Consider the following 71,395-nt stretch of genomic DNA (forward strand, 5'->3'; position numbering starts at 1 on the left):
CTTGATTTGAAAGAAAGTAAATAAAAGTTGTAGAGAGAGACAACTCGAAGCGGGTCGAGGGTTTTGAGTTGTATGATGACTATTATATGATAAAGAGTAATGTTAGAGAGACCAAATCAGTTTTTTGGACCCAACGTATTGACAAGTACACCAACTGGTGATTCTTTGTCCAGTCGTAACTTTGAATACATGAGATTACTAGTTGTCAGGTTGGTGATAGGGATATACTTCGAGTAACATGTAAGGCCATGTCTAATCGAAGCAAAGCCAGAGGGCTCTCTTTGATCCTATAGCACTCTAAGAAATTAATATTTTAATGAATAGTGCAGGGCCATATTTCTTACCATCTCTAACCAAGGGATCAGAGGGCCACATGCCAAACATAACCCTGTAACAAAAAACCATCTTCAACCTAGGTCCAAAGGGCTATAGGGCCAAACATAATTTAAATTTAAAGACTACAACAATTTAAATTTAAAAACTACAAGGACTTAAATTTAAAAATTACAGCTACTTAAATTTAAAGTCTATAATCATCATCATCTTCATCATCCGCCATTGTAGGTGTATAGTCGGAGGTAAACAACTGTCGCTGGGCCATAATTTCCCTCTTTTTCCTATCAAAATAGGCCTTACTTATTGGAGTGTAATCCGAAGTGCTCCTTTGCATAGTCCTATCATCCATCTCTTCTTGTATTTGTTTGGCCCGTTCTTCATGCCTACAGTTCCTTTCTTCCGCGGCAATGACATTTTGCTCTGCCATTAATCGCAATGACGTCGCCACTTCCTGTTGAGCGGCGTAATCATCCTTTGCCTTGCTTTTTTCCTTCAACTTTCAGGCCTTGTTTCGTCCCACCTTCACTCGAAGACGGATTTTCTACCCTTGTTTCTTGAATGGTAGGAGATCCATCTTCATCCCCATCTATAGCTGAGGATGCAGTTCTGAACACCGGTGTAGGACCTACTCTATGTTGAGGTGGATCTTCAAATAACATCCACCCTTTACAAATTTCCCAACAACCGTGATGCTGAAAGGATTTCGAGCTGCCCTCCATATACAATTCCTCCGTTTGGCGTACCTAGAAAATATAATTACAAAAATTAAAGGAAATTAATTTATGAAATTAAATGTAATATAATTAAATATTTAAAATAAATTGTGAAAACACTTACTTCGTCGTAGTAATTGGTGCTGCTTTCATGTTTACTTGTGGCTGCTAACAGTGCTTGATGCCATTTATTCAAACTTGGATGAAAATGTTTCTACCATCTTGAAGAACAACTCTCGTGGTTTCGGGTATTCGATGAAGTGGTGCCTTCGTAGAACTCATAGTATTTTTTGAACACACGAGTCCAAACACCTTCACTTGTTTGAGAACTCCCCCTCACACTATCTTCTGAGACCCATCTATAAGACCTGCAAAGAACTTCATCTTCTTTTTGGGTTCAAGCCCTACCTTTCATTGCAGATGAGACCATTTGAAAATTATTGAAAAAATTGAAGGAAAGATTATTGGAAGAGGTAAGAAAATAGAATGTGAAGAATTGAAATAGAATGAAGTGAGATAGTATGGAATGGTGAAAATTATATGACAAATGGTGTAGGAATGATTTAGATATTTATAGGAATTTTTTAAATTTTTTTAAAAAAATGTTGGCCGAAAAAAAAATAATTCAAATCCAACGGTAACTGACGTCAGCTAGCCATTGGTTTTGAATTTGTGGCCCGACCTAGGGCTGAGTGGCTGGGTTGGGCCAGCCGATTTTCGGGCTATTTTCGGCTCTCTAGACCCTTCGGTTGGAGATGGCCTAAGAATCTCCTCTAAGCGTGACAAGATGAATGGCCCTTAAAACGCCCTGATAAGCTTTTCCTGCCCTCACTCACTTTATCATACCTATTCCACATACACACAGGCACACACCATATTTTCGAAATCATTAGCTCCATGGTACATGTTAGGTTTCTTCTCGTTTCCTGACTTGCCAGGACCAGTCGGACTTGTTTACTAGAAGAAACAAATGACACCAAACGGACGTATAAATCACTCTTACATTTACTTAAATTTACGTGTTGACAATATATCAGACTCTTTTGTATATCTCTTACAAAGACTGGGACTAAAGTGAGTTGAACTTTTTCATTTTTCCATGTGCATTTTCTTGTCGATTGAAATTTCAAACAACCCCTTCTATGGGTTCTTTGATCTAAGTGTCATAAAAAGCTAGATAGTTTCTGAAGCTTCAGTACTATCTTTCATTTCGCTCTGATCATCAGCTTCGTTAATCACATAACAAAATCTTTAGGCTATATTTTGATGCATGCATGGCTTTCTTAATTCTTACGCTGTTCAGTCCTGCACAACATCTTGGAATTTTTGTTGGTGTTGTGTTCTGGTTATTGCTTAGTTGTAGCTTCTGCTTTGCTGTCACAAGCGACATCAATTGCTTAAAAAGTATCAAAGACTCGCTTAACGACCCTTTAGGCTACATAAACTCTTCATGTGATTTCAGCAGCAAGACTGAAGGTTTCCCTTGTAACTTTATTAGAATCGAGTGTTGGCACCCTCATGAGAGCAAAGTTTTAAATATCAAGCTTTCGGATTTGGGACCAAGGGCCAGTTTCCTCAGGGTGTAGCAAACTGCACAAGCTTAACAGGCCTAGATCTTTCAAGAAACAAGCTTAACGGACCTCGTCCTACTGATATTGGTAGATCCTTCCGTTCCTTACTTATCTTGATCTCTCATCCAACAGCTTCTCCGGGTCAATCCCAGCAAATCTTTCCAATTGTACCTATACGAATGTGCTTATGCTTGATAACAATAAGTTTACGGGTAAAATTCCTCCACAACTTAGCCAGCTCTCTAGGCTTACAAGATTTACCGTGGCCAACAATCTTCTGTCTGGTCAAGTCCCAGACTTTGGTAATGCTACTATTTTTATTACAACAAACAATAGTGGACTCTGCGGGGGCACGTTGACGCCTTGCCGGTCGTCTCAAGTGAAGACGTCCATTGGTCTAGTTAAGGTTTTGAAGTCGCAGTGTTGTGATAGCAGCAGCAGCTGGTTTTGGATTTGCTTTTCCTTTGTCTTTCTGTTTTTTTTCCTTCCAAGAGCTCCCAGTGTACGTAGTTTGTGGGTCTTTTATCGAGGATTTAAGCTGAGGTAGCCAGCAACACTGTATTCTAGTTTCATGATATGTTGTAACTTATTTATTTTTTTTTGGAAGCATGTTGTAACTTATTTTCTTTTCATATTATAACAAGGAGATTAGTAATACCAGGTGAAGTGTGGTTGTTACGCTAAAAAATTTCTTGCAAGTATGATAGCACAACTGTGCCCCTTGAAGATACGCACATGATCAATTCGGCCAGGCATCTCTTTGACCTGATAACTAGTATCGCCTCCCTGCCCAGCTCCCATTTGTCCCTAAAGTTTGCAAATCATAATTTATAAGAGAAAATTTTCACAATTGACATATGTTAATAAATGAAACAAACTTTGCAAGTAGGGAAGTGTTATTGGCACTCCAAAAATCTCATTCTACACTCCTCACAAGCGTATTTTTCTTTTCTAATATAGAAAGTTTGGAGTGTAGAATGAGATTTTTGGAGTGTTAATAACAATTCTCTTGAAGTATATTAATAAATTCAACAATGATAAGAGCTCAAGAAATAACAGAAGACCCAACAAAGGGAGATGTTTACAACTTCGGAACTGTAATTCTTGAGTAGGTGACCGGTGAGAGAGCTACCCACATTTCTAAAGCCCCCGAAGACTTCAAGGGAGAGTCCAACTATTTTGGACGTATACCAGCTTCTAAGAGCCATTGGGGAGAAATATAACTTCACAATCGAAGATGGGATGATGATGCCTACAGACAATGGCGATGGTGATTGTAAAGACGAACTTATTGTTGCTCGAGAGATGATTGAGATGACCTGAATAAAAGGTGAGAGGTATTAGTATATGGCCAGTACCCTTCTGCAATTATCCGCTTTTGTGTACAGCAATGAACATTATTATTGCACTAGCAGATGAGCACACATTTTGTGTATGAACAATTTCATTTTATTTTTTGTTTTTGATTCAGGAGTGATTGGTTTTCAAAATTTTAAAAAAGAGTATGAGACCCCTCTTCACTTGGAAGTGAGAAGTTTTAGGTTCGAATCTTGTTGTGTGACTTTGCCGAACTCCTCCTCTCTTTAGTGTAAAAATATCGATGTAGTAAAAAAAAAAAAAAAAAGTATGAGACAATGATGATGCATATTTTTTCTTAATATAGGGTAAAATAGGAAAAATGGGAATATGATTGTCATTTTATTAAAAGGTACATAATTATTGTTTTGTCCTTCTTATGTAAACATTGTGTATTAAAAGTGAGGGTAAAATATAAAAAATAGGGATATGATTGTCATTTTCTTAAAAGGTTGACAAGAAGAATTTTCTTAATAATAGTATAGATATATGAGTTATGCTTGTTTAGACCTGCTTTTCTTTGACATACAAATGTAAAATCATCATGTTACAATTTTAAATTTGTGAGGTACTTTTATAGCTGCATTGTTTTAAGGTTCTTGTTCTGCTATATATGCCCACTCCACCATTTTTAGGGAAAACTATTAACAGTCATGGAGGAATTGCAAATTTGAAGAACATAGAGAAAACTTAGAGAGAAAGAAAGATTTATTTCTGATATATTTCACAAAGAAACAGTTATTACAATCACTTATCTAATACAAGGAGAGAATGCTATTTATAATCTATATAATCGGTTCAACCATATACTGACTTATCTACTAAGCCACTGCTGATGTGGCACTTTGAATGACTTGGCAACTATTCAATGCCCCCCCTCCTCTCATATACTGACTTATCTCCTAAGCCACTGCTGATGTGGCACTTTGAATGACTTGGCAACTATATCCAATGCCCCCCTCCTCAATCTTAGATGGGATAAGCCAGCTTAAGATTGAAATAGTGGCGAAGGAAATCAGGACGATGTAAACCTTTGGTGAGCACATTGAAATATATTGAACCACTAGATCTCCCTTCTAGACCCTCTCTCGGACAAAATGGAAGTCAATTTCCAAATGTTTGATTCGAGAGTGTTGAACCATATTCAAACTAAGGGCTATGGCTGACTGATTATCACAATGAATCAAGGGAGGAGAAGATATGAATTCATGGACGTCTCGAAGAATTAATCTGATCTATGCTATATCAGCAGCTGTATGAGCAAGAGCTCGATACTCTGCCTCAATAGCTCCTTGAAACAGAAGCTTGCTTCTTGGATTGCCAAGAGATAGGATTGTCCCCAAATAAACCACATATCCTGTAATTGACCGTCTCGTGTTCAAATCAGCAGCCCAATTTGAGTCACTAAAAGCATTCAATGTCATTGAAGTTCCTGATGCATGTGTGAGACCACAATTGAGAGTCCCTTGCAAAAACTGCAGAATGCATTTTACCATGCCAAAATGGACATATGTGGGTGAATTCATGTACTAACAAACATTGTTGACAGCAAATGCAATATCTGGCCTAGTGAAGGTTAGATATTGCAATGCTCCAACCAAACTTTGATAGTGTGTTGGATCAAGAAGAAGAGTACCCTCAGTGTTAAGAACTTGGTTGTTAGGTTTACAAGGTTTTGAACAAGGCTTGCTGTCATCCATCCCAGCCTTATGTATAAAATCCTTCACATACTTAGCCTGATTAACAAATATATCACCATTGGACTTATATTCTACTTGAAGTCCCAAAAAGTAAGCCAACTTACCCATATCTTTGAGACAAAAGACTTTAGCCAAAGTGTCTATCACCGATTAAACCTGTGTAGAACTAGATCCTGTGATGATTATATCATCAACATACAAAAAAAGAATGACCACATCATCACCAGTTTTCTTGACAAACAAACTAGAGTCTGAAAGAGATGGTTGAAAACCCATTGCTTGCAAGTAACTGGTAAATTTATCATTCCAAGCTCGAGGAGCTTGTTTAAGCCCATATAAAGACTTTACTAACTTGCAAACATGTGTAGGATAATCAGGATGCACAAAACCTCTAGGTTGAGACATATACACCTCTTCATGCAAGTCACCATGAAGGAAAGCATTTTTTACATCGAGTTGCCTAAGTTCCCACTTATGAGTTGCAGCTAAAGCTAAAATTGATCTCACAGTGGTGTGCCTAACCACTGAACTAAAAGTCTCTGTGTAATCCAAAACTTTTTGTTGACTAAAGCCCTGAGCTATGAGCCTAGCCTTGTATCTGGATATTGTACCATCAGAATTCCTTTCAATTTTATAGACCCATTTACTGCCTATAACATTTTTTCCAGAAGAAGAAGGAACAAGAACCCAAGTACCTTGAGTTTGTAGTGTATCAAATGCTTCTTGCATGGCAACTTGCCATTGAGGAATCTGAGAAGCTTGTTTAAATGTTGTAGGTTCTGAAGCATCAATAATGTTTACAATAAATGTAAATCCTCCTGAAAAATGATGATCTTCACTCAAATTTAATGACTGTACTTCAGGAAAAATGGCAGTGAAAGCTGAATAATCATTCCTGGAAATTGTACCAGTTTTCAACCGAGTTTGAATCCCTTGTGGAAGAGAATCAGGTTGTGAAGAGGTTGAAATTGCAGAATCATGACTTGGCAGCTTAACTTGAAGCTGATTAGATTGGAGGACATGCAACATTGGGGTATGAGTGGAAAAAGTAGCATTTGAACTATTTTCAGCAATAGAACTAGAGTCCTGAGATGCTGACATTGACCTATGAGAACTACTAGTTTCTGAAGTTGGTGTAGATGAAGGAGTCACTGTAGGACTAGGGATGATTTAAGAAGGCAATGTAACAATGATAGGTCTTGATCTCAATGTATCGGCAGATTTACATTGAGCAGAAGTCTGAACAAATTCCAAATCCTTGTATGGAAAACAAGATTCATTATATAACACATGCTGTGAAATAAGCACTTTTCCAGTCATGATATTATAACATAGAGCACCCTTATACCCTGAAGAGTAACCTAGAGAGACATACTGTGTGGATCTAGGTTGTAACTTATGAACATTATACGGCCTCAGGTAAGGATAGATAGCAGAACCAAACACTCTCAATGATCCCAGCTCAGGTTTTTGACCAAACAGCCTACTAAAAGGAGAATCCATTTTAAGTACCTTACATGGCATTCTACAAATTACACAGCTCTATTGGACCTTCAAAATTGAATTGAGCAGCGAAAAATAAACCTAACAAAACCAATTGAGTAGCGAAAAATGAACCCAACATCAAGAGCGCAAGCGATTCCTGGCTCATGATACCATATTAACATTCATGGAGGAATTGTAGATTTGAAGAACACAGAGAGAACTTAGAAAGAAAGAAAGATGTATTTATGATATATTTCACAAAGAAACAATTATTACAATCACTTATCTAATACAAGGAGAGAATGCTATTTATAGTCTATATAGTCTGTTCAACCATATACTGACTTATCTCCTAAGCCACTGCTGATGTGGCACTTTGAATGACTTGGCAACTATATCCAATAAAAACTCTCTGCTTTTTGTCCATTTTGGCCTAAACCTAACTTGATCATATAGAAAGTGCATAAAAGTTGAAAAGACAGAGCAAAGGCATAGCCAAAGTGTTCAGTGCGCACACAACCATACTTACAGGACACAATTCAAAGTTGTAAGTACATTGAGTTTTATGACGAACAACTATGTACCATATGTACATGAGCAATGTAAGAGTGATCGTAATATTTGATCACTTTATGAGGCGGTTGATCTGATGTTAAACCTTAAAGAGACCATATTATACAATTACTATATGCCTTTTCTGCTGATTCAGTTTCTGCACGTTTATATCTTTTCACTTGAAAGATGCTGAAATCATTAAACAGCTCCCAACAAAGGGAGAGTTCATATACAAAACCAGCAAGCAAGAGTATCCACTGGATATCTTGTTGTCTACAAAGAGTCAAATACTGCAAACATATTTGATCTTGCACCTACAATTTTATTCTCTTTCTACCTTGAAGTTTTTCATCTCCTTGTTCCCTGTAAGTGCTCAAAGTTTCGCTTCCACTTGCTTCAGACTCGCCGCAACATCCTTAACTTTTTTTTATCTTCTACCGACTTAATCAGTTTCCTAAACTTCACATCAAGTTTCTTAGCATCTTTGTCATATAAAAGGCATATCCCACATGCACTTTGTCACCTTCACTTCCGAGGAGCTAACGGGTATGTTGAAAGGATCTATTTGGTAGAACTAAACAGACGCCTCAGCGATAGTACGAAAAAAAGCAGTGGATGAGAATGACTTTCCTTCTTACTGGGAAGGTAGAAAGTATAGTCTTACTCAGATGCCAAAATTTCGATTTATGATTAATTAGCTGTATTTTAACATGCCCTAATCTAGGTCATGATTGAAGTAGAGCACATTTCTGTTAATGGTAAGCACAAGTTACACAACCAATAAAGAATGCTTGGGACTTATCAATATGTTTCCATTACTACATAATCACAGATCTTCATCTTCACAAAATCAATTTGCACACTCGAAAAATAAGGAGGAACAAGAAAAAATGAAAATCTGTTTCGTTCGAAACACCCACAAGCTCAGAAAATAGCAAAATTGTTCATTACTCAGATGCCAAGGTTTTCCAATTTTTCGAGGTGGTTTTTTGAAGTTTTGATCACTTTCCCTATTGTAAGAATTCGAAATTCTGTGAGTTGAAGCGGTATAAGGAGTGAGGGCTCAAAGAAGGATGAAGAAGGTTGCGGAAGAGGTAGAGAGGAACATGAAGGCTCCGGTGGAGGTTGGCATTAATGGTGGAAATGGCGAGGGAGCTCAAGGGGATGAACAAAGGAAGAAGAGAAATAGGCAAGGAAGTGATGAAATTTTGAGAAATGGGGATTTGGGTAGAGGGTATTGCAAGGGAGGTGGTGATTATCAACTTTTGATTATAATTATCATAAATATAAAAAAATGCCTATGATTCTATATGGGGTCTAAATTTTGATTATTTTTCTAAATTTCTTCGTAACCTTTTAGTATCATTCTAAATTGGTCTCAACATTTTTAAATATTCCAAACAAGTACTCAACGTATTGAAAATGTCATATCCATTAATTCTCAATTATTTTTCCGTTAAATGTACATGTGATAACAATGGGTCCCGCTTATTTACTTACTTGGACACTAAAATAATAATAATAATAACTTCAAAAAAGACATGAAGATGAAAAAAATAAAAGTAGCAAATTCACGAATAAAATAGCAAAACAAAAATGAAGATAGGAAAATCTCCTAAGTTCCTAACAAAAAAAAGGGTTAAGAATTCAGATAGGGTTTCAAAGAGCTTGTTATTTCTCATGCGATTCCCTCATTTGCAGATTTTCGGCTAGTAAAGCTTCCAGTTCTTCTTTGTGGGCGGTGAAGATGGTAGTGGTCACATCAAGACATCATACCATTTCAACAACCCCCACGACCTTCTTCTCGATGTTGGTGGCTTGAGTTGTAGAGTGAAATTTGTTGTGGTGCATTGAGTTTGGAGGTGATAGCCTGAAGAGGGTGATGGTGACAGTTTGTAAACCCTTCCCCAAAATTTCTATGTAATCTGAAAAATTCCCTAAAAGTTAATAGAATCTTGCAATTTGGTCCCCTATCCTAATCTAATTCGGACCCTCCATCTAGATTTCCCTCCTTCCTCACACTGCCACGTGGCAGCCTCCTAACTCACTTATCTATCTTTCTCTATCTCATTTCCTGAGTCTCTCTCGAATATCTCATTCTCTTAGCTTAACTCTAACTCTCCCCTTCCCCGATCAAACCCGCACCCACGATCACTCAATCGAACCCCTCGACGGTGACGCAGCACCACCACCACCATCGTAGACTTTCTCTCCCTCTCCCTTCGTCTCCGTGAAGCTCCAAGACACCCAGAGGGCACCCAACCCAGGTTTGGTGAACCCGTGGGTTTCGAGCAGGATTATGGCCACCTTCGGCCATTCCACGACGGATCTCAGGTACAAAACTCATCCCTCTCATCTCTACCTTCATTTTGGTATCTAGATCGGAGTCTAGGATGGTGTTTTGGCGTTAAACAGAGCACGGGAGGCTCCAACCTCCTTTCTCAGCGAGAAATCCAAGCCTTTGTCGCATAAGCCTTCAAGCCGTTGCATCTAAGCCCAAACCCTTTTGGGTAGCCCAACCTAATCCCCATGAAACCTAACCCCAAAACCCTTTAGAACTTAACCCTTGGGCTAGGCTTTCAAGCCCAAAGCCCTTTGATCCAAACCCTTGTCTCTCAGGTATTCGGGCCGTGTGTGGAACTTGGGCCTTTGGCCTATGAAACTTGAGCCTAACCCAAACCCTTTTTATTTATATTTATTTTATTTCTTTTAAAAACCCAAATTCTTGGGCTGGGCCTTAAGCGCAAAACCCTAAACCTTAGGCCCTTGGGCTAATCCACTTAGGCCTTCGCCCCGTTAGCTTCAAGCCCAAACCCTTTTTTGGACCCAACCCAGTCCAACCCAAACCCTTTTTGAACCCAACCCAATCGAACCCAAACCCTTTAAGCCCAACCCAGACGGTTGACTTTGACTCGACCCAGTCAACGGTCAACGTTGACTTTGTTGACTTTTTTTAGGTTTTCGTCCGGGACCCCTCTTAGGCTAATTTTGACGTTATGGACTCGTTTTTTTACGTTCATTTTCCCAAATTCAATCATTTGAATAGAGTTTTATTAATTGGACACTTTATGTGTTTAGGTGCGAATATCAGCAGCGATTCCGTCATTCCTATTTCGTACGGCTCTACTAAAATGCATGTTTTAACAGTAGAAATGCATACATGAAAAGCATGATTTAATGATTACGTTTTTTAAAACGTTTTATGACCTATTATGCTTACTTAGAATATTTTGAATTACCATATTTTATCGAACTCATGTTCTTTATAGTATAGATGATGGATGACTTTGTACTGCTTATGAACATGCTTTTGCACACTTCTTTATCGTATAGATGATGGATGACTTTATACTATGAAGATGTTTTAAAGATATATATACCTATGTTTGGAAAGACTATATATAATATTTTTGTGCATATATAGTGGTCACTGTTCTACCTACGGGTGATGTTACTTATATTGCCTTCGGGTGGGCGTGTGTAGGGCACTGTTCTGTGCATACGGAAAAATATATTTATATTGCCTTTGGGCGGGCGTGTGTAGGGCACTGTTCTGTGCATATGGGAGATACTGATATTGATACCACTAGTTAGCACATTATATACGAGATATGTTTATGAAAGGTTTTATGGCATGCTAGGGTTTCGAAAAAACCTACTATATATTATGCTATTAGTTTTCATAAAATTTTGGGGGATAATATGTTGATAACTGTTTCAGTACTTTATATATATATATATATCAACTTGGTCCACTCATGTTTATTTTGCGCCCCCTCAAGACTTAGACTTGAGGCGTACGATCCCGACGTCAAGGCACTCCTGCAGTAACATCTTCGAGTCCTCTAGATGTAGGACCCACTCCTTTGTTCATTCAATTTTATATTATTCCTTTGTAGTGTTCTAGTTAGTTGTATGCTTTGAACACGTTCTTCATTTGCATATTAATTACATTTAAATTTGTAAGTCTTATTTATTTCTTATTCTCATGCATCCTAATATGGCTTCGTCACCTTCAGGTGTTGGCCAACATGTGCCTACCTTGGTGTTTAGGAGAATATCAGGGTCAAGTGTGTCACAGTTACTTGGTGGAGGTCATGCTTCCATGACCTTTATTGATGTTGGAGACAAAGTAAGCCCTAGTTAATTTAACATATTGTGTAACCATCATGTAAGCGTATAAATGATGCAATTACAAGCATTTGGATATTCTTTTCACATTTTTCACATTTGTACATTAATAATTACGAATTTTTATTTATTTTGAACTCCCTCTAAAATATTGTTCACGAGAGCTTGTATTGTTTAAAAAATCCAAACGACGATGTACCTATCGTCAAACGTAGTGGATGCGATCACGAGCGTTTGCATATTTTTTTTTTCTTTCCATTTTTCACATTTGTAAATTAATTATTATGGTATTTGTAACGTGTTTGGTATTTAAATTGATGTGGTATTTTTAATGTGCTTTGAAATTTTTTTAATTTCACTTCTGTGAGACTATATACTATGCCTATTGTAGTAAGATTTTTTAGTAGGGAAATGTTGTTGACACTCCAAAAATCTCATTCTACACTCCTCACAAGTGTATTTTTCTTACTAAATATAGAAAGTTTGGAGTGTAGAATGAGAATTTTGAAGTGCCAATAACAATTCCCTTTTAGTAATTTAAAATTATCAAACTAAGTTTTTTGTAATCGGGTTGAAACGGGCTACCTGCGGGTAAACATGTCGTGTGATCCGATAACAACCTGATTAGTTAACATGTTGACTCAAAATCCGTTATTTTGTCGTTTCAGGTCAGATTAACAGACCGTGTAAAAAATTGCCAAGTTTACGCAAATGTGGTACGAAGATATAATCTACCTAATATTTTCCTAGATATAAATATATTTTCACTTTGGTTTTTTTTTTTTTTTTTCAGTTAAATAAATAAAAAGTAGCGAAAATTGTCCATACGCATACAATCATAAGAGGGCATAGGAGGGATGATACTCTAAATTACTTCTTCAATCTCTTTTAATTTAGTGAACGCATGTGCTAAGAAATCTGGTATTTTCTCATTCAATTGGGTGCGGGACTTACCAAATCTGGAACAACTTGAAGTAAGGGAATGTAGGTCACTGGGAACGTTTAAAACTTTGAAGATATAGAAACCAAACAGAACCCAACGCAATTTCCTGCAATGTTCTCTAACTTAGAAATAATGGAGTTGAGTAAGCTACCCTTGTTGAAAAACTTGTGGAATCCACCTCAAAACATCATAGTGTTTCAAAATTTAAGAATGCTCCAAGTTATGCAGTGTGGAAATTTGCGATATGCGTTCCCACTGTTCGTTGCTGAAAATCTCGTGAAACTAGAATCTATGTATATAAGTGATTGTGCTATAGAAAAATAAACATTAAGATGATATGGTTTATGCTAACGACATTTTACACCTTTTCATTTTAGAATGGTTTTCAAATAGGTTGCACGATTTTATTTTACACCAAGATTTCAAAATTGCATCAATGTATATCTTTGGTTTGGTCAGTCATCTCTTCAACCCTGAGGTTTCAAAATTGTTTCAATTTATACCTTTTGTTTTGTTAAACGTTTTTCAACTGTTAACTGCCGGTGTGGAAAGTGCGGAACACGCAGAGGGCATTTTAAGAATACAAAAATAATGGCATGAAATTAGTTTTAAGTCAAATTTTTTTGTCGTCTTATTTTTTGGCCTCTTAGATAATTCCAAACCCTTGACCAGATTCTAGCCGTGGCTAATTACTGTTAATCCTTTCCCTTGCATACAATATTAATTAACAAAAATTCCCCAACAATATGCAACGCGCCATGAATTGGGTTTTGAATAAGTATTTTTTTTAGCTGCTATTTTTGACTGCTACTAGAATGATAGATGTACATACTTTTATAGCAATCTTCCAACTCAACTGCGGCTAATTATCTTTCAAGTTAATGTTTGTTTAGACTTGACTAGTCACCGTTCTCCTTTTCCTTTTGCTGACAAACTAAATTGATTTTTGTGAGAAAATTCTGCATCAAGAGCATACATTTCTCTAATCAACAAACCATATATTTTACAGAAGGAGGTGGTACGTACAATCAAGACGAACTTGTTCTTTATTAGCTGCTTATTTTCATCCGTTGTTTCTATCATTCTATGATCAAATCTGTTATGGCTCGTGATGGGGCTAGCTCCTCGAGAAGATCCAACTTCACTGAACCACCACCCATGAAACTTTCGGAGCGCTTGAAATACAGACCACCATGTACAAGGGAGGTCTTGAGGGCTCTGCAGGATGAAAATATCAACTTGATTAGCATTAATTGTGGGGAAATCAAAAGAGGAGATACAGTAACGACGAAAGAGTTCTTGGAGAGAGTCAAGCAGCAAGGTCTATTTGAAGAAGTTGTCATGACTGTTGTGTCCCTTGATCCCAACTTGAGACGAATACAAGATGAGATTGCAGATAATCTACAAGTGAAGTTGGGAAATGGGAATTTGTTTGAACGGGCAAAGGTGCTGCGTGCTCGAATGTCCAGAGACTATAGGAGGTTGCTTGTAGTATTTCTTGATGTCCGGGAAATGCTTGATCTTGAGGCCATCGGAATCCCTTATGGGTCACCCAACGGAAAGTGTAAGATAATCCTTATGTTGGGACTCCGGGATGAATTTAGTGTGAGCATGAGAGCTCAAAGTAGCTTCCATCTGTTCGGCAACAAGAAGAGTTTACCCATTGGTATTTTGCCAGAGCAAGAAGCTTGGAGTTTGTTTAGAGAGATGGCAGGCAGTTCCATTGAATCTCCTGAGCTACGGCTGGTAGCACAACAGGTTCTGAGCGAATGTGCCGGTTTACCAATTGCAATTGCAACTGTTGGAAGGGCACTGCAGCATAAAAGCAAGCAAACGTGGGAGGATGCACTGAGACAACTAAGAAAGCCTTGCCCCGAAAATATTCCAGGGATGGTACAAGAAGTGTATCGGAAAATAGAGTTGAGCTACGAATGTTTAGGGAGCGAGGAAGCGAAATCATTGTTTCTGTTGTGCTGCATATATCCGGAAAGCAGTGATATACTGGTTCATGATTTAGTGAAATTTGGGGTTGGACTTCAGCTGTTTAAAGACATCGATTCCAAAAGGGAAGCAGGAAAGTGTGTAGAAACATTGATTGAGATACTCAAGAGTGGTTTTCTGTTGTTAGAGAGTGATAAGGAAGGATGTGTAAAAATGCATGATACAGTGCACAAGGTAGGGTTATCAATAGTAGCTTCAAAGGGGTGGTATTGAAGAGTTGGCCTTTAAAATAAGGATTTTGGGGAACACACACACAATTTAATGTTTTTGGGGGCTGGATCAAATGTAACTTTGACGGGTCATGGAAGGAGCGGTCGAGGAAAGGAGGAGCAGGAGTGGATGCAGTCGCACAGAGCTCCAAATTTGAAGGGGTTCTAAAATTTTTGTCATCTAATAATATGGAATAATGTTTTATATTTGAAAATTTGTTTTTGTCATTACTTTAAAATCTCATTGTGCACTCTTTACAAGTGCAATTTTTTCTTTTCTGAATATAAAAATTTGGAGTATGATCCGACCCTACAATGAAATTTCTTTTTGTGTTAATAATCACCTAAAAACGAAAAGTGAGATATAGTATGACACGCCCCGATCCCGATATTCCTCGAATACTAGGATAGGCACGTGCTGGCCGACACCCGAGGGTGACGAAAGCCATTTATTGAGTGCAAATGCTGAAAACAAAGGGTAGATAAGGCTTATAAATATAAAAGAATAATGAATATGCATTTAAGGAACATGTTCAGAGTATACAACTAACTAGAACACTAAAAGAAATAATATAAAATTGAATGAAACAAAGGATGGATCCTACACCGAGAGGACTCGAAGATGCTAATGCAGAAGTGCCTTGAAGCCAAGATTGTATGCCTCGATTCTAGATCCAGAAGGGGGCGCAAAACAAACATGAATAGACCAAGTTGATATATATATATATATATAATAAAACAGTTATCAACGTACTAACCCCTAGGTTTTATGAAAACACATATATATCATGATAATCATGGGTTTTCCGAAACCTAGCATGCCATTCAATGTCTCAAATCATAACTTGCATACATAATAATCACTAGTGAATGTCCAATATCTTTCCAGGCCCCATGCCAGCTCCCCGTCCCTGTGCTAATAGCTAGAGGAAACACACTTCAAGCCCTTATGCCAACACCAAATAGTCGCCCGAGATGGACTGGAATCTATACCTTCGTCCCGTAGCGGAATAGGGACCACTAGGTAAGTACAAAACCATTGAACATACATATATTGAAAAACAACTTCATAGTATAAAGTCATCCATCATCTATATTATAAAGAGCTGTTCTAAACATGTTCTAAATATTATATCGTCATCCATCAAATATTCTATAAGAACACGGGTTATAGGAAAAATAGTAATAATTCAAAATAGCCTCAGTAAGCATGTTATCTCAAAGTGTTTCATAGAACTTAATTATTAAATAAACTTTTCCATGTATGCATTTCTACTATTAAAACAAGCATTTTTAGAAGGGGTCCACTCACAGATATTTAGCTGCTGAAGAGCCACACAACTAGCAAAGACAAAACGCCATAATAAATTGTCCCTAAGCACATAAAGGGTACAATTAATCAAACTCTACTCAAACGATTTAATTTGGGAAAATGGATGTCAAAAACGGATCCAGGTGTCGAAATTAGCCTATGAGGGGTCCCAGACAAAAACTCAAAAAGTCAACGTCGATCGGTCAAAGTCAACGCTCATTGTTGATCGGGTCAATGGTCAGATCGGGTCTGGGTCAACATGTCAAACTGGTCATGGTTTAGATTCGGATTGGGCCTGAGTTTTGGGCTTAGGTTCTGACAGGTTTGGAGCCTGGGCTGGTGGGTTTGGGCCGAAAGGTCCTAAGTCCAAGGCCTAGTTTTACTTGGGTCTTGGGTTGGGGAAAAATAGGCTAGGCTCCCAAAGGTTTCTGATGGGTTTTAATAATTAGGTTAAAGGCTTTGAATTGGTTCTGGGTTGGGCCTAAAGGTCCGTGGGTTTTGGGTTCTTAAGGGTTTTGGGATGAGTTTCAAAGGGGTAAAGGGTTGGGCTGCCCAAAAGGGCTGGTGTTTGGCCCACCAGTTTCATGGGTTGTCGGACCCAATGAAGGAGAAGGCCGGAAAACACCTCGAAAGCCTCGTAGGTCGCCGGAACCGGGTAAGATTCAAATGAATATAACTTCTTCAATACTCAACGAAATTGGGTGATTCAAAAAGGAAAGTTGTAGTACTCAGTGAGACGAAGATATTGACCTTGCACGCCAGCCAACTCGCCGTGGTTTGGCCAGAAATTGCCTCGAAAGAGGCGGTGCTCTTTGGAAAACTAGGGAAGTTTTCCCCCGTGAGGTTCCTACATCCAAACATCGATAACACTTCTTAAAACCACTTCCCAACATACATTAAGACATGATCTACAACTTTAGGATGAGGTTCAAGGCTTACCTTTGCTGGAAGAGGAGGAAACTCATCGGAGAACTTCGGTGAACAGTGTAGGCCGAAAAAAATGGAGGGGTTCAGGGTGTTCTCATTCGATTCTAAGCTCACTAGGGTGTTAATGGAGATATTGATGTTGTTGTGGTGTTGTTTGTTGGTGAGAAAAACCCTTGGAGGGGGCTGAGATAGAGAGAGCCGAGAGGGAGTGATAAGGGAGAATGAGGGAGAAGAGAGAACTGAGAGAAAAATGAGGGAAAGGCCGGGGACACAAATTAGGGGTGGGCCCCCTTGGGCTCACCATTTAAGACCCAAAAACCATTTTTAAAAGGAAAATATCCCCAAACTTAGTGAAAATACAAAAATACCCTTTTTGTTCCGTAAATCCCGGACGGGTTGTTACAATCTACCCCCTTAAAAAAATTTCGTCCCGAAATTTAAAATCACTTACTAAACTAAAATACTCAAAAATAGGAAGAAGAATATATGTATAAAGAGAAATCAAGTCATAGTGGGTGCATCAAAGAGAATATGTCACACCGTTGCGAACGGGTTGCAAAATCTTCTATCATGCCTCTAAGCTCTTATTTTCTTCCCCATCAGTGTAGAAGTATAAACGTACTTTAATAAGATATAAAGTCGAAATATATGGACGTAAGGTCAAAAATAAGTACGCAAAATACTACAGAGTCAAAATAGATATGTACTAACATATAGGCCTGAAACTCGTGCTTAACTTAAAACTGAAAATGGAAATACTTCCCCCAAAACATTTGTAACATCGAAAACAAATAACTAAAGTAAAGGAAGTTAAAATACCTATACTGAAAATTCAAAATTGGAAAATGAGTGGGTCTCGCCTAAGTATACAAACGTCACGTACTCCGAGAAAAGGTGGGTCTTTGGGTTGAGCTCCAACAATCGCAAATCCATAACAACTGCCATAGACGGGTCTTCTTGCCTACTTGCTTAACGAACCCAACAAATAAGTTTTCAATACCACAGTCAGCCGCTCGCGATATCGATCATGCATTTGTTGTCTCGGTATGTAAGCAGTAATTTCCTGAGGCTGCACAATTTCATATGTTGTAAATTCGACCCTCCGAATACCAGTTCACAATACTCATCTGTCAACCAGTATTGCCAATAGAAAACTCTCGTACCATGTCCCAAAAAATGCCATACTCAAATCGAACAAAACAAAAATTGTTGTCGTAAGAATCTATCCAGCACCCAGCATACTATCCTCCTTAGTTCTTCCAAATATGACCAACTACTCCAGTGTTTTGCTAACAAAGAACCCATTTGAAAACTCTACCTTGGGATTCAAAAGAAGTGGCTACCATGTTAATAATAACCCCAAAAGATCGAGCCAAGCAAGCAGAAAACGAGAAGTCATATTTCCCAACAAACAATATCTTTAGGGAGCTGTTGCAGTGCTCAAACCACCTCTCCATTTTTGCTTAGTTGTAGATTTCTAGTCAAACAAGATCAAGGTTAGTGGAAAAAAGACCGACTCATATGTAATCAACCTAGAAAGCAAAAAGAGCACACATCTTTCGAAATAAGTGTAAAGATTATCGGATTCTTGCCTCAACCACACTGTGGTGCCATTCCAGAGTGCACCAAACAGATCTACTAGAAGCATTTCGACATCCACATACTCACAACAATAAGGTTCAGAAGTGAAACGGTGGAAAGATCTATTGAGACGAACACATTACGTTGGAAAAAAACCGATGTGATGCCTATGAATTATAGTAAGATTGTGATACAATCCGCTGACCTTCTGTACTAAAACCTTCATCCAACTCTTACTAAAAGACTGCACAAACCTCACGCCCACGTGCTCGCGAATCGAAGGATCCTGATGCTAGGTAATGGAAAGTTGCGTTGAGGTGAACATATCACATCATCGAAAAGGTTTACCAGAGTATGATATGATGATTATGAATTGTAGCAAGATAATGAATGGTGACCATTCAATTCAGCATGAAGATAGTGATGCAATCTGCTGCTCACCTGCACCATAATCTTCACCAGTCTCATACCAAAATACAACTTAAACCTTATAACCACATGGAACTCTTTCTGGTAAGTTTGGTAAGCTTGTGAAAAGATTATGCTACCAATTTCTGTCTGAATCGATAAGAATTGGGCGCACACTTCCGTCGAATTGATCGATCGTGAATTATTCACTGATTGAGAGAGAGACTATGTCGAGAAGGCTAAAAGAACACTCAAGAATTTGAGGATCAATACAGTCCATTAAATCTAGAGTACAAGATATCTGGATGAGTGAGAAATCATGCTGAGAACAAACATGTTTTTTTTTTTTTTTTTTTTTTTTTTACCTACAGTAAAATGTTCCGATATGATCTAGTTCATATTAAGAAACAAACCAGCGAAGGAAGATGAAGATATAGAAATAGTAGTCACTGTTTATGATTATTTGGTCAACCATCACAGTAAGGTTGACTGGTTTCTTAGCCAAAAAGGAAATAGATCTAAGCTCAAGAGTAGTTAAGAACTGCTTAAGATTTGACAAGGCCAAAGACATTTCGAAATTCACAATACTTTGTGAGAGCTAAATCAAAGTTCAAAAATTAAACATATAACCTCTAAACCAATATAATGACGAAGAAGAAAGATACAAAGCAGCTTGCGTATGCATGCAGTGACACGATTGGCTACCTTAGTGATGCTCTTGAGCAAACCAATGCTCAATGAGTCCAGAGAAGTTTAGAGCCAAGCTTAATCTTCCACAATGATGAATATGGTGGAATCTCAAGCTATTACACTGAAAATTACAAGCTGAACAGTTAGTGGACAAGAGCACTGGTCGGTTGGGTTACAAGCAAGAGGCTTAAGTTCACCTCTATCGAAAAGTACGTGGACACTAAGCTAGGGTTTACCGCCTAGTACTATACCCAGGTGAAGTTCAAGGAGGCTGTTTATCCAACCAAGACTAGATCTTCATCATCCTAATCCAACTACAACAACAGCAAGAATTGCAACTCTTTGGAAATTGGTGAGAATAGTGTATACTACCGAAGATTCACTTAAGAAATTATCTAATTTAAACGAAGTCAACGCCCGAAGAATTTGGTGTAAAGTTGACGGTCAAAGGTCAAGGAACTTGACTTCGGGGTTAGAATAAGTAAGAAGGTTATCAATAGAATAATCGTCGAGAATTGTTCTAAAGATCCGCACAAATTTCTTCAGTGGTAATGAGTCCGAGAACATTGATTTGCTCCCACTAACTACCACTTACTAAACTTCATAACAACTAGCGCTTACTCGCCTTCTCCAACATGTACTTCGAATGTTTCGAGTAGTTGTCTCTAAGATATGACTCTGCCCGCCATTCCCAGAGAATGCATGTCACAGAGTACAACACCGCTTCAGATCTTCCAAATTCGACTTACTTAGGTTTCTCTATTTCCCAACACTCCTAGGTAGATCCAATTATGTCCGCAATTCCTAGGGAATGCATGTTGCAGAGTATTGATCCAATGTTGAAATTCATCCAACAATCCACGTCATCACTACTGAGGCACAATCCCAACACAAATTCTTGTATTTCAACCAGAAGGTGACAATTCAAACAGAGAAAGGTTCGCACAACAGCGCCGAATGGCACCAAATTCGGAAGTCGTGACATCCAAATGATTTCATGATAGGCACACTACTACAGTGACAGAAGATCTTAAATATGCTCTGAATAAACCATGCTTTGATACCAATCTAACACGTCCCGATCACGATATTCCTCGAATACCAGGATAGGCACGTGCTGGCCGACACCTGAGGGTGACGAAAGCCATTTATTGAGTGCAAATGCAGAAAACAAGGGGTAGATAAGGCTTACAAATATAAAAGAATAATGAATATGCATTTAAGGAACGTGTTCAGAGAATACAACTAACTAGAACACTAAAAGAAATAATATAAAATTGAATGAAACAAAGGATGGATCCTACACCGAGAGGACTCGAAGATGCCAATGCGGAAGTGCCTTGACACCGAGATTGTATGCCTTGATTCTAAGTCTTGAAGGGGGTGCAAAACAAACATGAATGGACCAAGTTGATATATATATAATAAAACAGTTATCAGCGTACTAACCCCCAAATTTGATGAAAACACATATATATCATGATAAACATAGGTTTTCCGAAACCTAGCATGCCGTGCAATGTCTCAAATCATAACTTGTATATATAATAATCACTAGTGAATGTCCAATATCTCTCCAGGCCCCATGCCGGCTCCCCGTCTCTGAGCAGACAGTCAGAGGAAAATTACACCTAGGCCCCATGCCGGTTCCCCATCCCTATGCTAATAGCTAGAGGAAACACACTCTAGGCCCTATGCCAACACCAAACCGTCGCCCGGGACGGACCAGAATCTATCCCTTCGTCCCGTAGCAGAATAGGGACCACTAGGTAAATACAAAACCATTGAACATACACATATTGAAAAGCAACTTCATAGTATAAAGTCATCCATCATCTATACTATAAATAGGTGTTCTAAACATGTTCTAAATATCATATTGTCATCTATCAGATATTCTATAAGAACACGGGTGATTAGGAAAAATAGTAATAATTCAAAATAGCCTTAGTAAGCATGTTATCTCAAAGTGTTTCATAGAACATAAGTGTTAAATCATGCTTTTCTATGTATGCATTTCTACTATAAAACATGCATTTTTAGAAGGGGTCCACTCACAGATACTTAGTCGTCGAAGAGCCACGCAATTAGCGGAGACAGAACGCCACAACAAATTGCCCTGAAGCACATAAAAGGTGCAATTAATCAAACTCTACTCAAACGATTTAATTTGGGAAAACGGATGTCAAAAACGGGTCCAAGACGTCGAAATTAGCCAATGAGGGGTCCTAGATGAAAACTCAAAAAGTCAACGTTGATCGTTGATCGGGTCAACAATCAAACCGGGTTCGGGTCAACAGGTCAAACGGGTCTGGGCTTGGATCCGGATTAGGCCTGAGTTTTGGGCTTGGGTTCTGATGGGTTTGGAACCTGGGTTGATGGGTTTGGGCCGAAAGGTCTTAGGTCCAAGGCCTAGTTCTACTTGGGTTTTGGGTTGGGGAAAAATAGGCTGAACTCCCAAAGGTTGCTAATGGGTTTTAATAATTGGGTTAAAGGCTTTGAATTGGTTCTCGGTTGGGCCTAAAGGCTCGTGGGTTTTGGGTTCTTAAGGGTTTTAGGATGAGTTTCAAAGGGGTAAACTGCTGGTTTTTGGCCCACTAGTATTATGGGTCGCTAGACCCAACGAAAGAGAAGGCCGGATTTCGGCCGAAAAACTGAACAAACTTTAAACAATTTTGTCAATACTCAACGAAATCGAGTGATTCAAAAATGTAAATCATAGCTCTCGACAAGACGAAGAGAATGGTAACCGCACAACGGCTAACTCATTGTGGTTTGGCCAGAAAACACCTCAAAAGCCTCGGAGGTCGCCGGAAACTAGGTAAGATTCAAATGGATATAACTTCTTCAATACTCAACGAAATTAGGTGATTCAAAAAGGAAAGTTGTAGTACTCAGCGAGACGAAGAGAATGATACCCATATACCGGCTAACTTGCCATGGTTGGCCGGAAATTGCCTCAAAAGAGGAGGTGCTCGTCGGAAAACTGGGGAAGTTTTCCCCCGTGAGGTTCCTATGTCCAAACATCGATAACACTTCTTAAAACCACTTAAGACATGATCTACAACTTTTGGATGAGGTTCAAGGCTTACCTTCATCGAAAGAGAAGGAAACTAGCCGGAGAACTTCGGTGAACAATGTAGGCTGAGAGAAAGGGAGGGTTTCGGGGTGTTCTCATTCGATTCTAAGCTCGCTAGGGTGTTAATGGAGATATTGATGTTGTGGTGTTGTTTGTTGGTGAGAAAAACCCTCGAAGGGGGCTGAGCTAGAGAAAGCTGAGAGGGAGTGATACGGGAGAGTAAGGGAGAAGAGAGAATTGAGAGAAAAGGGAAAGAGAGACCGGGGACACAAATCAGGGTGGGCCCCCTTGGGCACACCATTTAAGACCCAAAAACCATTTTTAAAAGGAAAATATCTCCAAATTTAATGAAAATACAAAAATACCCTTTTTGTTTCATAAATCCGGAAAAGATCTTCTGTGATATGCCTGCCTTGGCAGACAGAGATAGCATTCTTCTGAGGGACACCCGCTTGGAAAACTCTTTGATCTGCCAACCACAACAGAGAAACATGCATGGTCGAATCTTTGGAGGGTTTTTGATGCACCAAGCATTTGAATTGGCTTTCTCCACCGCTTATGCCTTTGCAGGCTTGGTGCCTTGCTTTCTGGAAGTCGATCATATTGACTTCTTGAAACCTGTGAGCACCCCATTGGCACCCTTCTTTTCAATTGTTCAAATCATCCATATCATCAGTATTTTCTCTTTCGATTGAAATTTCAACGCATTTTCTGGTCTCTTTTTGTTCTTTATTCCATCCAAATTACCTTCATTCTGTTTATTTTGCATCTGGATGGACCCCGATTGTGACTTTGAGGAGATGGAAGAATAAGCTGGTTTTCTATTCATCCATTTCTGTGCTAGAAATATGTTTGAAACATGTATGTTTTAATGAGCAGGTGGACGTTGGAGATTTCCTGCGTTTCAGATCATGTGTTGTTTACATAGGAGTTCATAATCCTGATCAGCCTCTAATTAACATCGAAGTTGTGGCCCACGTTACGAGGCCTGAGCTCAGGTCTAGTGAGGTATGTTCCTTTAACTGCACGTTCAAAGAATTAAGGGCAGTTTGAGATTGTCGTGCTTTTTTAATAAATTGCTTCTGTTGTATTTTGAAAATAATTATCTATAAAATAAAGCAGTTGAGGGTTTGATAAACTGTATTTTTAAAAGTGATGTGAGTACAAAATGCAATGTAAAAACATTATCTAGAAGAATAAATAGTGTCATTGTTTAAAACTAAGGAGCTTATTAGAGGAATTAAAAATGTTCTAAAAGCTCAACTCCACTTTTTATTAAAAGAAAATGAATGAAAATGGTTTGAAAACTTTGAGTTTTAACGATAAGGACAAAATAAAGGGTATAGTACTAGAATTGACTTTTTAATGTAAAATGTGGTTTTTCGTTAAAGTGAACAGTACCATGAGCTTTTCGTTAATGTTCCCTTTTATTAAAGCAACTTTTAAAAGTAATCTCCAAACTGCTTTTAAAAGTTGCTGTCTGGAGACCATTACTTTTAAAATAAGAAGTATATTTTCTTTTTAACAAACATTTTTTTACTGATTAACTTTAAGTAAAGCAGCTTTTCGTGAAAAAGAAAAAAAAATACACAATACCAAATTGAGCCTAAGAAAGCTTAAGTTTTAGCTTTAAATCAATGCCATTAGAAGTTGACCTTGCTACAGTTCCAGTTACCCAATTCGGTTAAGGAACTTTCGTTTTTACCCAATTCGGTTAAGGAACTTTCGTTTTTATGGTGGTCTATTCGCTGCAATTCCAGTTACATATTGCTTTGCTCGTGTTTGAAACAGGTTTCAAATACATTTTATTTCACTTTCACCGTACGCCCGGAGGCAAAGGCCACAAAAGATGGATTCAGGCTACTGAATGTGGTTCCAGCAACAGAGGAAGAAGCACGCCATATAGTAGAACGCATGGATGCTCAAGCCTTGCTTTCAACAAAATATTCAATCAGCAAATAAACACAAATAGTTACGAGATAGTTGATATGTATTTTAAACAGCAAGGGGTGCTATTTATCTCAGAGTTACATATATGTTGTGCCTGTTAAACAGAGGAGAGTGCTATTCACACACTGTTTTTTATTTCTCACACGTTATTAATTTTTGTTCTTTGATATTCTCTAATTTATTAGATTCCACAGTCGCGATAATGTGTGGATAGCTCCATCCTAGATAAAATGTCATGTAAAATTGTCATTCAACTATTCAAGACCCCATATTTACTTTTCATCTCTGATTTGTGAAGCAAAATCAATGTTGCATATCCATATTGTGAGTGTGAAAGAATTACTGTTTAGAGCTTATGGGATACGAACACGATTAGTTAGGGTAGTATGTCCGTTGCCTTGCATCTAGGGTTCCAATCCCCAATCCTTGTATTTTTTTTTCACACCCCCGTCTCTTTTTTTTTTTTTTTTGAATAATCAATATTAAAAATATCTTAGTATTTTTTTTTTGAATAATTAATATTATCTACACTAAAAGATGCGGAAGGCTTAACCTCATAATGGGCTAGCAATAATATGGTTCAAATTCGTCTTTAGCAATAATAGAACATAAGATATCTTATTTATCAAGAATATTATTAAATCATAATACTAAGTGGTAAGAAAGAATTAATATTCGAACATACTAATTTTACTAGGCTGACATGTTCTTCTGTCTCTTCTACCCCACAAAATTCTCCCTTTTCTTATAAAGAAATTAGAAAATGAATTTCCAGAAAAAGTAAATAAATAAATAAAAAGGTAATTTAACCTTGTTGCTGTCCCTCTATTTACTTTGGGTGGTTAAAGTCAAAGATGAGGATATACCACAAGAAAGTAAAAACTAGGGTCCAGTTATAAGGAAATTAGTGTCATTACATGAAAAGGGTTGAACATTTCAACGCTCACTTTCCGTCATTTTTTCAAATTTGCAGTAAGCAGCGGAATCTGTTCCCTTCAAACATGCATGCGATATCATGTCATGTGCCCCTTAATTGAAAACGACCTCTCTTCATGGATTCTTTTACCAAGAGGAGTAGACCTCATATGTTTCAACAAGTAATTCGGGCAAACTAAATTTGACTCCTTTAAAGTTTTTACCCTGTCACTTTACTACCTCTATTTTTAAAACGTTGCAATAGTATCTTTAAAGTTGTGTTTTTTTATAACCATGCCACATAATCCAAAAAACTTGATTGTTAATTGATGACGCGATAAATGCAAAACCAATATCCAAGAGATACTTTTATGGCACAGGTCAGGCCAAAAACGAATCGTCTATATTTGAGTATCATCTAGCCTCACGTAAGTACATCCTAAATGCATGAGATTCCATTCCTTGTGAAAGTGCCATGTGACAAAAAGAAAAAGTAAATAAGGATAAAAAAATTTGAAAAATATCAAACACTACTGTTGCTATGATTAAATTACAAAGAATAATTGGGGATAAACGAGTTATGGAGAATAAATTAGTGGTTTGATACAATGCAGAACAGTTACATAAACTACGTAAAGTCGAGAGTTCTGCTTCCATTGAACACTTGTGTGATCGATCTTCCCAGAAACTATCTAATCCGAATTACAACTTATTCTTCGTTTTCGTTAATCTGTATGTGACAAAGTTCTTTCTTTCTTTGCCTTTGGTATTGCTTTGTTATCGATTTCTGATCATAGTCACCGGAAGAGGAAGAAAAAGAAAATACAAAAATGGATATTTGCATTTCAGCTGTTACCAAACTGGCTCACTTCACTGTGACTCCGGTTTGGCGAAAGTTAAGTTATTTGATCCATTACAAGAGTAATGTAGAGCATCTCACTGGTCAAACTGAGAGGCTGGTTGGCAAAAGAGACGGGGTGAAACTCGCCGTGGAGGCAGCAGCCCGGAATTTGGAGACAATCGCTCCTGAAGTTGAGACCTGGCTGTGCAATGTAAACAAGACTACAAGAAATGGAGATTTGTCTTGGAAACGAAAGAGTTGAGAAGCCAAGGTGTTTTAATGGTTGGTTTCGAAGTTGAAGTCGCGGCGTTACTTGGGTGAGAAGGCTAAGAAGATGAGTTTGGTTTTTGACAACCTTCTTAGAGATGGGAGTTTCACAAGGGTTTCGTATCCTGCTCCTCCCCCGGAGATAGGGTTTTCGGCAATACATGAAGGGGGCAGCTCCTCAGGAACATCCGACCCTGCTCCTCCAGCAGAGCAATGGAACTTTTTGAGGGTCCTCAGCATAGATTACCCTATTCGGAGGAGATCCTGAAAGCTCTGCAACATGACAATATCGATATGATTGGTATGGCTGGAATAATTGAACCGGAAGATGCTGTAACAACGAAAGAGTTCATCCGGAGAGTCAAAGAGCAAGATTTATATGAAGAGGTTGCGGTGGCAGTTGTGTGCCAGAATCCTGACCTGAAAAGGATACAAGGTGTAATAGCAGATGTGCTGGGGCTGACTTTGGAAGATAGAAGTTTACTTGAGCGAGCAGAGAAGCTAAATTCTAGAATCATGTCCATGGACTCGAATAGGCTCGTCGTGATTTTGGCTGATGTTTGGGAATTACTTGATTTGGTGGCAGTTGGAATCCTTGGTGGTGATAGCGAGGAAAGATGCAAGATCATATTGGTAGCCAAACATCCGAATGTCTCCAGTGAGGTGAGAACTAAAAGAAATTTCAAATTGTTATTGGCATCTACATCCGTAAAATGCAATATACATTTTGAATCAAGAAATTTAACCATTAGAGATGTAATGAATGCTCTAACCGATGATCAAATCAATCCGGTTGTGATATGTGGAATGGGAGGTATTGGCAAGACAACTTTGGTGAAAGAAGTTGGGAAGAGAGCAAAAGCATTGAATCTATTCGATGAGGTTGCATGGCAGTTTTTGCCCAAACTCCTGACTTAAGTCATATTCAACAGGAAATCGCAGATTTTCTAGGCCTGAAGCTCACAGGGCAAAGTTTAGCTGGAAGAGCAAACGAGTTAAAAGAAAGATTATCGGGTAATAAGAGGGTCCTTGTGTTGGATAGTGGCCAAATTAGGCTAGGAAACAAAACAATATTGATGAGGGAACATCATGATGAAGATTATGTTTCCTTGTTTTGTGGCTTGATTTGTTCCTTATTTTGTGGCTTGATTTGCTCCTTGTTTTGTGGCTTTTTCAAAGCCATAATTATTTGGCTTTTGGGTGGAAGAAAGGAGGAGAAGAAAAGGGGTTGTTTTTTATTTAAATGCCTTGCCAAAGGAGAAGGAACGGATAAAGAGAAAAGCATCCAAAGAGATGGTGAGAGCATTTGGCTCTACCATGGGCAAGGGTGAGAGAAATCAAGAGAGCTAGAGTGAAAGATCTCTTGTGAAAGAACTCTTGGGGTATGATAGGAGCATATTCATGCGACTTAAATGGCTTGTTCTCGTGCATTTACGTTATGTTTCTTTAGTTATTTTAGTACTTTAAGCTATTTTCGTGTGTTTGTAGGTCGAAAGGGCTAAAGGAGCAAAAAGATGCATTTTGGAGACTTTTGGAGCACTTTTGGGCTAAGGATGGAAAGCTTATGCTTGGAGCCAAAGTGTTGGACGAAATTGAAAACCTAATTGAAGACCAAAGTGTTGGAACCTTGTTCCCTTTAGTTTTAGGATATTTAAAACCTTTCCTATATCCTTAGTCGTGCATAACATTCCAACATTCCACTCCTTCATTCACCACTTATCATATCATACACTTATCTTATCATCACCACATATCATATATTTATTACTTATCATATCATTCATTCATCTACATATCAATAACCACTTATCTTATCACTCAACATATCATTCACTTATCACTTATCTTATCATTCACTTACCACTCAACATATCACTCAACATATCATACACTTATCACTCATCACACTTCATCATTATACCACCATTCATTCTTTAAAAACACATGCACATTCACACACACTTCACACAAACAACATTCACATGCAAACACAAGCTTTAACCAACAAACAAAACAGCCAACACATGCACCAAAACACCTTTGCCGTGGCCTTCACTCCCCCTTGCATTTTCAGCCATTCCACTTCATCATTACACCACCTTCTCCATCTTTAATCACATGCACCACCAATTCAACACATGCACTTGTTCCTCCATTAAATCAACCACATTCATCACCAAAGAACCCTTGTGCCGTGAGTTCCATTGCATTTCCAGCATCCTCACATGCATTCCCTTCACATTCACCCACATGCACATTCAATCATTCACTCATGCACCCTTTATTCTTCATCATTCAAGCCATGCACATTTAATCATTCATTTCCAAACTCAATGCCGTGGCTTTCCCATTCCATTTTCAGCACCAAAACAGCATTCACATGCAATTCCACAAACATTGCCGTGGCCTACTCACAATTCCAGCATCTTCACATGTCTTTCTAGCTTTCCCTTTCATTTCCACCACTCATTCTTCATCATTTCAGCCACCTACATGCATTAATTATTAAACTCTTCATCATTGCATCCAGAAAATGAGCAAGAAAGCTTCCCAAACACATGCATACACACACCATTTTCAGCACACACATGCAAATCCATCCATGCCGTGGGTTCCCTTTGCTCCCCTTTGTGCAATTCCAGTTTTCACATGTGTCCTAGCTGTTTTTCCATCATTCCTCCACACAAATGCTTAAACAAACAGCCATATGTTCCCTCCACTACCCCTATAAATATCCTAGCATTCATTCAATTAGCATCTCATTTTTCATACACAACACACCACAAACACTTCCATCTTCTCCCTAGCCGTGAGTCTCTCCATTTTCTGCACCATTCCCTTCCCTTTCTCCTCCATTTCTTCCATTTCCATAATCCCCCAATCCATTCAACACACCAACAACATCCCTTAGTCCTTGTGCTACAACGAAGACGAAGAGAAGAAGGCCTAAACGTTCATACAATTCACGTTTGAGTTGTTGGAATGTTTACGCGTTTCTTTGATTTCAATGTTTAAATTCAATTCTCTTTGTTTTGTAATGGAAGAGAAGAGTGCCTAAACGTTCATACAATTCAAGTTTGAGTTGTTGGAATGTTTAGGTGTTTCTTTGATTTCAAAGTTATGAGGAACTAAACCCTTTTTGGCTAGGGGTGATTTCAATACCATGTTTATTTATGTGATATGAATTGATGAATTCCGGTTATGAACTCTTGATTCGTGAATGCAATTGGCTTAACTATTTGATGATTAACTTATTTGTGTTTGTTGATTGAGGGTCGACACTTAATTAGCATGCATGAATATGTGGCTAAAGTTTAAGAAGGTTTCACATAATCGTTACTAACTTATACTTGAAAGTAGTGAAGGTCGCTTGTCACGATCGCGTTAAGTTTAATTCTTAGCATGAGTAACATGATGTCATAGTTACAAATGCTTTGTCAATGCTTATGGTTTTCATTATTCTTAATGATCTTCGATTGTATCTCTATTATGATGACATGTAGGGAACTTTTGAGAATGTTTTGGGTTGTCGAATGATGCCATCCAATCCAATAATATAAGGAAAATCTAAGGGTTAACTAGTGATGTCACGGTTAATTTGGGGCATTGTCGTTCATAATTCAATGAAGGAATAACTGGAAATTGATTCATATGCATAAATATCATGTGTAGAGAAAGAACCCTTAGCTAGCTTCCCATCCATTCATTTCCGTCAAATCCATATTTACAATTTGTTTTGTTTCCAAGTATTCATTTTAGTTTAAATTCGTCCAAATCCAATTCCCCCCTATTTCGTTGAAGTCTTAGTCTTAATCTTTCTTATTTTTAGTTTTGCTTTCTTCGAGCATTAAATAGTGTTTTATATTGTGTTTTTATGTTTTTAAGTCAATTTAGAAGGTTTTAGCAAGCCCTCCTAATCCCCGGTCTAGAACGATCCCTCACTTATCCATTCTACTACAATTGTCAAACGAGGGTTTAATTTGAGTGTCAAGTAATTCTCGCATCAAATTTTGGCGCCGTTGCCGGGGATTAGCAAAGTTGCTAATCCCTTGTCTTTATTTTTATATTTTGTTTTTCGTGCATTCTTATTTCAGATTCTTAGTTTGTTTGTTTCCTTGTTTTTTAGGTACTGTGTATGACTCGTAGCTCTCGGCCTATTATAGAGAACATCTCCGACTTTGACGGTGATTTTGAACGCACTTTGAGGAGAACGAGGAGTCAACAAGAGCGACCACAACCCCCACCACAACCTGGGCTTGAAGAAGACGCGGTAGGTGTAGAAGAAAAGCCCACGGATCAGATTTTTGAAGAAGAACAAGCCATGGCAGCAGATAATAGAACCATCAAGGAGCTTTCGGCCTCGGGTTTGGCCAATGCAGACCCTCTTTGCATTCAATACCCCGCGGCTGCCCAAGGCAAGACCGATGAATTTGAACTCAAATCCAGTTTGTTACACCATATTCCGAAGTTCCATGGCTTGTCTATGGAAGACCCCAACAAACACTTGAAGGAGTTCGAGGTGGTTTGTTCGAGCATGACCCCCGTCAATGTGGATGGGAGTATATTGAAGATGAAGGCCTTTCCATTTTCACTTATGGACAAGGCCAAAGATTGGCTCTACGAACTAGCCCCGGGAACTGTGACTTCGTGGGAGAGTATGAAGTGTGCTTTCTTGGAGAAATTCTTCCCTACTTCGAGAGTGATTCTCCTACGGAAGAAAATTAGTGGTATTCAACAGAATCATGGTGAGACATTCCCGGCTTATTATGAGCGCTTCAAGGGCCTTGTAGCTTCATGTCCTCAACATCAAATGAAGGAGGAACTTCTCCTTCAATATTTCTATGAGGGCCTCCTTCCTATCGAACGTCAAATGCTTGATGCATCAGCGGGAGGAGCATTGGTGGACAAAACACCAAGGGATGCCAAGAATCTCATAGCCAACCGAGCGCTCAACGCCCAACAATATGAAGGAGTGGGCCAAAGGGAAGCACCACGGCAACAAAGTGTAAATGAGGTGAGTGCTATTTCTGAAATTCAAACACAACTTGCTAATCTTACTTCTCTTGTTTCTCAGGTTGTGATTGGTCCAAAAGCACAAGAACACCAAGTTTGTGGCGTGTGCTCAATTCAAGGGCATCCATCCGACAAGTGCCCTCAACTAATCGAGAATGGTGGGTGGGAATCTACCAATGCCATGGGCTATGGGAATCAAAACCAACCAAGGAACGATCCATATTCTAACACATATAATCCAGGTTGGAGAGACCATCCAAACTTCAAATGGAGGGAGCCACAACAAGCTGCCCAACAAGGAGGATTTAGGCCAAACCCCCCTGGTTTTTATTCCAAGCCGTATACACCCCAACAATCCCAACAACCTTCGGCATCATCTCATTCAGGTACGTCTTTGGAAAGTAATCAAGCTATGCAATTACTAACCTCTATTTCGCAGGGGTTGCAAAATCAAAACAACCGGATAGAAAATAACGAGAAGGAGATGATGGATATGAAGAAACAAATAGGGCAGATTTCTGAGTTCCTTGGACAAATTAGAGAGCAAGGAAAGCTTCCTAGCTCAACCACAGTCAATCCAAAGGGAGGATTCGAATCCGCCAAGGCCATCACCCTAAGGGGTGGAAAAGAAGTTGGGACCGAGCCAAACAATCCCAAATCTGCCCAGAAAGTAGATGAAGAGACGACACAACCTGAGGAAGTATCTAGCTCACCCACGGTAAGGGTGAAAAACCCAATGTCGCAAGCCCCCAATCACCCTAACTCGGCCAAATCAGGTAATTTAAGTTCAAATTCATGTACTTCACGTTCTAATCTGCCCAATGTACCTTTTCCTCGCAGGTTCATGCAAGAAAAAAAGGAAGAAAGCGAGAAGGACATTCTTGAAACGTTCCGGAAGGTGCAAGTGAACATACCGCTTCTCGATGCAATCAAACAGGTTCCAAAGTATGCTAAATTCCTCAAGGACCTATGCAATACAAGGAGAAGAAGGGCAAACAAAGAGGTAGTGAAGGTAAGCGAGAATGTGTCCGCTGTTTTGCAACGTAAACTGCCTACCAAGTGCAAAGACCCCGGTAGTTTCACGATTCCTTGTGTGATTGGACATAATCGTTTTGAACATGCCATGCTTGATTTAGGTGCATCCATAAATGTCATGCCTTATTCTATTTATGCATCTATGAATTTGGGTGAATTAAAACAAGATGGTGTAATTATACAATTGGCCGATCGTTCTAACGCGTATCCAAAAGGAGTTTTGGAAGATGTGCTTGTGCAGGTGAACCATTTAATTTTTCCGGCTGATTTCTACATCCTAGACATGGAGGATTCAGCCCATTCTACATCTTTGCCGATTCTCCTTGGTAGGCCATTCATGAAGACGGCCCGAACGAAGATTGATGTATACAAAGGCACCTTGACAATGGAATTCGATGGGGAAGTGATTGATTTTAATATTTCTGAAACTATGAGATATCCCGTTGATGACCATTCTTGTTTTTCCATTGATGTTATCGATTCTTTGGCGCAGGTATACCTTGAAGAATTGAACGAGGACGCCCTAGAAACAACCATCACTAAGGCCATAGAGCGCAAAAATGAAGGATTTGGGCCAATGCAAGGCCACGGCAAGGAAGAGGAATTCTTTGCAATGGGTTCTAGTGAAGAAATAATTGAGGTTGTGGCAGCCCTTGAGTCATTGCCACAACAATATGGTAAGGTTCCACTCTCACTTTCAAATTCAGTTTCCACTAAGATGCTACCTTCTGTTGTTCAGGCACCATCGCTTGAACTTAAGCCGTTGCCGGACCATTTGAAGTATGTGTTTTTGGGAGAAGGCGAAACATTGCCCGTCATCATTTCATCAAGTCTCACGGTAATGGAGGAGGAGAAGCTTGTGAGGGTGCTGCGAGAGCACAAAACGGCCATAGGGTGGACTTTGGCCGACATTAAAGGAATAAGCCCTACCACATGCATGCACCGTATACTTCTTGAGGAGGGGACTAAGCCATCCCGAGAGGCTCAACGCCGTCTCAACCCTCCGATGATGGAAGTGGTGAAGAAGGAAATAATCAAACTTTTGGATTGCGGAGTGATCTACCCTATCTCCGATAGCCGTTGGGTCTCTCCAGTTCAAGTCGTTCCCAAGAAGTCCGGAGTAACTGTTATCAAGAATGATGAGAATGAGCTCGTGCCTACACGCATTCAGACTGGATGGCGAGTATGTATCGATTACCGGAAGCTAAATGCCATGACTAGGAAAGATCACTTTCCTTTGCCATTCATCGACCAGATGCTCGAAAGGTTAGCCGGTCATGCTTTTTACTGTTTTCTTGATGGATACTCTGGATATAACCAAATTGTGATAGCCCCGGATGATCAAGAGAAGACCACATTCACATGTCCCTTTGGAACATTTGCTTATCGTCGCATGCCATTTGGCTTATGCAACGCACCGGCCACTTTCCAAAGGTGTATGGTAAGTATATTTTCCGATTTTGTTGAAAAGATCATTGAGGTTTTCATGGATGATTTCAGTGTATTTGGGAGTTCATTTGATAATTGCTTGGATAATCTGACCTTAATTTTGAAACGATGTGTTGAAACTAACCTTGTCTTGAATTGGGAGAAATGTCACTTTATGGTGAAACAAGGTATAGTTTTAGGACATATTGTTTCAGAAAAAGGAATTGAAGTAGATAAATCGAAAATAGACCTTGTACGTCACTTACCCTCTCCTACTTCGGTTAGAGAGGTACGTTCGTTTCTTGGCCATGCAGGGTTCTATAGGCGTTTTATCAAGGACTTCTCCAAGATGTCCAACCCTCTTTGCCGATTGCTTCAAAAAGATGTGCCATTCAAGTTTGATGAAGAGTGTAATTCGGCATTTAACCAACTCAAGGAGAAGCTAGTCTCGGCCCCCATTATTGTACCTCCAGATTGGAGCCTTCCGTTCGAGCTCATGTGCGATGCATCCGACTATGCATTAGGAGCTGTTCTAGGACAAAGAAGAGACAAGCGGCCGCATGTCATATACTATGCCTCTCGGACTCTCAATGATGCCCAATTGAACTACTCCACGACGGAAAAAGAACTTCTAGCTGTGGTTTTTGCTTTAGATAAATTCCGTTCATATTTAATTGGTACTAAAGTAATCGTTTATTCTGATCATGCAGCTTTGAGGTACTTGCTCACGAAAAAGGAAGCAAAGCCGAGGCTTATCCGTTGGATTCTTCTTCTTCAAGAATTTGATATTGAAATCCGGGATAAGAAAGGAAGCGAGAATGTAGTGGCTGACCATTTAAGCCGAATGATCCACGAGGAGCATGAACATGCCGTACCTATCCCTGAAACTTTCCCCGATGAGCAGCTGCTATCCATTGAGGTAAGTGAACCATGGTATGCAGATTTAGTGAATTACTTGGTGACTAAACAATTTCCAAATGAACTAAACAAGCACCAACGTGATAAGCTTAAAAATGATGCACGTTTCTATGTTTGGGATGACCCTTATTTGTGGAAGTATTGCTCAGATCAAATTGTACGTAGATGTGTGCATGATTCTGAATTTCACTCAATTCTAAGCTTTTGTCACACATATGCATGTGGTGGTCATTTTGGCACACAACGCACTGCCCTCAAGGTTCTAGAGTGTGGTTTTTATTGGCCGACTATATTTAGGGATGCTAGAACCTTTTGTATGTCTTGTGATCGTTGCCAATGAATGGGTAACATAGGTACCAAGGACCAAATGCCGCAAACCCCTGTCTTTAATGTTGAAATTTTTGATGTTTGGGGCATTGATTTCATGGGCCCTTTCCCTCCATCTTATGGTTTCACTTATATCTTGCTAGCCGTTGATTATGTTTCTAAATGGGTGGAAGCAAAAGCCACCCGTACTAACGATTCTAAGGTGGTTGCAGATTTCGTAAAAACTAACATTTTTGCTAGGTTTGGAATGCCGAGAGTAATCATAAGTGATGGAGGGTCTCACTTTTGCAATCGGACCATTGAGGCGTTGCTAAGAAAGTACCATGTCAACCATAAGGTCTCGACACCTTATCATCCTCAAACAAATGGCCAAGCCGAGGTGTCTAACCGAGAAATCAAACAAATTTTGGAGAAGACCGTTGGACCAACAAGGAGGGATTGGAGCTTACGTTTAGATGATGCACTGTGGGCATATCGTACGGCATACAAAACACCCATTGGGATGTCACCTTTTCGGCTCGTCTATGGTAAGCCATGTCATTTGCCCGTAGAGTTAGAGCACAAGGCACATTGGGCCGTGAAGACTTTCAACATGGACAAAGATGCAGCGGGAGTTCATAGGAAGCTCCAATTGAATGAACTTGAGGAGATTCGGAATGAAGCCTATGAGAATGCCCGGATGTACAAAGCCAAGACCAAAGCATTCCATGATAAAATGATTCGAACCAAGACCTTCACAGTTGGGCAGAAAGTGTTACTTTTCAACTCTCGCCTACGTTTGTTTCCTGGTAAGTTGCGTTCTAAATGGATTGGCCCGTTTGTTGTTACTAACGTTTTACCTTATGGTGCAGTCCACATAAAAAGCTTAAGGAATGGCGTAGAATTCAAGGTGAACGGGCATCGGTTGAAGCCATATTACGAGCATGGTGTGGGGCAAGTGGTGGAAGACATTCCTTTCCATTCCGTGGGCTCAAATGAAGATTAAAAGAGGGTACTCGTCCGGCTGAAAGACGTAAAAGAAAGCGCTACTTGGGAGGCAACCCATGCATCCGATTAGAGAAGAACTTGGAAACCCCTTTAAGAGACTTATTTTTATTCCTTTCTTTTTCTTTACTGCCTTTACTTTGCTTTCTTTCTCGTATTTGTTTATTTGCTTGCTCTGTTGTGACTTTCTGCTTAAAACATTGAGGACAAAGTTTGATTTAAGTGTGGGGGGGTAAACAATTCGTATTTGCATGAATTTCGTGGGATTTATTCACCTATCACTTAGAATGTTGTTTCTTGCTGTTTTAAGCGTTTTTAGAGTGTTTTAGTGTGTTTTATAGTGTCTTGGTATAAAACTCCGAAAATTTGATAAAAATTTAAAAAAAAAAAAAAAAAATATATATATATATATATATATATATTCTTTTCTTTGTTGCTATTTCGTTTCTGCCTTGTTAGGTTGTTTAGTTGTTATTGTTTGTTTGTTTATTAATTGTGTGAGTTTATGATTGTAACATTGAGAAAATGTTTGATTTATTGATAGGCACTGCTAAACAAAGAAAGATGGTGCTTCATAAAGGTTGTTTGCTTGAGGCCCCACTACGTGGCTTTACTCTTGAAGCGGAAGGCGTAGGAGCAGAAGGCATCGGAGCGGAAGGCGTAGGAACAGAAGGCATCGGAGCGGGAGGCATCGAAGATAGAGCATTCCAGGCCTCAATACTTGGCCAAGCGCTGGATGAGCCAGGAAAAAGGTGCCTCTGGAGGAAAGACGAAAACCTTTGACGGTCACTGTGAATCCGACCTTCAGACTCTTGCAGCTCATCAAGCTTCCTCTTCATGCCCGTCGAATAGTTGTTTGCAAGCACGTGCAAACTTCTATTCTCATACTTCAGCTGCTGGATCTCCTGCTTGAGACTTTCCACCTCTGCCATCAATGATTCCACCTGACGGGAGCGGGCAAGCAGGCGTTGGCCCATGTTGGACACAGAACTCGCACACTGAACACTAAGTGCGAGGGACTCTTGAACGGCCAACTCATCGGACCGTCCTGACAGCAGCCTACTATCTTTTGGTGTGAGGAGGTTCCTAGCTACTATTGTAGCTGTTGTGGCGTCCTGCATCACAGAGTCTTCACCTGAAAGAGGACCGTTAGAAGAAAAAAAAGAAGGGCGCCATACATTACCTTGACGGGGCGCAACCGGATCGCTGCTGAGACTCAAATCTAAGCTAAGGTTCGATGAGTTTGCCATTTTTTTCAAAAGTGTTCAAAGAGAATGGGTGGATGGAGTTAAATTTCGAAGGGCCGGAGACGATTTTCAAGAATGGGAAATCTTCAGAGTGTGTTTGTGGCGGTGATCGATACCTCAATAAGAAGCCAAGGCGACGCGTCCACCGATTCAAAAAGCCGGAATTTCCGGCGTAATTTAGGCGACGAGTTCTCGGCTTTTCAGAAGTCGCGTTCAACTTTGTCAAAAGATTTCTTCTTTTCAGACAACACGTGGAGGCCATCATCGCAACTACACATCTTTAGCCGACAAGCGCAAAGTTCGGCGACGCTTTCTCTGCTTTTCAGAAAACGCGTGCAGCTTTGTCAAAAGGAGCCGCATCCGTGTCGTTCAGAAAGCGAAGGGGCGTCTGCTCAGAAATCGAAGGGGCGTCATTCAGAAATCGAAGAGGCGCCACTATTTCAAAAAGCCGGATTTGCGGGATCAAAACGTTTGTCGACAGGGGTAAAAGATCAATACCATCACTTGATATTATCTCTATATATGTCGACCTTCGTTTTCTTTTATGGCAGGGCAAACCTGAAGAAAATGCCCAACTCTCCCTCACCTCTGAGGGCGCACTCCCAGCAAAGCCTTTCGAAATACTCAATTCTTTCTTCTTCCCCAAAGATGATACCAGATGCCTGGAGTACATATGACCCAGGAGGAAACAGCACAACAAATACATGTGCTGATTCATTCACCGCTTCTTCAAAAGCAAAGGTATCTCATATCATCAAGGTCAAAAGCAAAAGTATCTCATATCATGCTCTTTCCCTGTCTTTTTCTTTGTCCTTGTTCTTACTCGCATGGCAAAGTAAAAGAAGCAATCAGCCGGCACTTGGAGTCAGTCTTCCGTTCTGGAGCCAACTGCCTGGAATCTATTCCTGATTGCTTACCTAGCGTTGCTCTCGAGTAGTCATCTTCAACGGTTGATACACTTCCAGAGAAGGGACCACTTCTGCAAAGAGGAGCGAGTAAGGCAAGTGAAAATGATACATTGAAGCATGTGGAGACAAACATAGGCTGAGTTATCCTCCAACCCTTTTCAATACAAATTGGAAAGATTGAATAAAGAAACAAACCAAAGGAGTAAGCTCAGACCTTCGGGGAAGACCAAAAGAACCATCATGCTGCCCAGTTCAAGAAGTAGCACAAAGGAAAATCAACGATGGGCAGAAACCAGTTCAAGAGTAAGCCTATGGAATCATAAAGATCAAAAGCCTCAATGCAATTACCAAGGAGAAGATGGAATTTACACTCTATAACCAGATTTGCGTCTCTAAACTCTTCTCTTTGTTAATTACATTCTGCCATGTTTAGTATGTTTAGTTGTTGTTTGTGTATTTACTTATGCTTTGTGTGAATCTATGCTTAAAACATTGAGGACAATGTTTGATTTAAGTGTGGGGGAGTAAACAATTTGTATTTGCATGAATTTCGTGGGATTTATTCACCTATCACTTCACATGTTGTTTCTCACTGTTTTAAAACTGTTTTAGTGTGTTTTGTCTTAAAAATTCGAAAATCCCATAAAAATTTGAAAAACATGTTTTCAAAAGCATAAAAAGAGTGTTTTGAGTCGTTTTTGTGTGTTTGTGTCTTAGGGTACCTTCCAACACAATGCGAGGATTTGGTTCGTAATTGCATGACTGTTAAAAAGAGTTATAAACATGGATGAAAGTTTGATTTACTCTTGGTATATGCTTAGTTATGGTTATAATGTATGACTTCACATGCAATCATAAAAGAAAAATTCGTTTTTGTAACATGCTTGAAGGAAGGAACTCAAACAAACGCTACAACCCTGTGAGATTCGAGCCATTACCTTCTTTGGAGAGTTATTTTTTGTGATTCTTTGTTTTCTAAAGTTGTTGCATGATCTCATTGTTCCTTGCTTGGTTGCTACTTAGAATGCAATTGTATCATGATAGAACTAAATGCTAGAACTTATATCCGTTTCATTCAAAGCATGACATTAAATTGCATAACATATATCAAGATGAAGTTGTGTAGTTGCCACCATAGCCAAATAGCCTTACTTCCCATATTTCGTATATATTGTAAGTCTTAACCCCGTTGAGCCTCGTTTAACCTATTTTCTTTGCTAACCACATCAACCCTTACCTAGCCTAGATTAGGACCATCCATACCCTTGTTCTTAAAAGATAGTGAGCATGACTTAAATGAATTCCTTTTGAGTACATTATGAAAGAAAATGAGTGTGGGGGAGAGAATGTTTTGTTCTTAAGCGTTTATGTATGTTTTGAAAAAAAAAAAAAAAAAAAAAAAAAAAAAAAAAAAAAAAAAAAATTGTGAAAAATATATGTAAAAGAAAAACAGAAAAGAAAAGAAAGAAAGGAAAAAGAACTTGTTCCCCCTTGATCAAAAGTTGAGTTTTCATTCAAAAGTGATTTCTACGTTAATTCAAATGCTTTGCTCGCTATTTCTTTGAGAACCTTTGTTTTCCATATACCTTCTTTAGCCAAACACCTTTAGCCCCGTTACACCCCTTTGACTTCTATCTTGATCGTTATGTGTTTAATAATGTGGAGTTTGGAATTGATATGAGCTTATGGAATCACTGGTTCTCATTCTAAGTAGTAGCATTCCATTCATGAGATCATATTCATGTCGTTATCGTAAATTCAGAAAATGCTTTCCTTGTTATAACATATGTGAGTGTTCGTCTACATGTTTACATCAATCTTCTCACATATAACTAGTGTAGGGTGTGTAGTCAGAAAATCTATGTGAAAATAGAGTGCATTCTAGTAAGGAATTGAGGGAATTCTCTAAGGCATGTTACTACATTCAAAACATGGTTTTAAATGCTTAATTGTGAACTAGTATGTGGTGACTATGAGTAAGAATGTACTTAAGTGTAAAAATGGCTAAAATCTGTGGGAATAATGATTTTTAACTTGTCATGTGCTTTGGAAATCCCTGAGACGTTTGTTGGAAGGTTTAGGTTGTGTTTTACTTGTTCGTTTTGTTTTGTTTCTGGTTTCTTTTGTTTTGTTTTGCTCGAGGACTAGCAAAAGATAAGTGTGGGGGTATTTGATAGGAGCATATTCATGCGACTTAAATGGCTTGTTCTCGTGCATTTACGTTATGTTTCTTTAGTTATTTTAGTACTTTAAGCTATTTTCGTGTGTTTGTAGGTCGAAAGGGCTAAAGGAGCAAAAAGATGCATTTTGGAGACTTTTGGAGCACTTTTGGGCTAAGGATGGAAAGCTTATGCTTGGAGCCAAAGTGTTGGACGAAATTGAAAACCTAATTGAAGACCAAAGTGTTGGAACCTTGTTCCCTTTAGTTTTAGGATATTTAAAACCTTTCCTATATCCTTAGTCGTGCATAACATTCCAACATTCCACTCCTTCATTCACCACTTATCATATCATACACTTATCTTATCATCACCACATATCATATATTTATTACTTATCATATCATTCATTCATCTACATATCAATAACCACTTATCTTATCACTCAACATATCATTCACTTATCACTTATCTTATCATTCACTTACCACTCAACATATCACTCAACATATCATACACTTATCACTCATCACACTTCATCATTATACCACCATTCATTCTTTAAAAACACATGCACATTCACACACACTTCACACAAACAACATTCACATGCAAACACAAGCTTTAACCAACAAACAAAACAGCCAACACATGCACCAAAACACCTTTGCCGTGGCCTTCACTCCCCCTTGCATTTTCAGCCATTCCACTTCATCATTACACCACCTTCTCCATCTTTAATCACATGCACCACCAATTCAACACATGCACTTGTTCCTCCATTAAATCAACCACATTCATCACCAAAGAACCCTTGTGCCGTGAGTTCCATTGCATTTCCAGCATCCTCACATGCATTCCCTTCACATTCACCCACATGCACATTCAATCATTCACTCATGCACCCTTTATTCTTCATCATTCAAGCCATGCACATTTAATCATTCATTTCCAAACTCAATGCCGTGGCTTTCCCATTCCATTTTCAGCACCAAAACAGCATTCACATGCAATTCCACAAACATTGCCGTGGCCTACTCACAATTCCAGCATCTTCACATGTCTTTCTAGCTTTCCCTTTCATTTCCACCACTCATTCTTCATCATTTCAGCCACCTACATGCATTAATTATTAAACTCTTCATCATTGCATCCAGAAAATGAGCAAGAAAGCTTCCCAAACACATGCATACACACACCATTTTCAGCACACACATGCAAATCCATCCATGCCGTGGGTTCCCTTTGCTCCCCTTTGTGCAATTCCAGTTTTCACATGTGTCCTAGCTGTTTTTCCATCATTCCTCCACACAAATGCTTAAACAAACAGCCATATGTTCCCTCCACTACCCCTATAAATATCCTAGCATTCATTCAATTAGCATCTCATTTTTCATACACAACACACCACAAACACTTCCATCTTCTCCCTAGCCGTGAGTCTCTCCATTTTCTGCACCATTCCCTTCCCTTTCTCCTCCATTTCTTCCATTTCCATAATCCCCCAATCCATTCAACACACCAACAACATCCCTTAGTCCTTGTGCTACAACGAAGACGAAGAGAAGAAGGCCTAAACGTTCATACAATTCACGTTTGAGTTGTTGGAATGTTTACGCGTTTCTTTGATTTCAATGTTTAAATTCAATTCTCTTTGTTTTGTAATGGAAGAGAAGAGTGCCTAAACGTTCATACAATTCAAGTTTGAGTTGTTGGAATGTTTAGGTGTTTCTTTGATTTCAAAGTTATGAGGAACTAAACCCTTTTTGGCTAGGGGTGATTTCAATACCATGTTTATTTATGTGATATGAATTGATGAATTCCGGTTATGAACTCTTGATTCGTGAATGCAATTGGCTTAACTATTTGATGATTAACTTATTTGTGTTTGTTGATTGAGGGTCGACACTTAATTAGCATGCATGAATATGTGGCTAAAGTTTAAGAAGGTTTCACATAATCGTTACTAACTTATACTTGAAAGTAGTGAAGGTCGCTTGTCACGATCGCGTTAAGTTTAATTCTTAGCATGAGTAACATGATGTCATAGTTACAAATGCTTTGTCAATGCTTATGGTTTTCATTATTCTTAATGATCTTCGATTGTATCTCTATTATGATGACATGTAGGGAACTTTTGAGAATGTTTTGGGTTGTCGAATGATGCCATCCAATCCAATAATATAAGGAAAATCTAAGGGTTAACTAGTGATGTCACGGTTAATTTGGGGCATTGTCGTTCATAATTCAATGAAGGAATAACTGGAAATTGATTCATATGCATAAATATCATGTGTAGAGAAAGAACCCTTAGCTAGCTTCCCATCCATTCATTTCCGTCAAATCCATATTTACAATTTGTTTTGTTTCCAAGTATTCATTTTAGTTTAAATTCGTCCAAATCCAATTCCCCCCTATTTCGTTGAAGTCTTAGTCTTAATCTTTCTTATTTTTAGTTTTGCTTTCTTCGAGCATTAAATAGTGTTTTATATTGTGTTTTTATGTTTTTAAGTCAATTTAGAAGGTTTTAGCAAGCCCTCCTAATCCCCGGTCTAGAACGATCCCTCACTTATCCATTCTACTACAATTGTCAAACGAGGGTTTAATTTGAGTGTCAAGTAATTCTCGCATCAGGGTAGAGTGAGGCTCTTGGGAAAATTCTGTGAGTGGGTGTACAAGGGATATGGGATTGAGTTATGTCGATTTAACTCATGTGTAACTTGTACTGTTTTTTTCTCATAGTGAAGAGCAATATCTCTCCAAGGACGTAGGCAGGTTTTTGCCGAACCTCGTAAATTTCTCGGTGTCTTTATTTCTTGTATTTTAAACTATTCAACTGTGGGTTTGTATGTTGGTGAAGATAATCAGCCAAGGCACAACACCTTGTAATATTAGATAATGCTTGGGCACAGATAGATATGGAGGAAGTAGGAATTCCATCTTGCTGCAAAATCTTGGTGTCATCACGAAATCAAGATATATTCAATGACATAGAAACCAAAAGGAATTTTCCGATCAGTGTGTTGCCAGAACACGATGCATGGAGTTTGTTTAAGGATATGGCAGGCAGATCCATTGAATCTCCTCAGCTACGTCCTGTAGCGCAACAGGTTTTAAGAGAATGTGCTGGTTTGCCAATAGCAATTTCGACGGTGGGAAGAGCGCTAAGGCATAAAAGCAAGAAAATGTGGGATGATGCACTCACACAACTAAGAAACACTTGCCCAGAAAACATTCAGGGAATGATACATGAAGTTTACCGGAAAATAGAGCTAAGTTATGAATGTCTAGAAAGTGAGGAAGCCAAATCATGTTTTTTCCTGTGTTGTCTGTATCCAGAAAGCAGCAATATACCGGTTGAAGATTTGGTTAGATATGGTTTCGGGCTTGGGTTGTTTAAAGGTATGGATTCACTGGTACAAGGAAGAAACCATGTAGAAACGTTGGTTGACATACTCAAAAGTTGTTTTTTGTCGTTAGACACTAGACAGCAACAAGGAAGGGTGTGTCAAAATGCATGATGTGGTGCGGGATGTAGCCTCATCAATAGCTACTGATGGTAAAGAAGGATTTGTGACCAGACACAAGGTGGAATTGAAGGATTGGCCTGGCAAATACTCTTCTAGTACACTCATTATAACCAATAAAACTCGTATGCATAACGAGCTTTTATTAATTTCATGCACTGATAAATGTCCATCGGAACCACCTGCCACTATTCTGAGAACAAGTGAAGGCATCAAGGTTTTAGCCATCAGAAGCAGATTTCCACTGGCAATACTACCATCGATTCCACTGTTGAGAAACCTTCAAACGCTGTGTCTAGAGAATTGCAATCTCAGTGTGGAAGCTAGATCCGTAATTGGAGAGCTAAGGACACTCATGGTACTCAGCTTTTGTGGATCCAACATCAATCAATTTCCTGATGAAATTAAAAACTTGTCAAATCTAAGGTTGCTAGATTTGACAGGATGCAGAGTTATGAAAATTCCAATGGGTGGTATATGAAGTTTAGCTCATCTAGAAGAATGGTACCTGTGGAATAGCTTCGAGCAATGGGAGTTTGAGGAACAAAACCAAGCACAACTACATGAAGGGAACATATGTAAGGATCGAAATCAAGGTTCAAAAATCAGGGGCATCACTTGTCATTTTGCTCCAGAGTTAAGTTCCTTGTCCCAATTGACTACTTTAGAATTGCTCCGAATCCACTTGTAAAGCCAACAGGGGTGCAGTTTGATCAGCTTGAAAGATTTAAGATCTCAATAGGATGGTGGAACAGAAGTTGTTGGGATGTGAATCCCTGTGAGAACTACTTGAGACTTAGCTATGCAGCAGAATCTCCTGCAGAGAGTAGAATAACTATATTGCTAGAGAAAACTAACGTTCTAGAGTTAGACATGCAGTATATGAGCAGAACTCTTAATGACCTAAGAAGAAACTGTTGTTTAAACTTGAAATCTCTAAAGCTCTGCAATTCTGAAGATCTACAATATGTCTTTGACATGGGATATGTAAGCGTTTTCCCTGTCCTGCATACGCTGAAGATCGATGAACTAAAGGAGCTCAAGGCGGTTTTTCATGGCGAGCTTCCAGTGGGGTCATTTAACTAACTTAGAGAGTTATTTTTATCATCTCTACCTAAATTAACACATTTATGGAAGATACCAAGTCAATTTGATCAGTGCCTAAGAAATCTGAGATGCGTTAAGGTGAGTAGATGTTACCTTCTAAAATATCTCTTCCTATTATCAGTAGCTAGCCATCTGAAGCAACTCGAAGAGCTAGACATACAAAATTGCCTCTATTTGCAAGAGATTGTTGCCTTAAAAGATCAGACCTCAAAACAAATTGTTGCCCCTGAAGAATCGGAAAATGAGGAAGAAGTCAACGAGATCAGTCACCCCAATTTGCTACGCTTGAATCTTGAAAGACTACCAGGGTTCGTTGGGATCAGCAAAACTATATGAAAGATCAACTTTCCTGGATTGATCACGTTGAAGTTGGAATGCCTACCAAAAATCATGAGTCTTTCCCCAGATAATTTGGCTCCAGAAAGTAGCATTGCTTATGCCACAAAACAACATTTATTTGGCATCAAGGTATTTTTCCTTTTCTTAAGATTGTAATATGTTACCCCAGCTGCTAAAGTCTGTGTCAAAACTTGTATAAAATCAGGATAGCTCAGCTGACAATCTCTTTAATTCAACAGGTTAGTCCCTTTTGGCAGCTACGATTTGTGATGGTGAAGGAATGTGCTAAGCTATCTGGTATTTTCTCGTTCAGTTGGATGCAGGACTTACAAAGTCTGGAACAAATTGAAGTAAGGGAATGTAGGTCACTGGAAACAGTTTTCGACTTTGAAGATCTAGAAATGAAACAGAATCCAAAGCAATTCCCTGCACTGTTCTCTGACTTAGAAATAATGGAGTAGAGTAAGCTACCCTTATTGAGCAGGGAGCTTCTACCCTACTCTTTCAATGAACTCCAAGACCTGCATGTGTCCGGTTGTAGAAACTTAGTTCTTCTGGTAACAGTTGAGGTGCAGAATAGATTGCATAAACTAGACAAGTGAATTGTGAAAGGTTGCAATTCCCTGGAAGAGATTTTTGAGTCCACGGGGTCAAATGCCAACGAACAACCCACTGCAACACTTCCTCAGTCGGGCGAAACATCTTCAATTTCCCAACCTCAAATGACGCAAATCAGGGGTTCCAATCGAATTCAAGGCTTTCAGTTAACATCATTACACATTTCTGGTTGTGGCAGCTTGGAGTTTCTACTCTCTCCTTCCTTGCTAGGGGTATGGTGAAGCTCAAAGGTCTATCCATAATTGAGTGCAAGAAGATGGAAGTAGTAGTTGTAAAACCGCTAGCGGATGAAGAATCAGAGGATAACAGCTTGCTCCCTCAGCTAAGTTATTTGGAACTTCGTGCTCTACCAAATCTCATAAGTTGTTCTCAAGGCAAATGTAATTTAGATTGGCCATCACTGGAAGAGTTAACTGTTGAAGAATGCCCTCGAATGGAGAATTGATGTTTAGGTTCCCTTAGCACACCAAGGGAAGTGAAGTTAAGTATCAGCGGGGCAAGTGAAAATCTTCAGAAGGAGCTGAACGACAGTCGGAAAGAAACTTAATCTTCATAAGTATTTTGCATTTCTGTTGTCCAGTAAACAACTTCGAAGTTATATGTTGAGTTTTGCCTTCTAAGTAGGTTTACCATCCTTAGAAGGGATATGGTCACACATCCAAATATGGATTTCTAGAGTTATCGAACTTAAGAGATTTGGTACATCTGGTCACACATGTAGAGTTTTTTTACCTTATAATTCTTATAAGTTCTTCTGGTATATGTATTTTGGGACATCCATACATATATAGCCGACAATTTTCTAGGATATTAAGCTACAAACCACTAAAAATAAATATTAAGATGATATGGTTTGTGCTAACGGCATTTTGCAGCTTTTGATTTTAGAATGGTTTTCAAATAGGTCGCATGATTTTAATTTTATTATTTTACACCGAGACTTCAAAATTGCATCAATTTATATCATTGATTTGGTCAGTCGTCTCTTCAACCCTAGGGTTTTAAAATTGTTTCAATTTATACCTTTCGTTTTGTTAAACGTCTATCAACTGTTAATGGCTAGCGTGAAAAGTGCGAGACACATGAAAGGACAATTTTAGAATACAAAAAAAAATGACGTGTATATATATAGATTTTTTTTTTTTTTTTTGCTGCTATTTTTGACTGCTACTAAAATGTTTGCTGCGGCAAATTACTTTTCAAATTAATGTTTGTTTAGACTTGACCATTCAAAGTTTCCTATTCCTTTTGCTGACAAACTAAATTGATTTTTGTGAGAAAAGTCTGCTTAAAGACCATACATTTCTCTATTCACAGTTTCCTATTCCTCTTGTTCTTTATTCGCTGCTTATTTTCATTCATTGTTTCTGTCATTCTATGATCAAATCTGTTATGGCTCGTGACGGGGCTAGCTCCTCGAGAAGATCCAACTTTACTGAACCACCACCCATGAAGCTTTCGGAGCGCTTGGAATACAAACTACCATGTACAAGGGGGATCTTGAGGGCTCTGCAGGATGAAAATATCAACTTGATTAGCATTAATTGTGGCGAAATCAAAACAGGAGATACAGTAACGACGGAAGAGTTCATGGAGAGAGTCAAGCAGCAAGGTCTATTTGAAGAAGTTGTCATGACTGTTGTGTCCCTTGATCCCAACTTGAGACGAATACAAGATGAGATTGCAGATAATCTACAAGTGAAGTTGGGAAATGGGAATTTGTTTGAACGGGCAAAGGTGCTGCGTGCTCGAATGTCCAGAGACTCTAGGAGGTTGCTTGTAGTATTTCTTGATGTCCGGGAAATGCTTGATCTTGAGGCCATCGGAATCCCTTATGGGTCACCCAACGGAAAGTGTAAGATAATCCTTATGTTGGGACTCCTTGATGAATCTAGTGTTAGCATGAGAGCTCAAAGTAGCTTCCATCTGTCCGGCAACAAGAAGAGTTTACCCATTGGAATTTTGCCAGAGCAAGAAGCTTGGAGTTTGTTTAGAGAGATGGCAGGCAGTTCCATTGAATCTCATGAGCTACGTCCGGTAGCACAACAGGTTCTGAGTGAATGTGCCGGTTTACCAATTGCAATTGCAACTGTTGGAAGGGCACTGCAGCATAAAAGCAAGCAAACGTGGGAGGATGCACTGAGACAACTAAGAAAGCCTTGCCCCGAAAATATTCCAGGGGTGGTACAAGAAGCGTATCGGAAAATAGAGTTGAGCTACGAATGTTTAGGGAGCGAGGAAGCGAAATCATTTTTTCTGTTCTGCTGCATATATCCGGAAAGCAGTGATATACTGGTTCATGATTTAGTGAAATTTGGGGTTGGACTTCAGCTGTTTAAAGACATCGATTCCAAGAGGGAAGCAGGAAAGTGTGTAGAAACATTGATTGAGGTACTCAAGAGTAGTTTTATGTTGTTAGAGAGTGACAAGGAAGGATGCTTAAAAATGCATGATATAGTGCACAAGGTAGGCTTATCAATAGTAGCTTCAAAGGGATGGTATTGAAGAGTTGGCCTTTAAAATCAGGATTTGGGGGAACACACACAAAATTTTTTTTTTTTTTTGGTGGGGGTGGGGGTGGGGGTGGGGGTGGGGGGGGGGGGGGGGGGGTTTGGTGGGGTGGTGGGGGCTGGATCAAATGTAACTTTGACGGGGCATGGGAGGTGTGGTCGAGGAAAGGAGGAGGTGCAGTCGCACAGCCACAAATTTGAAGGGCCTCTAAAATTTGTCATCTAATATTATGTAATAATGTTCTATATTTAAAAAAATTATTTTTGTCAGCACTTTAAAATCTCATTGTGCACTCTTTACAAGAGTTTTTTTCCTTTCCAAATATAAAAATTTGGAGTACAATGAGATATTTTCAGTGTTAATAATAACACTCTAAAAACGATATATTTTTTTTTTCAATTTTATTATATAATGATATGTTATTGTTGACCCTAAAAATTACAAAACCTACGTGGCGCGCAGGCCGAGTAACTAGTAAGCTAACTACGTCCTTCGGTTGAATGCGGGGCGTGCCAACTCGTCGGCCGAGCTCGGCCGAGGAGTAAAATTTGTTGATGTCGCTTTGAGCGCGTCGTTGACTTCTTTATCTTGCGATTGCGACCGAGGAAGGAACACTCTCGGTCTCTGAGTTCTACAGCCTGAAGACAAGGCTGCTAATTCTGCGGAGTTCAATAATCGTCGGAGCCCGATTCGGTCACCGTGATTATATTCGTGAGAGTATAAGCACGTCGAATCGAGACCAAGGTGTATGGGCACAGGTACTCGAACGTGATGTATGTCTTGATGGTAAACGTAGTTCGGCCGTCGGAATGCCGAACCCTGAAACCTACTTGCGAGTATCCAATCATAAAACCACTCGGCGTCCTGTACGCCGAGCAATGCGATTCGTAACACCTAACTATGCCGAGAAAGCTTAGCAAGGTGACCTCTGCCAACAAAGGTTCGAAAACCTTTCTCGACCGAGACTTGGATAGATAATCGGTCGACCTCGACGCAGTGCTGTTTATCCAAACTGAAGGTGCTTCTCGGTCGGCTGATTCTGCGGCAGCAGTGCTGTTTATCCAAACTGAAGGTGCTCGCCGGGCGCTTCCACAGTGCTGTTTATCCAAACTGAAGGTGTGTCGGCAGGAAAAGAAAAGGAAAAATCTCAAGGTGTTTGAGAGGTTTTGCGCAGGGCAATTGTATGCTGATTGTGAAGGTCCTTTTCTGTTGCATGATTTCTTGTATTTATAGTCCCCCATTCCCTGAAACCGACTCCGATTTGGATTGGGAGTCCTTTTCCCAATTCGCCTCTTCCTCGAACAAACCTACTCCTACTGGGATTCTGAATTTTCCTTCTTTTCGGGACTTCATTCCTTGCTGGTCGAGAATCCTAATTGCACCAGGATTTCCTCGACCTTTCTATTTATCCGGATTACTTCTGATGGGATTTGGCCGACCCTGCCAGCTGGCCCGAGCCTTATTATTCGGCCCATAGTATTTATCATCTCCTTGGGCCGAGCACATCCTGCTGCTCGGCCCAGCAATAATATTTCGGGCCCAAACATTGCCCCCTCACTTCTGAGGTCGCCGACTGTTAGCTCTTGGTCGGGCCTCGACCTTGAAGAAGCGAAAACGTTTATTGCTTTTTTGAACTTTACTTAATGACCGTTATTCCTGCGCATTTATGAGGTATGATTGCACTTTCCTCGCTGCCCCCAAAGCGTGGCCACGTGTCGATTCTCCGCCGCTCTTAAAACTTTCAATCGTGGGCCTCGAAACCGTGCGCTAACTGGAACGTCTCATCCTCATTAATGCCTTAAAACTGGCGTCGCACGCAATCGTGCGTCCTGGATTTTCGACTCCTCGATCCCTTCTTCGCAGGTTCCCAAAATATCCGAAATGATTGAGCCTTTCCCGGTTGAATTTCCCCCCAATTTGAACCAATGCTTTTTGAATCCCAGACGTTTGATATTCATCCTGAAAGGCCTATAAATACCCATATTTCTGCCATTTGCCTTTTACGCTTTCAGAAATTCTAAAATCTCAAATTCCTCATCCTTGTTCGTTCCAAACCTTCCAGTTCTGCCTTCTGTAATACCTTCTTTTTCCAGAAACATCTCTTCTCCACAAATGGCCTCCTTCATTTCAAAACTTTCTGATGAGATCAACAAGTGCAAGGATTTCATCGATCGGAACGCCGTCAAGACGCTACGATTTGAAGAAAACATGGCCACGACCCACCAAATTCTGGGTCCCCTCTTCAGAGACGCAGTGCCGTCGTCTGTCACTAACCTGCTCAAGGAGCAGTGCTTGAAACCCCTGCTGCAGGGGTTCGACTGGTCAAAGTGGACTCTGGCGAGGCCTCAGGGAGCCTGGCCCTCAACCACCGCGGCTTGGGCTGCCTGGGTCGACCGGATGAGCACATTCTTCTCCAAGGAATGGAAGGCTTTAGGTATCTATGATGCCATCATCCTGTCGACCATGGAGGTCGCCATGGATAAGGAACTGCTTATGGCAGCCCTAAGTCTATGGTGTTCGGCCACCAACACCATGGCCCTGCCTTTCGGCCCACTCGGCCCCACAATCCTTGACGTCTCGGCCATCCTTGGGACTTCCCCGACCGGCCTTCCTATTGACGCCGCCCTTTCCGGATACCCTTCTCCTCTCGACCTGAAGGCACTATTCGACGAAAGGGCCGTCGAGACGCTAAGCCGGGACGACCGGGAGCCCTCAAGGGAAGAAGTTCAGAAGCTGCACAAGAACTTCTTCAACTACAACACTCTCATCCTTCACTTCGCCGGCCGAGGCGAAGAAGGTCTTAGGAAGGGAGAGCACGAGGCCTTCCTCTTCTACTGGTACAACAAATTCATCTGTTGTACCAGGTCAAATAAATGCCTGGTGGAGAATATGCCGGTGGCCCAGGCACTGGCAAATGGTCGCTCGCTGGCGCTCAGTCCAGCCATACTCGCCAACCTCTACCGTTGCCTGGCCGAGGCGACCATTGGCAAGATTGACCCGCACCAGAACGGACCCCTCTGGGTGTTCCAACTCTGGTTGCAGGTCTACTTCTCCACCCTTCGACCGGAGGTTCCTGCCTTCCAGCGAACGGCCGCCCTCGGCCTTCAACTGGCCTCTCGACCAGCGCCACCTCACCGAGCAGCCGAGGTTTTCAAACACTTCCTCAGCCTCGACGTCCTCTCGGATGACGAGTTCCTGGTGTGCCGGCGCCAGGAGTACCCATCCTCGCTTAGGCTCCCTACGGCAGCATGGGCCGAGTCTGAGGATGCGGGCATCCGCCAGCGCTGGGGGTCGTTTGTCTTGGCTCGCGACCTTCATCTTGGTTGCGATGCTCGCCGAGCCAGCTGGGAGGTTTATCACCCTCATTTTCTCGCCCGGCAGCTCGGCTATCTTCAAGGCTGTCCAGTCCCCCTGCTCGCCTCTCGGTCGCTCCTAAGTCGGGGACGTCTTACTGGTTCCTCTGAAAGGGAATGCAAGACGTCGGACCAGGAGAAGTGCAGGAAATTTCGGCTTCGGCCGACGGTTCCTGAATCTTTGGGAACCGACACCTTCGGGGACTGGTGGGAGGAATATACCGGAGACTTCTTCGGCGCCCCGGTCGAAGATCTGGTGAAGAAAATCTTCGGCGATCGGCCCAGATCAGCATCCTCGACTCACCCTAAGAAGTCGGCCCAAGGTAGTATTTCCGCTTCTTTCCTCCTTTTGTTTTATTTCTCATCCCTGTTATTAATTACTTTGCTCCAGGGGGTCGTGGGTCGAAGTAGTCGCTGCGGTGGCAAAGGCGAAGAAGCTGGTGCCCAAGAAGACAACCCTTGTCACCGAGCGAACGGTGCCTTCCAAGCGCCCCCACCGAGAGGCCGAGCCTGCGGAGGAGACCCCTCGCCCTTCTAAACGTGTCAAGAAATTGGCGAAGAAGGGCGACCGGGAAATTCATGTCATTCCCAGTGACACTACTGGGACGCCTGCTCCCGCCGGCTCTCCATCTGTGCCGGCTGCCGCGGCCTCCCCAACCTCGAATCCTCCAGCCGTTTCCCCGGCGGATCCAAACGCCGCACCCGCTCCAGCTTCGGAGCCGGTCGTGGCACCTGAAGCACCCTTGTCTCCAACAGTCGTTTTGGAGGTATAATTCTGCTTTCACTTGCTTCCTTAGGTTTTTTATCGTAATGCTAACTGTTCTCTCTTTTTGTTCAGGATGTCGAGAGCGAGAGTGACGAAGTCTCGCTGCAACGCCGTCGTCGACCAGTCAACTCCCCTCCCGTCCATCCTCCTCCTGTAGTCGAGGTGACCGCTCGACCACGTCCTACTGCGGCGGAACGTGGCAAGAGACCCATGGTCGATCCTGAGGCCACGGCTGAGTCACCGATCCACCCGCAGGACGAAGACCCTCCCATTCCTCCACAGGAAGTCTCTTCGGCCTTTGTAAGTATTGTTTCTTTTGTGTTTTGAGTTTTTTGTGACACATGTTTTTGAAAAGATATTAAATGTCAGGTGCCTGAACATTCATTTCACCGGCAATTTTACGCGCCGAGGGGCGTTATCTATATTTCCTGGCCGCCGTCGTGGCCATCAAATGTGGATCACCTCCATCGGCCGCGTGAATTGCGTAGTGGTCTAAGGCACTGGGCTCGGCCATTAAGCTCCCTGGGTTCGAGCAATGACCCAGAGGGCATGGCCGAAGTCTCCTCTCAGCAGGTCTAAAACAATCCCCTTTTTCTTTATGCACTATATCACATCTTACTTTCCCTCACAGTTTTCCTTTTATGTGCACAGCCATCGTGGGAAGTGGAACTTGACGCTCTGCTTCAAAGCACGACCAGTGAGGTCGGCTCCTCTGCAGCTCCGGCCGAATCGGCAGGAGCCACGCCCGCCGAAGTCTTCGTGAAGCTGCACGAAGTCCTATCTCTGACTGCTTCCCAAGCTCTCCGGTGCAAGGGCCTTGACTCTGTTGGGGAGTGTCTTAATGACCTCGCCAGCAGTGGTCACCTGAGCCCGGAAGGCATCTCTTTCCTAACCGACCTCCTGGAGCGGACTCGGCAACACTTTCTTATCTTTGAGCGTGCCCTACAGGCCGAGGACGATTTGAAGGTGGCCAAGGTTGCGCATGAGGCTGGCCGAGTAGAGATGGAGGCTTTCAAGGCAAAGAAAGCAAAGCTGACCGAGTTTGATCTCCAGATCTCTGACCTCCAACGTCAGATTTCTGACCTTCAACGTCAAAGGTCGGCTGCTGCTTCCGAGCTTGAGAAGGATTTTGAGGCTAACAAGGCTCGGCTGACGGCCTTCGCTGCCGGCGCACGGCGTATCCAGCAACTGCAGTGCAACAAGAAGACGCGGCAGGCTGAGATAATTTTGAGCGAGGCGAAGTGGCTGGAGCTGAAAGCTGCCCTTGAGACTTACCTCCCCTCGACCCCTTAGGAGTTCACCATTGTATTTGTACTTGTAATGATTTTTTGTTATCAATACAATGGTCGTTTTGCTATACAATGGTCGTCTTGCTCTCAATACAATGGTCTTATTCTTGCATTTCCCATGTAATTGGATAGTACTTCTTTAAAAACTTTCCATTAATCGGCAATTTGTGAACTGAACCCGTCCGATCTCTTAGATGATATGCCCCCTTGCCGAGGACTTTGTGAACGATGAATGGCCCTTCCCAATTTGGCGACCACTTGCCAAATCTGGGGTCTTTAATTCCAACAGGCAACACAGTTTGCCAAACCAGTTCTCCCTCGCCGAACGTTTTTTGTCTTACACGCTGATTATATGCTCGCTCAGCAATTTTCTTTTGTGCTATCAACAAGTTACCCGCGTCGATTCGACTTTCTTCCAAGTCTTCTAACTCTTGTCGCATCGCTTGACTATATTCAATACTGCACAAATCATTCTGCTCAATTACTCGCAACGAGCTTATACTCAATTCGACTGGTAACATAGCGTCGTGTCCATAAGTCAATGCGTAGGGAGTGGTTCCAGTGGCCGACCGGGGTGAGGTTCGGTATGCCCATAATGCTTCATTTAACTTCAAATGCCACAACCCCGGTTTCTCTTTTACCATTTTTTCAAGGATGCCGATCAACACTTTATTGCTTGCCTCGGCCTGCCCGTTTGCCTGTGGGTAATACGGCGTAGATTGCTCCAGTTGGATATTCAAACTTGCCGCATATTCCCTAAACCTATCGGCCGTAAATATAGTACCATTATCAGTTATGATCGTTTCTGGCACGCCGAATCTGGTCACAATATTCTCCTCTACGAAGTTGCATACTTCTTTAGCAGTTAATTCGGCGTATGATCTTGCCTCGACCCACTTAGTGAAATAGTCAGTTGCTACCATTATCCACGCGTGTTTCGCTGCCCCTGATGATGGCGTGATTTTGCCAATTACGTCCATTGCCCAACCCCTGAATGGCCAAGGTTTAGTGACCGAGTGTAGTAATTCGGCCGGGGCTCTCTGTACAGGTCCATGAATTTGGCATGGTACGCACCTTCGTGCATATTCGATGCAATCTTTTAATATATTGGGCCAAAAATAACCGTGTCGTCGGAGCAACCAACGCATCTTTCGTCCGGACTGATGTGCCCCACAAATTCCTTCATGTACCTCGACCATTACTTGGGTGGCCTCTTGTGGGCCGAGGCACAATAGTAGTAACCCGTCCTCGCTCTTGCGGTATAACTCATTTTGGTACGACACGTAATTCGTGGCGTGGACCTTCGTTCTTCGGTCATGTTTCCCATTGGGGTTATCGAGGTATCGTAACATCGTCCTTCTCCAATCATCTGGTTCTACTTCGACGGCACATATTTCCACGGGATCTCCTCGTTCTAGTAGGGATGGGAGAGACATTACCCTTGTGCGTATTACGTGTGCGTGCTGGAGAGTTTGCCGATTGACCAAGGCTGGGTACGAGCGCAGACTTGTGACTGCAATTCGGCCTAGCTTGCCCCCCATGAGTTGTGCTCCGGAGGCGATCTGGGCGAGTTCGTCGGCGTCTGTGTTGTGGATGCGTGAAATGTGTTCAAATGTGATCCGTTCGAACGACTCGGCCAGGTAGGTGGCGACCATGTGATAGGGCGCTAAAGTACAACTCATGCAACGAAACAGGCCGTTTATCTGGTTAATCACAAGTTCGGAATCACCGAGGACGAGAACGCGGGAGGCCCGTAGATCGTGTAAAACGTGGAGGCCGATAATGAGGGCTTCATATTCGGCCTGATTATTGGTGCAGCTGAAATCTAACTTGAGAGAAAAATACCATCGGCAGTGGTCAGGCGATTGAATTGCAATGCCCACACCCGCCGAGGTCGAAGTGCTGGAACCATCAAAATGCATAGTCCAATGACCATCGCGCGTGGTGATTAAACCGATATCGACGTTGTCTCCCTCAGAACCATAAGGGGAAGGGTGTTGGGCCAAGAAATCGGCGATAGCTTGCCCCTTGACGGCTTTTTGGGGTACATACTGAAGGCTGAACTCGGATAACGCGAGCGTCCATTTCCCGATTCGGCCTTTGACAATAGGCCGAGTGAGCATGTATCGAATTACGTCTGTTTGGGCGATGACCTGCGTTACTGATGGGAGCATGTAATGCCGAAGCTTGGATGCAGCAAAAAACAAAGCTAAGCACAGTTTTTCGACAGGGGAGTAATTGAGCTCTGGTTCATTCAGATTTCGGCTAAGATAAAAGATCGCTTGTTCACGCCCTCCATTGTTGTCTTGAGCGAGGAGACAACCAATGGATTCAGTAGCTGCCGAAATGTATAATTTAAGGGGTTTGTTGCGACATGGTGGAACGAGCACGGGTGGGGTTGAAAGGGCCACCTTGATTTGCGTAAATGCCATTTGATGCTCTTTGCGCCATTCAAATTTGTCGGTATCCTTAAGTTTTAAGAGCGTAGAGAATGCCTTCATCTTACCCGCCGAATTGGCGATGAAGCGACGGAGGAAATTTATCTGCCCGAGTAACGACTGGAGCTGCTTCTTTGTCGTCGGCGGTGGTGCGCTAATGATGGCGCGGGCTTTATTTTCGTCGACCTCGATGCCGCGATGGTGCACCAAAAATCCTAAGAAATTACCGGCCGAAACACCGAAAGCACACTTGGCCGGGTTCATCTTGAGGTTGTTTTTGCGCATGCGAAGGAACGCTTGCCTCAGGTCGTCCAGGTGTGTTTGACGACGTTTGGATTTTACGACCACATCGTCGATATAAACTTCGACGATTGTACCGATTAAGTCGTGGAAGATCATATTCATGGCTCTTTGGTATGTGGCGCCAGCATTCTTGAGGCCGAAAGGCATGACTACCCATTCGTAAGTACCAAGTGCCCCCGGGCAACGGAAAGCCGTCTTGTGGACGTCAGCTTCGGCGATGAAAATCTGGTTATAACCCGCATGACCGTCCATAAAAGAGAGTAGTTCATGATTAGCCGCGGCATCAATTAATAAATCTGAGATCGGCATCGTATATTCATCCTTGGGAGTAGCCAGATTTAGATTACGGAAATCGATGCAAATGCGAAGGGCACCGTTTTTCTTTAATACGGGGACGATATTGGCCAACCATTCGACATACCGAGCGGTCCTAATAAACCCGGCTTTTAGAAGCCGAACTAATTCTTCCTTAATGCCGAGTTGTACTTCGTTTGAAAATCGGCGAGGAGGCTGTCGAAAAGGCTTACACCCCTCCTTGATGCGTAGTTCATGCTCCACAAGGTTTCGGTCGAGGCCTGGCATTTCATGATAACTCCACGCAAAGCAATCTTTAAATTCGTGGAGTAATTTACGGAGTTCGACCTTCATGGACGATGGGAGTAACGCACTAATAAACAATGTTCGAGGATCCTCGGCCGTGCCGACGTTCACTTCCTCTAACGGGTCCTTGACTTGAGGTCGATGGTCTTCGAGTTCGGCCGGCGCAGCCTGAACTTTATCGAAAGATAGAACGGGGCCGTTATCTGATTCGGCCAGAAATTCGATTAAATTGACGCCAGAATGTGGTTGCTTGGTAATGGCGTACCAATGGGCCAGCAGACGTTCCATTGTAGATGAAACCGCGGCCTGACGCCGTTCTTGTGTGGTGTGCTCAATCATCGGCATGGATAACCAAGTTCGCCAAGCCAAGTCTCGCCGAATCCTGTTGGACAGTCTCGGCGCCGACCTCAATCACGTTTTGTACTGAAATTCTCGTCGGCCGTCCATCCTCGTTAAGGCCTTGGAGGGTGATGTAGCCGACGTGATCATCATAATAGCGAGCCTGAATCATGTTGGTTTCAAATGGTTGGTTATCGGCCGGGTGAACTACGACCGATTTGCCATCCCAAAAGATGAGGACTTGGTATAATGATGAAGGAATGCAACTGGTTTGGTGGATCCAGTCGCGGCCAAGTAATGCGTTATAATCCGTCTTGGAATCAATGACAAAGAATGCCGTCATGTGTTGACGACCGGCAATGCTAACTTCCAGCGGGAGCACCCCTTTGGTCTGAGATTTGTCACCAACAAAGCTGCTCATAGTGATCCCTGACGGAATGAGTTCATTATCAGAACGGCGTAAAGCCTTCATGACGGATATTGGCATAATGTTGACTGTGGTTCCACAGTCGACAAATACTTTAGAAATGGGAAATCCTTCGATGTGAGCCGTGACGTACAACGGCTTCAGGTGTTGGAGATTAACCGAGGAGGAGCGGGGAAATAGCTCGGCCAAAGCTGCCTTAAGGTTATCTCCGCTTTGGTTTTCTCGGTCGTCGTCGTTTGCGACGAAGTCTACTTGTGTGGCTTCCTCGGTAACTACGTCCCCGTCCAAGAAACTCGACTGGTGGGTACTCGGTTGGAATTCAGCGGGTAGAACGTGTACCATACTAATCTCCATATGTTCGAGGACCGAGGGGCCCATTGGGTCATGGTCGTCGTCTTCCGGAGAACTATCCTCTGTAGCAGTCGTCGGAAAATCCTCGATCAGACTTTTGAGTTCCTCGGTAAGAGCCGGTATCCGAGACGTGGGAACCAAATCGAGTGTGGGTGAGCCATTTCCTTCGACGATGTGGACTGCCGAAGATTTACGTTGGTCCTTTGTTGCACGGGCTCGTTCTTCATATGCAATACGGGCGTTCCTCGTGTCTAGATAGGTATCCAACCGTGCTATCCGTTGTTCCTCGTCGGCCGTGAGGCCGAAGAGCGATACAGCTGAGAAGACTTCGAAATGATAGCGTAAATGCTGAAGGTCTTCGAGCGAAAAGGGTAATTCGGCGGCGTCGATATCTGTATAAGGATCGACCTCAAAACCAAGGACCCGAGCCTCCCGTATATGTTGGAACCTAGCTTTAATGGCTGGATCAGAAGTTTTCTGGATAATCTGCTCGGCATCAGGACAAGTTAGCGCTAAGTCGAGGGCTTCCTGACATGCCTTGGGGAGTCCGTACAAATCATTTGCGGAGTATTTCTTATGAAATTCTCGCATGTATTCCATGGATGCACCGAGGAATGGAGGGTGTAAGTTGCGCCGTATTTTGATAAACGGCTCGCGCGTTGGTAACGGAGAAAGTTTCCTTTCGGCCTCTTGTGTAAAGTACTCTAGACGAGCTCTCGTTTCCCCAGGCCGGAGAAGGATCTTAATACGTTTCTCAGCCTCCTCAATAGTGGTTTCGAAATCAGCATCCGCTACTTTCTTCCCTTCGACTAACTCGGTCATGATAGTTGGGGTTGGCCGTTCGCCAATATCTTCCACGGCCTTTTTTGGTTGCCATTGGTTGGCCGGGCTAGCTTGCGCTTCTTGTCGCCGAGCCATGCAATCTATCCGTTGGCGGCGACGTTTTTGAGATTTAGATAACGCCGTATACAAGCCAGTTGGAGAGTTGTAACTGTACCAGCGTTGATCCGATGTCCTTGGTGGTTTGAAAGTTTTGCGATCGGCTGGTAATCCTGAACTGTTGGCATTGCGCGAGTAATAATCCTCATTATAGAAAGGTGCGTCGAAATCAAGACGCCGCCTGACCGAGGTCTGGTCTTTCGGCTGTACTTGTGGGCCGAGTCGGTCGAACACTTGACGTCGTGGACCTAATCCCTTTGACGACGCCGTAGGGGCCGTTGGTGGTGTTGAAGATTTCTTCCCAGGTTCAACTGGTGTTTTACAATGGTCACATAAAACCTTCGATCCACAAGTTTCGTCGGAATTTGACCCCGTCATCGGCTCATCGGCGGGTCGCACCGATTGTTCCGTTGGTGGTGCATTTGAAAATATGTCAAGCTTTAGTCTTGTTTGACCATTCCGTTTACGGATATGCTGCACCGGGACATATTCGGCCTTCCCTTTGTTCTTAGGAAGGTGGGCATCCACCATACCAATCGTTGTCGAAGGGAAAGGATTAACGTCGACCGCCATTTTTTCCGGAAATTTCAACTTTCCTTTTTCGATCCAGCTTTGAATTGTGTCCCGGAACACAACACAATTATTGGTTGCGTGCTTATTAGAATTATGATACTTGCAGTATATCTTTCCTTTTAATTCATCGGCCTTAGGGATAGTATGCCCCGGCCGAAGCTTGATGATTTTTGCTGCCAATAACTGATCAAAAATTGCGTCAGCTTTGGTGATATCAAAAGTGTATACTTTTGATGACTTACCCGTTTCCTCGGCGGTCAAACGGGTTTTGGCGTCTTTGGTATTTACTTGCGCCAAAGCCTTGCAAACATAGGGTTTGTCTATTATGATCTCGGCCGCATCCACACTAGCATACTGAGCGTCTTCACTTTCGGCCGATGCATAGCTCACCGTGGGGTTCTTATACAACGTCCCCCGGGATGGTGACTTGGATATCTTTTCTTCTCGGAGCAGATACTCATATTGTTCGACGTGTTGAGCAAGTTCGTACATATCTCGAATATTTGCCCCCAGAAACTTCTTTTTGTACTCCACGTCCAATCCGTTGAGGGCGATCCTGACGAATTCCACTTCGGGGAGTGGCACTCGGCACCAATTCCTGGCCGATTTAAACCTTGTTAGGTATTCCATTGGAGATTCATCAAATGCTTGAGCCATCCTGGCCAAGGATGATACGGACATCTCCATCCCTGGCCGATAGAATTGTTCATGGAACTTTTCGACCAACTCTTCCCAACTCTGCACGGAGTTGGGTGGAAGATTAATGTACCAGGCGAAAGCTGAGCCTGTCAGTGAAAAGTTAAACAGCCGTAGTTTGTAGAAATCACTATTGACGTCCCCACACTGCGCTGTGAACCGAGCCACATGTTCTAGTGAGGATAAAGATGATTCCCCGGCGAAGAGGCTGAAATCGGGGATCTTAAATCCTCGTGGGTATTCAAACCTTTCCACATAAGCCGGGTATAGGTGAATGAATTTTGGAAACTTCGGCCCTTTCTTTAGGGCCGAATCAATCATTCTCTGGATTTCTGTCACGTTTATGGAAGCATCTTCATCTCCCTGGCTTGGTCCCTCGGATCTATTTCCTGGTCCTCTTCTCTCTAAGGGGACTGGTTGCGACCGAGCGGACCCTCTCTCGGCTGGTATGGGCACATTTGTCGGGAGCTGCCGCGGTTGGCCGACCTGTCCATCTTCGAAAGCTTTACTGACTAGTAGTTCAAGCATTATGGTCTGTGTATCGCTGTTACTACGTATTGCGTCTAGCAAATCATTCATCTTCTGACCAATCGACTGCTCGACCTGACGATATTGTTCATCCAGTCGTCTTCGAAGGAAAGTCCTAGTTGGTGGATCGGAACCTTCCCCGCCATCGTCATCACAATCTTCCACAATCCCTTCCATGAACATGCCAGCTGTTTGATTCGGGATTGCGGGGTTGTGAAGTTGCCCGCCGAGACAGACCTCATTCTCTCGGCGTGTTACACTTGTGGCCTCGGGCGGCGCAATTATGATCGGATTTTTTGTAGAGTGCAAATCCTGCCCAAGGCCTTGCACTGGTAAGTCAGTCGTTGACTTTCCCATGGTTGTTTTCTGCTTCGTAGACCGTGTCTCAATGGTCATGAACTCCGAAGGTTTAGCACAAATGGTCCCACCGGGCGTGCCAAAATGTTGACCCTAAAAATTACAAAACCTACGTGGCGCGCAGGCCGAGTAACTAGTAAGCTAACTACGTCCTTCGGTTGAATGCGGGGCGTGCCAACTCGTCGGCCGAGCTCGGCCGAGGAGTAAAATTTGTTGATGTCGCTTTGAGCGCGTCGTTGACTTCTTTATCTTGCGATTGCGACCGAGGAAGGAACACTCTCGGTCTCTGAGTTCTACAGCCTGAAGACAAGGCTGCTAATTCTGCGGAGTTCAATAATCGTCGGAGCCCGATTCGGTCACCGTGATTATATTCGTGAGAGTATAAGCACGTCGAATCGAGACCAAGGTGTATGGGCACAGGTACTCGAACGTGATGTATGTCTTGATGGTAAACATAGTTCGGCCGTCGGAATGCCGAACCCTGAAACCTACTTGCGAGTATCCAATCATAAAACCACTCAGCGTCCTGTACGCCGAGCAATGCGATTCGTAACACCTAACTATGCCGAGAAAGCTTAGCAAGGTGACCTCTGCCAACAAAGGTTCGAAAACCTTTCTCGACCGAGACTTGGATAGATAATCGGTCGACCTCGACGCAGTGCTGTTTATCCAAACTGAAGGTGCTTCTCGGTCGGCTGATTCTGCGGCAGCAGTGCTGTTTATCCAAACTGAAGGTGCTCGCCGGGCGCTTCCACAGTGCTGTTTATCCAAACTGAAGGTGTGTCGGCAGGAAAAGAAAAGGAAAAATCTCAAGGTGTTTGAGAGGTTTTGCGCAGGGCAATTGTATGCTGATTGTGAAGGTCCTTTTCTGTTGCATGATTTCTTGTATTTATAGTCCCCCATTCCCTGAAACCGACTCCGATTTGGATTGGGAGTCCTTTTCCCAATTCGCCTCTTCCTCGAACAAACCTACTCCTACTGGGATTCTGAATTTTCCTTCTTTTCGGGACTTCATTCCTTGCTGGTCGAGAATCCTAATTGCACCAGGATTTCCTCGACCTTTCTATTTATCCGGATTACTTCTGATGGGATTTGGCCGACCCTGCCAGCTGGCCCGGGCCTTATTATTCGGCCCATAGTATTTATCATCTCCTTGGGCCGAGCACATCCTGCTGCTCGGCCCAGCAATAATATTTCGGGCCCAAACAGTTATATTCAATGAAACTTTAAAGTTAGAGTTTTGAAGTTTTTTTTTTCATGTTTGGTTGTTTAAAATTGAACTTCTTTTGCTTATTTAGTAAAGGTTATGTTTGTAACTCTTTTTACTTATAATTAATGACATTTATAAACTTGCAATAAGTGAGTGGTAAAGTTTGTTTTGATTTAACATATTATTTTTTAGCATCAATATATTATTCTACTTTTTAAAAATATTTTAAGGAATGGTCATTTTATAAATTTTGCAAAGGATCCCAAAATCTCAGAGACTGCCTTGGGATTGTTAGGGATGCTTCTAGGGCTTTTGTGGCTGGAGTCTCTGAACCGCTTGAAAACGTTGCATCGCCGCTGCAAGCTGAGCTTCTAGCGGCAAGGAAGGCAGTGCTGTTTGTCCAGGAACTCTACCCAAGTGGAGTCGATGTTATTTTCGAAGGAGATTCGAGCATCACGCTTGCTGCTGTGCAGCGGTGTGAGGAAGATTGTTCATTGTTGGGACCTATCCTTAATGATGTGTGTACTTTCCTCCTTGCTTTCACTCAGCCAAAGTTGAATCTTGTTAGCGGCTAATAATGCGGCTCATATGCGCTTGCTTGTACCGAAATTGGAATACAATATGAAGTGTCATGGTTCAAGGAACCACCGGACATCATCATTGACATCTTACTAGAGGATATTTCTAGTTAATGTGGCTGCTTTATAATTACATTTCCTTGAGGATAGGTTCCCTTATGTTGTTTGTGCATGACGCTCTTTTTCTCTTGAATCGGGTTGAAATTTCCAACAAAGTTTTTATTGAGGCTCATTATACACGCTATTTCCCTTGATTAATGAATATCGTACCATTTCAAAAAAAAAAAGAAAAGAAACACACATACATTCAAAACCAGTGATCACCTTAGTAATCTATTGGTTAAAGATATTTTTAGTAGGTTAAATTGACTTGCAAGGAGCTTATAGCTCAAGTGCTTAAAATGTATTTATTCATATACTCAAAATTTATGTTCAAATATCATGGACGACAAATTTAATATCAATTTATTTCTTCACTCGTTGTAAAAATCGTTGCACCAATATGTACAAGAATGCTCAAGTGCCAACTGGGTAGTATTTTAATACGAAACTAACCACTTGTTTAGACTTGCTGAGCAATATTTCTTAAAATTTGAACCAATCATTTTCTAGATTATTATTGAAAGATCATCTTCACAAAAATTCATTGAAAACATAAGCTATTTAGTTATCTAATTGTGACATGACAAATAGACGATGACAAAGTTATTGATAAACAATGAAATGTTTTACCATAATAATTGAATGGCAAAATGATTTCTAATTTGAATGAAATTTTGCATGAATGATGTAGTTATAATAACCTAAAATTTGAACGGTTCAGATCATAAAATTTATTATGGAGCAGGCAAATAGTAAGTACTTTTGCCAATTTCCAATAGCTTCTGTGTTCTTTTTTATTTTTTTATTTTTTGTCAACAGCATATATATAATATCTCAAATCTTTGTCAATTCAGTGCAATTGTATAATAGAGATTCTGCTTATAAAATAAGCTGGTTTTTGTCTAGCATTTTAAAAAAGTGCAAAAGTTAAAAAAGTAGTTGAAATGGAAACATATTCCTCGAATTTAAAGAAGAGTAACAATTTTCTCGCTCCTTTTATTTTCGATCGAATTAAAAGAAGAGTAACAAATACGCAATGAGCATAAGTGCAAATAGAAAAATTAGAATGTAAGATCATCACGTTTGCTTTCTCTTCTTGAACTCCTCTAAATTATTTAGGTTCGATTTTCATTAAAAATAAATGAAAATTTTTATTTGAACTCATCTAACATCTTTTTAAATTCAACTTAAATTTAAAATGTAAAATTTCTTTATTATCTTATTGCATAATTATCATCAAGTACAAAATAAAATTAACAAGAAAAATAAGATTTATCAATAAATCCACCCCTAATAATTAAGCTCTAATTATTACTTAATTTTTCTTCTACGTTCTGTTTTGACAAAATCCCTAAGACTCTCCCATTGAGAAAAAGCTAACTTTTTTTTATAGGTAGACGATAATCTAGAAGTTTTGGATTCTTCAACTAAGTACGAATGGATTTATGCAAGAATTGAACTATTGTTTTACATGTCATATATAACGTTATGACTCTGGTGCCTGTGCAAGTTACCCTATCCTTTTGTTCTTTTTGGCCTCTGGTCAGCTTTGCTTCATTGACAAGACAACCGATTGTCCTCTTTCTGTTGTTTAGTATTATTTTGTAGGCAAAGGAATTGGTCTTCTCATTCATAAGGTGTTTAGTATTATTTTGTAGGCAAAGGAAGTGGTGATAAGCACATATTTATATAAATTTTACATCAAATTTACTTGTCTTTTCTTAGTTAATTCTTTATATTTTTGAGTTATTTATTTTGTTTTTGTGTTTTGTAGAATTTGTCAAGTAAAGAAAAGAAAAATAGCACAAGTGGAATTTTAAGTAACAAATTCGTCAAAACTGTCTGTGCATGTCAGTTGACTTTGGAAACAAGTTGCGGACAACTCAGAATGAATTAGATAATGAGCCTTATATGTTGGAAAGTTACGAATGTCTATTTTCTGGAGCATTTCACGGATTGTTAATATCATTTTTGTAGAAGAAGTTATGGTCGTTTTAACACTGAAAGGTTCCCAAGAGGTTGAGCAGTTTGTAACTGACAAGAAAGCATTGAAAGCAATAAATCCAATAAAACTAGCAGCCAAAACTGATGCAACCAAGAACAAGCTAGCTGACACCTATTCAAATATCAGAGGAAATGGAAAATTAAATAGGAGTAATGGGCATAAAGGTTGCCCAAAGAGTTACAATTGTTTTAGCATTTCCTCTCACTTATTGTCATCACTAAATGGCTGTTAGTGGGGTGAGTTATGGAAAAAAAACTGTGGCAGCAGAAAAGAAGAAAAGGGCTGCAGGTTGCAGCGGCAAAGTGTGGAAAAAAAAGTAGAAAAAAAGGTGGAAAAAAAGATAGAAAAAAAGGAAGGAAAGCAAGGAAAAAAGGCAAGGCTGCTGCGTTGGGGAAGGAAGGAAAGGAAGGAGGAAATCTTGGCATTCTCTTCTTTCGGTTTTATCTTCTCAAACTCATGTCTTTTTTTTTTTTTTTTTTTTTTGGTTTAATTTGAGAATTATGTGTAACTAATTTTTAGTAGTTAGGGGTTGTTTTGAAGCCCCGAATATGATTGCAAGTTTGTTATGACATTTCGTTTGAATTACTTTTATGAATTGATGAAAATTGGTTCACTACTTGTCTCATTGATGAATTCTTTATGTGTTTTTTACAGATGCATACTTAGTAAGCATATCTAGGATTCTAATGCTATGAATATGTAAGTGCCTGCCCTTGTCGAATGAGGACCTACATATGTTCTAGAGTAGTACTTGTTAATTGCGATTAACATGTGAATCAATTTCTAGGATAAGTAAGACAACACTAGTACTTACGATGCCTTGTGATGACTCAAACTCTTTTCATTCTTAATGATTTCTATTTGTTAAATCTATGAACACACCATTTTAGATTGCATGTTAGGGACTAAGTTAAGTTGAAAACGTCATTCTCTTAACATACTACATAAGAAAGAGTAATAGGTTGAGTTCTAACATTGAGCCAACTTGAGCATCTTCATCCAAAAATGAAAGGAATTTGAATGAAACATAACATGTTTGCATGATTATTTGGTGGTGGATAGCAATTCCCCTAACTCGTTTTTCTTAATTTGCGAACTACTTAAAATTTGTTTTTGTCATGTTTTTGTTCGATTTAATTTAAATAGCAAATCAACTTCAAAAATCCCAAAAATTTGTATGAGTGTAGCTCTATGTGTCTAGTATTTGCATATCAAATTTCATAGACTTTAGATAAGTGTAAGTCGGTCTAATAATTATTTTTTGGTGGCTGATCAGTAGGGACAAAAGCCCAGTTTTTGTGACATTTTAAATAGTTAGATAAAACAATATTCTGCGGGAAAGATCCTTATTTTCATATGCTACAATTGACAAATCTTAGTGTTAACAAGGAAAATCAATAGGACATTTGACTGCTATTTTGTGGTATGCTTTTAATCCTATCAAGTGGCCTTCTCATTCATAAGTGTGCGTGTACGTCTTTTAATTTCCTTTACTTCCTTCAATTTGTTCGATAAGACATGATTCATCTAGCAATATATGCTTATAGGTTATAACTTATAAGTCTTTATATCATCAAACCATAAAAACTCAAGTTCATATGCAACATACATCGTCATGTAAGATATCTTAAGATTTTTTTTAGAACTACGCTGTAGAGGTTGATGAAAACTTCATCAAAAAGCATCCGTTGGAATGAGAGAATGTGTAGAAAATGCATTGATTTTGGCTTTTTATTTTTTAAATGGGTTTAAGATAAATTATAAATTGAATTAGGTTTGTAAGGATAGTTTAGGTAGTAAATATGGGTCTAAAGAGATATTAATAGTTTCATTAAAATTAATATGAGTGTAAAGAGTAAACTGGATGTACAAAAAGATTATATAGGTTTAAATAAAATTTCACAAAATAAAATTAAACCACAGTTAGTCCAATGTGAAAGTGAGAAGTGCTAACCTGTTTTATAAAATTTCCCCACAGAAAATTAACGTAACTTTAACGAAAAGCTTCCAGTACGGTTTACTTTAACGAAAAATCACATTTTTACACTAAAAAGTCAATCATGGTACTATTCATTTTAGCCTTTATTTTCTCCTTATCGTTAAAACTCAAAGTTTTCAAGTACTTTTGATTAGTTTTCCTTAAAATTAAGGAAAAGGATTGCCTGCCCTCCATTTCCGATGCCCTTTCTGTGCCCTCTTGTTTTGTGTGATCACGATTAAGTTACATTAACATTTTATATTATTTTTTTATAGATATAATAAAATAAAAATAAATAGTAATATAAAATATTGATGTGACTTAACCGTAACTATACAAATAGGAGGGCACGAGAAGGGCACCAGAAGTGGAGTGCGGACAAACCTTGCCCTAAAATTAAACCACAGTTAGTCCATGCCTGATCACATTTCTCACCAACCCAATAAATAATGTCAATAAAATATGTGTTAAAAATACTTTTCTCCAACTCAATGCAAAGACTCCTTCCATGGGAGTCTTGTCGTTTCCCAGCTTTACATGATTCGAAGCTCAAAATTCAATCAAATTTTCAGAATCCCAAAACCCCCAAATTCGATGGACTTGAATTCCTCTCCTGCAACTCCCAATTCACCCGCTCCCATTCCCGTCGTCGCCACTCTCTCTTCCCCTTTCGAAAACCCGCCTCCGACCCAAGATGGGCCCAACGGTTCGACCCGGAAGCCTATTAGCCTCTGGCCGGGAATGTACCACTCGCCGGTGACAAATGCGCTGTGGGAAGCCAGGTCGAAGATCTTCGAGAGGTTCTTTCTGGACCCGCGCAAGGACGCGCCGCCGCAGAGCGAGTTGCTGAACAAAACGCCGTCCCAGAGCAGGACGAAGATTCTGTACAATTTTTCGACGGATTATATATTGCGGGAGCAGTACAGGGATCCTTGGAATGAGGTCAGAATTGGGAAATTGTTTGAAGACCTTGATGCTTTAGCCGGAACCATTACTGTAAAGGTAGAATTTTTTTAGTGTTTATTATTATAACTGGATTTGTGGGTTCTGCTTGAAATTTGATCACTTGAACTGGGTTTATGATTGTTTGTGTAAAAATTTTGTGATGGATTAGGCTGAATTGCACTTTCCATTCGTAAATCCCAAGCTTTTGAACTATACATTGCAACAACTTTCTGGTTTGGAGTTTTTTTCAAACTTTGGATTATTCTAAGGAGCTGCCATAATCTGGAATGCATTTTGTTTGAGGCGTTGATTGGTTTAGTTTCTAGTGCGAACAGTTTTGTAAGTCATGGGAACGGTGTCTTATTTGACCCAGAGACAGTTTCTGTTCTTTGTATTGCTAGTTAAACAGAAAGGTCAATGCCGTTAAATTTGGACGGTCGCAAGCTTTGAATTACTTTGTTACTATTTTATTATGTATGATGCAAACGGGGGACTGTGGAAGCCGGGTGATGATCATGTGCAGCGATGTCTGTTTGACTCTAAATATTGATATAATGCAAAGAGCCATTCAAGTTATGTTCATTTCAAAATGTATTATCAGTTGTTTTAGTCTAAGTTGAAGCATGTGATGAATTTGTCTTCGAAAGATACTTGTGATTGACGAGATAAGTTGCTAGTTTATTTCATGTTAAGTAACGTTTGTCCCAAGTGAATTTCTTGCTTGTACTCTTCTTGTAGTTTAATTTTAAACCTTTATATGGATCAGCACTGCTGTGACGATGATGGCACAACAAGGCCACTCTTGCTGGTCACTGCATCGGTGGACAAGATTGTCCTGAAGAAGCCGATTAGTGTTGATGTCGATCTGAAAATAGTTGGTGCTGTCATATGGGTGGGGCGGTCATCTATCGAGATTCAACTAGAAGTTATTCAGTCAACACAAGGTACTTGTGAATTTGACGTAACTTTGTTTTTGAAATCTGATAACCTCTAGAACTTTCTATATCTTTTCCAGCATTTTGCTCATAAGGCTCAACTTCTATTAAAGGTTTGCAATTGCATTTTCAATGTTAGAATAGAATTTGCTTATGGACACTGGTGTCTCCTTCAAATTTTAGTTTAATGAACAATAATCAGTTTGCCTCTGTTTAACGTAATCTCGATTTCTGGAAACAAAACTCACAAGCCTACAAATGGGCTATTATAAGAACAACGATCCAATTTGTCATCCTGTCAACTACAAAATGACTATTATATCATCAGCCTGCTCAGTAATGGTGTGATCTTTTAAATTTATGCTCTTTTTGTGAAGGGATGTGCTTAATGTTCTGACCGATCAGACTTTCATAAGAAAACTTTTTTGGCAGATGGATCTGACAATGCAGACTCGGTAGCTCTTTCAGCAAACTTCATGTTTGTGGCCCGTGATTCTAAGACTGGGAAAGCTGCTGCAGTTAATCGGATATCACCAGAAACTGAAAGAGAAAGATTGCTTTTCGAGGAAGCAGAAGCCAGAAATAATCTGAGGAAAAGAACAAGAGGAGGAGGAGACAGAAGGGAGCTTGAGAATGGAGAAGTAAATAGACTTGAAACTCTGTTGGCTGAGGGAAGGATCTTCTGTGATATGCCTGCCTTGGCAGACAGAGATAGCATTCTTCTGAGGGATACCCGCTTGGAAAACTCTTTGATCTGCCAACCACAACAGAGAAACATGCATGGTCGAATCTTTGGAGGGTTTTTGATGCACCGAGCATTTGAATTGGCTTTCTCCACCGCTTATGCCTTTGCAGGCTTGGTGCCTTGCTTTCTGGAAGTCGATCATGTTGACTTCTTGAAACCTGTGAGTACCCCTTTGGCATCCTTCTTTTCAATTGTTCAAATTATCCATATCATCAGTATTTTCTTTTTCAATCGAAATTTCAACGCATTTTCCGGTCTCTTTTTGTTCTTTATTCTATCCGAATTATCTTCATTCTGTTTATTTTGCATCTGGATGGACCCGATTGTGACTTTGAGGAGATGGAAGAATAAGCTGGTTTTCTATTCATCCATTTCTGTGCTAGAAATATGTTTGAAGCATGTATGTTTTAATGAGCAGGTGGATGTTGGAGATTTCCTGCGTTTCAAATCATGTGTTCTTTACACAGAAGTTCATAATCCTGATCAGCCTCTAATTAACATCGAAGTTGTTGCCCACGTTACCAGGCCTGAGCTCAGGTCTAGTGAGGTATGTTCCTTTAACCGCACGTTCAAAGAATAAGAAAGCTTAAGTTTTAGCTTTAAATGAATGCCATTAGAAGTTGACATTACTACTGTTCCAGTTACCCATTTCAGTTAAGGAACTTTCGTTTTTATGATGGTCTATTCGCTACGGTTCCAGTTACACATTGCTTTGCTCGTGTTTGAAACAGGTTTCAAATACATTTTATTTCACTTTCACCGTACGCCCTGAGGCAAAGGCCACAAAAGATGGATTTAGGTTACTGAATGTGGTTCCTGCAACAGAGGAAGAAGCACGCCATATAGT

General features: G+C 40.7%; 5 protein-coding genes and 1 pseudogene across 5 annotated transcripts in view; all 6 read left to right on the forward strand.

The window, feature by feature from the left end:
- Positions 1-2,323: 2,323 nt before the first annotated feature.
- On the forward strand, positions 2,324-3,167 carry LOC137724821 (probably inactive leucine-rich repeat receptor-like protein kinase At5g48380; annotated as a pseudogene).
- Positions 3,168-13,891: 10,724 nt separating this feature from the next.
- LOC137724822 (disease resistance protein At4g27190-like) lies at positions 13,892-16,611 on the forward strand. The gene is made up of 2 exons (XM_068463502.1): positions 13,892-14,965; positions 16,456-16,611. Exons 1-2 carry the CDS (start codon positions 13,892-13,894, stop codon positions 16,609-16,611), a joined length of 1,230 nt encoding a protein of 409 aa, XP_068319603.1.
- Positions 16,612-23,344: 6,733 nt separating this feature from the next.
- On the forward strand, positions 23,345-24,959 carry LOC137724823 (acyl-coenzyme A thioesterase 2, chloroplastic-like). Its single transcript, XM_068463503.1, has 3 exons — positions 23,345-23,617; positions 23,877-24,005; positions 24,789-24,959. Exons 1-3 carry the CDS (start codon positions 23,345-23,347, stop codon positions 24,957-24,959), a joined length of 573 nt encoding a protein of 190 aa, XP_068319604.1.
- A 2,305-nt stretch (positions 24,960-27,264) lies between these two features.
- Positions 27,265-47,025, forward strand: LOC137724824 (uncharacterized). The gene is made up of 12 exons (XM_068463504.1): positions 27,265-27,633; positions 27,903-27,995; positions 32,912-33,007; positions 33,977-35,546; positions 36,051-36,629; positions 44,056-44,141; positions 44,329-44,391; positions 44,470-44,874; positions 45,210-45,584; positions 45,993-46,091; positions 46,202-46,312; positions 46,759-47,025. Exons 1-12 carry the CDS (start codon positions 27,265-27,267, stop codon positions 47,023-47,025), a joined length of 4,113 nt encoding a protein of 1,370 aa, XP_068319605.1.
- Positions 47,026-47,972: 947 nt separating this feature from the next.
- On the forward strand, positions 47,973-49,085 carry LOC137724825 (disease resistance protein At4g27190-like). Its single transcript, XM_068463505.1, has one exon. It carries the CDS (start codon positions 47,973-47,975, stop codon positions 49,083-49,085), a length of 1,113 nt encoding a protein of 370 aa, XP_068319606.1.
- A 19,313-nt stretch (positions 49,086-68,398) lies between these two features.
- Positions 68,399-71,395, forward strand: part of LOC137725617 (acyl-coenzyme A thioesterase 2, chloroplastic-like) — a 3,206-nt gene continuing 209 nt past the window's right edge. Inside the window, exons 1-5 of the mRNA XM_068464370.1 lie at positions 68,399-68,925; positions 69,635-69,812; positions 70,236-70,708; positions 70,967-71,095; positions 71,280-71,395. The exon at positions 71,280-71,395 is cut by the window's right edge and continues 209 nt beyond it. Of these exons, the coding sequence (XP_068320471.1) occupies positions 68,461-68,925; positions 69,635-69,812; positions 70,236-70,708; positions 70,967-71,095; positions 71,280-71,395 (1,361 nt within the window). The 5' untranslated portion in view covers positions 68,399-68,460. The remainder of the gene's footprint in view (positions 68,926-69,634; positions 69,813-70,235; positions 70,709-70,966; positions 71,096-71,279) is intronic.

The sequence above is a fragment of the Pyrus communis genome, chromosome 2 (genome assembly GCF_963583255.1).
Source record: "Pyrus communis chromosome 2, drPyrComm1.1, whole genome shotgun sequence".
Taxonomy (NCBI): Eukaryota; Viridiplantae; Streptophyta; class Magnoliopsida; order Rosales; family Rosaceae; genus Pyrus; species Pyrus communis.

Excerpts from the sequence above, each read along its gene's own strand:
- LOC137724822 (XM_068463502.1), top strand. The coding sequence starts at position 13,892 with ATGGCTCGTGATGGGGCTAGCTCCTCGAGAAGATCCAACTTCACTGAA. Across the intron at positions 14,966-16,455 it reads TGCATGATACAGTGCACAAG|GTGTCGAAATTAGCCTATGA; the intron begins GTAGGGTTATCA and ends AAACGGATCCAG.
- LOC137724824 (XM_068463504.1), top strand. The coding sequence starts at position 27,265 with ATGATTGGTATGGCTGGAATAATTGAACCGGAAGATGCTGTAACAACG. Across the intron at positions 27,634-27,902 it reads ATCCGAATGTCTCCAGTGAG|GAAATCGCAGATTTTCTAGG; the intron begins GTGAGAACTAAA and ends CATATTCAACAG. Across the intron at positions 44,142-44,328 it reads TGCCAATAGCAATTTCGACG|AAAGCAGCAATATACCGGTT; the intron begins GTGGGAAGAGCG and ends GTCTGTATCCAG.
- LOC137724823 (XM_068463503.1), top strand. The coding sequence starts at position 23,345 with ATGAAAATACAAAAATACCCTTTTTGTTTCATAAATCCGGAAAAGATC. Across the intron at positions 23,618-23,876 it reads ATATTGACTTCTTGAAACCT|GTGGACGTTGGAGATTTCCT; the intron begins GTGAGCACCCCA and ends TTTAATGAGCAG. Across the intron at positions 24,006-24,788 it reads CTGAGCTCAGGTCTAGTGAG|GTTTCAAATACATTTTATTT; the intron begins GTATGTTCCTTT and ends TGTTTGAAACAG.
- LOC137724825 (XM_068463505.1), top strand. The coding sequence starts at position 47,973 with ATGGCTCGTGACGGGGCTAGCTCCTCGAGAAGATCCAACTTTACTGAA.